The sequence below is a fragment of the Myodes glareolus genome, chromosome 1 (genome assembly GCF_982192425.1).
Source record: "Myodes glareolus chromosome 1, mMyoGla1.1, whole genome shotgun sequence".
Lineage (NCBI taxonomy): Eukaryota > Metazoa > Chordata > Mammalia > Rodentia > Cricetidae > Myodes > Myodes glareolus.
The window spans coordinates 7278961-7334488 of NC_142026.1; the positions used below are offsets into that span (position 1 = coordinate 7278961).

General features: G+C 41.8%; 1 long non-coding RNA gene and 1 pseudogene across 1 annotated transcript; one reads left to right on the forward strand and one right to left on the reverse strand.

Annotated features, from left to right (window-relative positions):
• The first annotated feature begins 11833 nt into the window (after positions 1 to 11833).
• On the forward strand, positions 11834 to 40772 carry LOC125416146 (uncharacterized). Its single transcript, XR_007236796.3, has 4 exons — positions 11834 to 12127; positions 26510 to 26577; positions 29914 to 30020; positions 38430 to 40772. It is a non-coding gene; the product is annotated as an uncharacterized LOC125416146 (long non-coding RNA).
• On the reverse strand, positions 30459 to 31001 carry LOC125416145 (thioredoxin pseudogene; annotated as a pseudogene).
• Positions 40773 to 55528: the final 14756 nt, after the last annotated feature.

Genomic DNA, 55528 nt, shown 5'->3' on the forward strand with positions numbered 1-55528 from the left:
AGTGGACACATGTCCCCATCGCTAACCCAGAAGCTATGTCCGGTTGATAACTACATGCAAATAAAAACTCATTTTTCTCCAAAGGAGTCTCACTGAGGAAAACATTCTACTCTTAAGGGTAGGTTGCATGCTGAGCTGTAGATGACCAACAGAAAAGGAATTTAATGGCATCTTTGGACATTCCTTTTCTTGTAGTGTCATATCAGGACTTTTTAGATCATATATGTGTATATATATACATATATACATATTTAGAGTATATATTTAGATCACATATATACATATATATATTTAGATTACATATACAAATATATATGTATATATATATATTATCTTTTTACCCTGCAGGCCCTTTGTGTATATGTTATGGCTTTCAGTTTAACTTTTTACAGGATTCCTGAGTGTGCAAAAGAGTAGGTCTATGCATCTATGCTTGTTTCTTGTCCCTTTTCTTGGGCTTTTCTCCTTGTTTGTTTTATCCTATTCCAAAGTGTTAGGTATTGTTTTATTTTCCTTATAAATCTGTTTATTTTCTAATGAGAGGCAGAAAGGGGGAGGATCCAGGTGGAAAGGAAGGGGATGGGAGTAGAGGGAAGGAGAAAAAAAACATAATCAGGACCTAATATGTGACTAAAATAACGTCCCAATAAAAGAAAGCAACTGTATGTCCATTGTGTATTACATCACATCAATGGCATCATCGCACATCTGGAAGTCTCTGGAAAACTCCACAGTGAACTCATGAAAGCATGAGCGTGAAAATGGCAGATGCCACCTTAATATGTTATAAGAATAGCTCTAAAATTTCCAGTCCTCTAGAATGGGGTCAGGACTCCCCAGAGCCTGCAGGTCACATCAGAACCACTGCTCTACACTGTTTCCTAGTCATCTTAGCAAAACTATGTCTTCTGTGTAAGCTACCATTCAGGGAACACAGGAATACTTATATACACGCCTGTGTTCAGTAAATATATAGTTTATTCTTCAGTTACATATGCTGTCAGTGCTGAGAATAAGCTCAGAGTATGTTGGTACCCTGCCTTCTAACACAGTTTTTAACTCGACCTTGGGTGAATCTAAGTCTCCACCTTATACCGAAAATTAGTGTATTACCAGTTTCCTCATAGACAAAACTATGAAGATTAAATAAAATATCCTTTGTTTAAAAAGGCAGTTTCTGGGGCTGAAGAGATGGCTTAGTAATTAAGAACACTGACTGCTCTTCCAGAGATTCTTAGTTTAATTCCCAGCAACCACATGGTGGCTCACAACCACCCATAATGAGATCTAGTGCCCTCTTCGGACATGTAGGCCTACATGCACAGAGCACTCATACCTAAAAATTAATACATAAATAAAAAATTTTTAAAGTAAAATTTCCTAGCCCCCCTTAACATCACAGGGGAGCAAATATTGGATTCTGTCCAGTGTGGTTTGTGACTGACAGCCTCGGTTTGAACTCTTTCTCTCTACATATGTACACCCTTGGAGGCAGGCAGAGTCAGGGAGCTGGGTCTTCGAGCTCATGGAATAATCCCACACTGGATTATTCCATGAGCAGGAAATAATAAACGTGGCTTATGTTACTGAGATTTGAAGTTTATTACTGATGCAGGGCAGTCCATGTTCAGTGTGGTGGGTTCAGGCTGCTTCAGTGACAGAGGCTGGGTGCTAAGGGGGTGACATTTAAATAGAATTTTAAAAACGCAAAGGAAAGTGCTAGAGGGAAGACATTACAAGGAAAAGAGATCAGACTATGCAACCTCCACCCCCTGCAGAAGAGAAAAGCTGCCAGTGACCCTGCCCCAAGCAGGGTGGACTTAGGCAAGCTTAGCCTGAAGTGGAAGTTCAGAACTGAGAACCCAAACTCCTCAGCAGCCTTCATCTGCGAGAGAGGAATTTCTACAGCACCACTACCCACCTGCTCTGGATGGAGATGCTAGGTGATCCCATAGCTAAATCTGGATAACCTTGATGGCATCAACCTGTAGTCAGACTTGTCCTAAGGTAGTCAAGAAGTCAGAAGTAATCCATTTCAAGTTGATGCCATATAAGAACCCTATGGGGTCTGTCTAAAACACCAGAGCCAGTACCTTTCCTAAGCTCTTCAGTGATTCCCCAGTGCCTCACCAAAGAGAAGACAAGTGTTCAGTTTCAGAAGGAATGGGTGTCACACGCAGGGACATAAGGGCTCTCCATTTGTCAAATCTGCTCCCAGCTGCTTGATGACTGCCACCATGCCCCATTCCCCTCTTCGGCAGCACAGTGGAAAGCAGTCACTCATGGGGTGTCCTGTGCTTGTGTGCTGGTGTGGTTTACACACACACATCTGTGACTTTTGGACGACCAGTACTAAATAAACATTTGAGTGAATGAACGAATGAATGAATGAATGAAGGCTCTAATATACAATCATTACTTACCTCACTGCAATAATTTTGAAATTCGAATTGTCTCTAAGAAAGTAAAACTGTGAGTAAGGGTCTGGTATCAGTCTGGTGGCCAAGCAGAGTTTAGGCCAAGCTGAATACTTGGCTCAGTCCAACCCTGCAGAATAACATTAGTGCACCAGTACACACGACAGAGTCAAACTTATCACGATTCTCAAAGGCCAGGGGAAGGATCCCAGGGCAGTACATGGAAGTCTTTTCCTGCCTTCTAGCTTGCTGTTCCTGTCAAAAGTAAGTGACTTCCCTGAGACCAGGTATAGCCTGAGGCTGGCCAAGATCAAATCATTAAAAACTTAGTGTGTGTTCCTCCCGAGTGAAGACTATTTCTCCTGCTCTCCGCATTGCCTGTAGTTCTTTGTGGAGGGATAAGGCCCATATCCACATTAGCCTGTCTATTGTTGTCTTCCTATTCCGCTCATCTTTGAGCAGTCATGTAGGTGAGAATTTATCGGTGTAGCTTCTGACATTCTTAGGAGTCACAATCTCACAGCAAACCCCCTCATGCTCTGGCTCTTACAGCCCAGGCCTAAAACATACACACAAGTGACTTTATAAAGACCGAGCAGGTTTTATTCACGTATTTAGAAATATGTATGTATATACACATATGCATATAGCAAAAATTATGAAAAAATAAGGCATGGATTTGAAACAGAGTAAGGAGAGTTATATGGGAGGGTTTGGAGAAAAAAAGAGGAAGAGGGAAATGATGTAATTATATAATAATCTCAAAAAATAAAAGAGAAATTATTAAAAATAAAATAAAAAGAGGAGGGGATTAAGAAACAAAACAAAACACCCAGTGTTTGGCAGCAAGACCCTTGGCTTTGTTTGGGAACTTCAAGATAGCTTTGTCCCCGTGAGACCAAGCACCATGACTTCTCTCTACCAACCAGAACTCATTTGTCTTTTCTTTCTTCCCGTCATGCTGCGGTGCCTTCCGGTGTCTGGCCACTCCACAGCCCACAGCAGAGTGGTGTCCAGTCAGTAGGTAAAAGTAAAAAATAGCTGAGCACCCAGGTAAATGAACTCATTCTCCTCAGAGAGTGTGCTTGACCCTCTCCAGTCATGAGAAGCAAGGGTCCCAAACAGAAGAACCTCTGTGGCAGGAGAACTTTCTATGAGTTGTTCCTTGATACCTGCTTCAGCCATGATGCCCTAGTAACAGGCCTGACACATGGTCTACCTAGGTCATGTTCAGTCAGCAGTTCTCTAGGAGAGCAAACAGCAAGTCCCTTAATAGGAAATGTTTTTAGAAGGAACATATGGAGACTCCAAGTGGGGCTAAATATAGACCTGTATTCACAGGGCTGAATCAGGAGCAAAGACATTTTGAGCAGGAAGAGCTGGATAGGGAAGCGTTCTCTCAAAACAGGCTTTTTCATGGGAGTGCACGTGTTGTGCTGAGCATGTGGATTTATAGAACAGCAGAGACACCTATAATTCAAAGTGAAAACCAAGAAAGTGTCTTCTGAAGCCAAAAACAGACGTCTTGCCAATCATACCACAGAAGCGTAGAGGCTCTGTCCACCTTCAGTGCCAACCACGCCACAGAAGCGTAGAGGCTCTGTCCACCTTCAGTGCCAACCACGCCACAGAAGCGTAGAGGCTCTGTCCACCTTCAGTGCCAACCACGCTACAGAAGAGCCAAGGCTCTGCAATTCATTCAGAAGAAGACTCCTTGTAGCAATATTTCTTTCTTTCTTTTTTTAATAAATAAAGCTTGCCTGAAGATCAGAATGCAAAACAGCCACACTAGTCAGTCATACAGGTCAGGCAATAGTGGCACACACCTTTAATCCCAGCAGCCACACTAGTTAACCACAGAGGCCGGGTTGTGGTGGTGCATGCCTTTAATCCCAGCACTAGAGAGAAATATAAGGCGGGCTGAGACAGGAACTCTCTCTTTCGGCCTGAAGATGATCATAGAGGTCAGAGCTCTCTACTGGTTTGGCTGCTTTGCTTTTCTGATCTTCAGGTTGAACCCCAACATCTGTCTCTGGGTTTTGACTATTTGCACTGCGTCACCTTGCTTGCAGTATGGGCTTGAAACGATCAAAGAAGTTACATTGCTCTGGTATGCCCCAACACTGAGACTGCCTTTGGTATTGGAAAGTAGCGAATGCCTTCACGTGCAGGAGGCAAAGAAAAAGCAGACTGCAAGTTTGAGGCCACCCTGAACCACAAAGTAAGTCTCGAGTAAGGCCCTTTCTCAGAGTGGGAATAAGAGCTCAATCTGTTCAGCTAAAGATGCTAGGAGAAGTCTTGACATATATGTGTGGGTGTGGAGGGCTATTATATTATTCTAAGGAGGTGCTTATTCCCTCTTTAGAGATAAAAATTCCCAAGGCAAAAATCATGTCAGTGCGCCGAGGTGTAGGGTCCAAAGTTGCCTCCAAAGATCCTTGCCTTTCCCATGAAGCAAGCTTCTTTAGGGTGGCATCTGGTATGATGTGGCTCTGATTTCCCCTTCTTCAAATGTTTTTAACTAAAATCTAGTAGAGGATTTTCCTTTGTCCTTTAGGGAAAAGTATTACCAAGAAAACTTTGGCAGCAAGTTTTTCTGTAAATAAATTCCCCAGTAGTTCCTGTTTGTATCTTTTTGTTAGATTAATTTTTTTTTGAGACAGAGTCTCACTGTGCTGGCTTGGAACTCATAGATATCCGCCTGAGTGCTGGGGTTAAAGGTGTGAGCCACCGCACCTAGCTTGTGCCTTATTTTTTATGAATTTTGTTGTTTATATTTATTTTGGTTTTTCAAGGCAAGGTTTCTTTCTTCCGAATTTAAATATTCATTCCTAGCTTGTAAGACCCAGAAAGTAATACCATTTCCAAAGCTCAGAAAAGAATATAGAAATTAGAAGACTCAAAAGGCTTTTCCCTAACACTGTCAAAGCATCAGTAGTTGCTGGGAAGATGGGACTTTGGGATTGGAAGTTCTGCAAGGAGCTCGGACACAGTTTTCCTGACATCATCACTCAAATCCTGGGAGGACTCAAGACATTCATGTCTCATAGGCCATTCTCCTATATGGCTCTGTAAGAAGCCCGAGGAACTCCCTAGTTCCCTGTGCTAGACTGTTTTGGTCTCTCATGAAGGCCCTTACATGAATAGCCATTGTTCACATCTCTACAGGTGAAATCATGTAACAACTTTAGTTTAAGTATTTACATTATTTTGTATACATTTCCCTTGCTCAAAGCCCTTACATGTTTGCATTGTATAATGGCTACTCAACTGGGTCATTGTCAAGCAAAATCAAATGCTGGGGTACAGTTCTACACTGTGAGCCAGGCCACTCTGTTAGACTGCTTCTTCAGAAAGATGGGTGGATTGGGAAAATCACCAGTCTTCCTTCCCACACTGACACGCTCTGTGGTGCAGGGAAGAAACATGGTGAAAGACTCAGAGTGTTTACCATATTTGTTCTACAGGAATGTGCATTTAAGATGCAAAACCACCGTTTTCTTCAGCGACCAATTCCATATACCTAAACAAATCAGCACTTGGTGGAGGCAAAGAGCAGGACTTTCGTGTGTGTGTGTCTGTGTGTCTGTGTGTGTGTGTGTGTCTGTGTGTGTGTGTGTGTGTGTGTATCCAGTGAGGATGTAAACAGCAAAACACTTCATAGACTCATAATTTGAAAACACTTATCAAAATGTATATATATATAAAAAACATCACCATTTATCAGTTTGTCCTTTGGAGATTTTTCACAAATTTATATATAAAGATTTAAATGCTTTTTATTCAAATACATTATTTTGCACATATTTATCATATCTCTTGTAAGGCAGACTGTACTAGATGCTAAAGCAACACAGTATAACAAAAAGGCAAAATCAAACAAAATAAACAAACTTTTGATCTCTCAGACTGTATTAATAATCACTTCAGTGTTGTTCATAATATAGAAAAACAGAAATCAACCAAGTGACCAAAATGAATGTTTCCTGTGCAGTCACTGTGTAGCCATCATAAGTTATATTGCTGAGAGACACTAGAAAATATCCTCCTTAGGGAAATGAATGGGACAATGTATTTAATAAAGCCACCTATAAAAATATAATTGTGCTAACAGTGTTGAGTAACCAGTAACAGCTCAGTCCAGTGTGTGAGACAGAAGGAATAGAATGGACATATTTCTCTTAGGGAGAAACAGCCACCAAACACAATAGGCAAAAGGCTCTGGAAAGTATATGCCACCATTTCTTACTACCACATGAGTAGTCTCTAGAGATGAGTGTAGGAGAAACCAGCAGAGTAGGCAAGGCCATCAAAAGCTGACGAGATGAACACAATGTGGTGATTCCATGCAATGGGTTAACCACTTATCCACAGAACGGAAAGGAGTCCCGAAGTATTACAATACGGATTAACCTTGAAAAAGTATGAGTGAAATCACAAAATACCACAGTGCATCAAATGGTGCTGTTTTTGCGGAAGTGTGCAGAATAGATACCCTCTAGAGACAGAAGAAAGAAGAGTGGTTGAGCAGGCGAGGGGATGGCAGAGAGTGGGAGCTACTGGCCCTGAGCATGAGATTTCTTTTTTCAGAGGACGGTTGTGCAAGTCTGAGGACATACTAAGAACCACTGTGTACTTGCTCTTCGTGAATTTCATAGCATGCTGCTTATATCTCAATAAAGCTGTTTTCAAGAGTGACACTTGGACTTGAATGTAGTTTAATGAAAAGGTGCTTGCCTAGCATGCGTGAGGCACCGGGTTCAAAGCCCAGCACTGAGAAAGGGGGATGGAAGGAGACAGAGAGGAAGAGAAGAAACGGGGGGGGGGAAAGAAAACCAAAAAGTAAGTCTTTAAAGCTAACAATCAGGCAAATATATATAAATCTATCACTATGTTTGTGTTTTAGGAAACAGATTTCAAAGTCTCTGTTATATTTTACAATAAAATTTTACTCTATTCTTTCAAAGAGAAATTATCTCTGTATCTTCATTTTACCTTAAGGAATAATACTAATTACTAAAAACTTGATCTTTTTCTTTACTTTCTAAGAAATCCTAACAATATAGCTAAATTTTAGATTCAATAATAACCAGAAAAATGTTTCCAAATTAATGAGCTTCAAATTTTTTTTATCCACACTAACAATATTTTATTTTTGCCTTGTATATAGCAACTTAAAATATAAAAGCAAGTTAAATATTAGCGGAAGACTCATAAATTGATATTTATCAACTTCTATACTGTTCTGATATCTGAAAGTGTGGTGTGACTCAATACATTAATTCATTTAATATTCATTAATAAGTCTCTCAAAATGGTTTAAGTCTTCATTGGTCTATTTGATTGTCACTATTGTCATCTTGGCAGAATCTAGAGTCACCTGGGAGATGAGGAGGCTCTGAGCATGCGCGTGTGTCATAATCTTGATTACGTCAATTGACGCAGAAAGAGCCATCTTAACTGTGGTCAGGACCATTTCTTAGACCAGAGATCCTAGACTAAGTCGAGAGGGAGGGGCCTGAGCCGCAGCAGCTCACATGCGTTGCTCTCTCCTGACTAAGCTGCAGCCGCATGCATGCATTGTTCTCTCCTGACTGAGCAGCAGCATGCATGCATTGGTCTTCTGACTGAACAGTTCAGCCTCCTGCTGCCTCGACTTGTCCCCCTGAAAATGTGCCCTGAAATCAATCTCTTCTCCCTTAAGTCATTTTTTTTTCATTTAAACACTGCCTGGCCCATTATCTCTAGAGAGTTAGTTACTGGCTAACTCTCACATCTTGGTTAACCCATTTCTAATAATCTGTGTAGCACCACAAGGTGGTGGCTTACCGGAAAAGATTCAGCATGTCTGACCTGGTGGCTGGCTCCATGGCGTCTGCCTCATTGCCCTCTTCCCAGCATTCTGTTCTGTTTACTCCACCTACCTAATTTTCTGTCCTATCAAAGGGCCAAAGCAATCTCTTTATTAACCAATGAAAATAACACATAACAGAAGGCCACATCATTTCCCCTTTTTCTATTTAAACAAAAAAGAAAGGCTTTCAGTTTAACATAGTAAAATTACATATAACAAAAACAGTTACTGAGTAAGAATTACAGTTACAAAATTTATATCTATTTTATATTTATCATACTAATGGAAAACTATAACTAACCATTCTTCAACTCCATCAAAGACTCCAGAAGGATATAATATTACCTAAGTAAGCAAGAAGTGAGCAACTTCCAAAACTCCCTTAAGTCATTTTTGTCAGAGTATTTTAACAGAGCATAAGAAGAAGCCACTAAGGCAGCCTATCAAAATTCTGGGTTCAGGGCTGAGGGGAAGGTTGATTGTGTGCTCCTGTTGCAAGCAAGATGTCCTTCCTGGGTTCCCCTCCCAAAACAAACATTTTTAAAAGGATCCAGCGTGGTGGATCACACTTGCAATCCCAGTGCTGGGGAGGTGGAGGCAGGCCAGCTCTGTCTGCTTGATCCCCAGCTGTCAGGTAGGCCTTGGGTTTAGGACCTATCTGGAGGAAGGTGGCCACAAGGAGTGGTCCTTGAGATTCCTAGTTCGGACTGACTTCTTTTCTGCTCTCTGCTTCCTGATTGTGGACCCAGTGTGATCTGCTGCCTCTTGAGACTGCTGTCATGACTTTCTGGAAAATCATGATGTCAAAGACTTTCAAACTATGAACCAAAATAAGCCCTTCCCTACCTGTTTCTTGTTGGGTATTTGATTCCAGCAACAAGAAAAGTAACCAACATGACATGTTTCGGGGAAACCAATCTGATGCTTTAATATTCCTAGATCAAGTGATCTAGGAATAAAAACAAACCAAAAGAAAATTTCTCTAAAAACTCTACTAAATGGAAGCTTCTTTATTGAGCCAGAGAAGACATAAACTGAGTTGATAAAGTTAAAAATGTAAGAGTTCTGTAAGAAGATTACAAAGTATCTGTAACAAAAGATAGGGAGGAAAGGATAGGAGAAATGAAGTAAGGAGGGAGGGAGAAGAGACGAAGGATAGGAAGAAAGGGAGAAAGGAAGGAAGGAGAAAGAAGGGCTAAATGCAAAACTTTTGCTGTTATCTTTTCTTCATTGTTTTTCATGTTTTAAATTTATTTTAAAAGATGGTGGGTGGTGTTCAAGACAGGGTTTCTCTGTGAAACAGCCCTCGTTGTCCTGGAATTAGCTCTGTAGACCATACTGGTCAAACTCACATAGATCTGCCTCCCAAGTACTGGGATTAAGTTGTGTGCCTCCTCCACCTGGCTAAATTTTTATTTTTAGATTATGTGTAAATGTGTGTGTGTAGATCTTTGTATGAGAGTACATAGCCTGTGGAGGCCTGAAGACAATATCAGATCCCCTGGGGCTGGAAATATAGGCAGCTAAGAGCCTGGATATGGGAGCTGGGGACCGAACTCTGATCTTCTGCAACAGCAGCAAGCCTTCCTAACCATTAGGCTATCTTGCCAGCTCCAGATCCAAATAGTCTAGTATAATGTTCAATCACACTGAATTATCCTAAAGCTGGAATTGAAGGACTAAAAACCCAACCTTGTTTTGACTAAGGATACTTTGAGACTAAGGAATAGCTCTCCTTTTTCAGCCCTAGTTCAACCTCAAATGTAATACCAGCTGTAAAACATTATCAGTTTACAATGAAAAACTAACTGAGGTCACATAGGGGTGTGTTTAGAAGTGCTTCTTGGCCAAGGCACTACTTGTGCATTGTCTGGAAGTCTCTCTCAAGAATCTGACAAAAGGAGTACCCTCATCCTGCCACGATTGTTCAGTTACACCATCTGGCTTATATAGTCAGAAGAAAACTTGGCATTCACATTTGCCAGAATGACCACCAGTGTGCAAAACATCTTATTTTTTTTCTTTGCCAAGAACAAAGTGACAAGTGACTTCAAAGTGTAAACACATAAGTACTACAAAATGAATGACTTTACACTTCATAAAACAAATTACTTCAAAGTGTAAATCTATAAGTACTATAAAGTGAATGACTTTATATTTCATAAAGCAAATTACTTCAAAGTGTAAATACATAAGTACTACAAAGTGAATGACTTTATACTTCATAAAGCAAATTACTTGGAGGAGGAAGGTTTTTTCCTTCAAAAGTACTCTGTTAAAATAAGATGAAAAGAGTACTTAATGTTTTCGGGTATCCCAGACCATGTTCCAGCAGTAAACAGTACTTGTGTTTGTCACTGCATATCCTCTCGATGCCTTGTTCTATGAAATAACTTGAGCACAAAAACAAAGCCAAGTAGTATTAGTCAAGAAGGGGCTGTATCACAGTAAGAAAAAAAGAAAGTTAGGTTGCAGTGGTTTAAGCCAATGGACATATATTTTACTTACTTCATTGGCAGCTACTGGGCTTTCTCAGAAGGAGAGCAAACTTCTCCCATGTAGCGCTTCACATTGCCAAACTCCTATCTTGAGCTCCTGTCCAAGAGGGCACGAGTGAGAAGGAAACATGGAACACACAACAATCCACTTAGGAGTTTATTAGAGGGGTGCGTACAGGCCTGGGGAAGTCAGTGTGCAGAGGGAGAGAGCGCTGAAGATGGTGCCTCCAGCTTGTAGAGGCCACCTAGCGGACACACACAGGGGGATGGCCCGTGCTCATGTCATACAGAGATGACGGAGCTCATGCAGCTGTGTCACACATAGATGATGCAACCATGCTGAACCTGGGTCACGTGGGGTCCTTTATGATTTCCGGGGTCATTAGACACTTCTGCCTAAGGACTTGCCCACACACGTGTGGCCCTGGAACCCGGAAGTGACAGCCATGTTGTGTGGCTAAATTATTACATTCCACCCTTTGGTTTATTATAAAAATTTGGGAGTTGGGGTCTCTAATGGGTGGGAATGGGACAAAAATTTAGGGAGTTTGGAGCTTTTAATGGGCCATCGTAAGGTCTCTCGTGACTGCTTCCTGCTGATTTTGTGGGAGAGCTAAGATGCTTGACCACGTCCTGGGGTAGCTGATTACTTTTGTATTTTATCCAGGCTCTGTGGAACTGGCTGGCTGGCAGTTTGGACCTTGCGAGATGCTGGAAAGGCAGAGAATTATGTCTGGAAAAAATTTTGGATCCTGGTGATTAAGGAAGGAGAGCCCCAAGATGGAAGATAGAGGGTTTTTTGGGGGGGGCATAGGGGGACTGGAGGAGGGAATATTCCAGGGGTTTCTGAGACCAGGAATGATAAGGGAAGAATTAAATGATACTCATTCTGGGCAAGTGTTATGAGTCTGTAAGGACAAACAAGTCCAGGAGTATTAAGAGGAAATATTAAGTGAAATGTTATGAGTTTGTAAGGATAAACAAGTCCCTGTTTGTTAGGATACAATATTAAGTGACACGCAAAATGAAACTAAAAAGTATGAAGCAATGTGTGCAGTGGTGATAAGAGTTTGAGCTGGTGAACAAGTGTGACGTAACTATATGATAAGCAGACATGTGTGCTAATCTAGAAATAAAAAAAGTAATGTAGCCACAGACAGTATAAAAACTTGAGGCTCACGACCAGAAGACATTCTCAAAATGACTTGCTAGACCTGCTGTCAGAGCGGTCATAGAGAATCCAACGAACCAGCAACTTCACAGCTGAGACTGTCCAAGAGCCAGAGAACTAGCTCTTGCCTGCGGATCAAGACTTGCTGATCCAGAGGTCTACGTCGAGAGCCACGGACCATTATCAGGTCGTATACACCAATGCCTCAGTAAGATAGGATAGAAGACCTTGCCTAGGACACATAGGAACCCTTGCTGAATGTGTGATGTGATTGATTGACTAGGATTGTTATAGGTTTAATGTTTACTTATATCTGCCATAAGAATAATTAGAGATTTAAATGATTGTTATAGTTTTGATGTTTGCCCATACCTGCTAACAATTGGAGATTTGACTATTGACATAATAAACTTGTTCCTAGAACAAATACTGTGGTCATCCTGAGTATTTACTTGCAGACCTCTAAGTAAGGGCAGAATGCCCGCTCAGGGATAAGGCTCACGACAGTAAGTCTGGTCTGTTTAGATAGGTCCAATTGGCTCCCTGGAGCTTATGAAAAAATGTTTGAAAAGAAATAAATTTTAGACATATTAAAAGTTTATGATTATGATGATATAGTGCTGGAATAGAAGACAGTGGGGAGGAGGGAGGAAAAGAAGGAGAACTATTAGAAAGGGGAATGATTAGACCCCTCAGTGTTTTACCTGAAGCAAATCTTAAGGCCCTTGTTCTCTTTAGCATCATGGTATTACCTTAACATCTAGGAGACACTGCTGCAGTCAGTGATAAACCTGTTATGTTAAAGTCTGTTTTGTGAGTTTTGGGAGTCTGTGACTGTGAATGTCCCCCAAATCATTATTGTTTCTTACCACATGGGCTTTTGGCAATCCTTGTGTCTCTGGCTCTATGTTTAATGATAGTCCCTGTAATAACAGCTGAGTGGTTAACTGGAAATTTAAACATGACATTGGAGATATATAGAAGGTGGTAAAGCATATAAGAGAAAGAGGAAGAGGGAGAGTGTATGGAGTTTTGGCACAGGAGGGTTGAGTCAGTGATAAGACTTTTATTTTTCTGGAACTGGAGAAACAGTGACTGATCCTGGTGCCCCCTGGAACTTAAGGGAGCAGGGCCCTGTTTGAGTAGCCGCATATGAGGGAGTATCTTGAGTTGGAAGAGTAAAAGGTTTAAGGTGGGACTGGTGGATCCAATGAGAGTCCCTTGAGCTTGGCAGCTGTGGGAGTTATAAGAATTACTTTAAAGTGGCCCTGCCATTTAGGGGAAAGGGGTGAGGGGCGTTGGTCTGGGGGAGAGAACAATACCTGATCTCCTATTTTAATTGGTGGTGGGCATGAATTGGCACATGGTTAAGGTAATGAGTAGTTGGTAAAATCCCATAATAGGGAGTGAGGATGGGATAACAGCGGAGTAAGCAGGTGATCAGGAAGGGGAGAGGTTTTAGGTGAGAGGCCAGAGGTTAAAACCCAGCCGCCCATACATGAGTTCAAAGGGCAAGATGAAAAGGGGTTTTTGGGGAGAGTCCTAAGCCTAAGAAGGGCCAGAGGTGAAGCTCCTGCGACATCTTAACAAGAACATTTTTTAAGGGACAGTTAGTTTGTTCTACCCTCCCTGAAGACTGTGGATGGTATGGGATATGAAAATGCCAGGCAGTGTTAAGAGCCTTAGATAAAGTTTGAGAGATCTGGGAGGTAAACTCTGGGCCATTATCCAACTGAAGAGAGGTTGGGATTCCAAACCGGGGGATACTTTCTCAGAGAAGAACATCAGAAACTGTCTGGGCCCTCTTGTTAGTGGTAGGAAACACATCAACCCACCCAGATACGGTGTCCACCAAAGCCAGGAGATATTTAACTCTTCTGACCATGGGAACATGAGTAAAGTCAAGCTGCCAGTCAGTTCCTGGAAGGGAACCCCTGGCCTGGTGGGTGGGAAAATGGAAGCTACAATATTTGGTTTTGGGATCTGACTTTTGACAGATTTTACAAGAGGCAGTGATAGCTTTTAAGAACTCTAAGTCCTCAGGGGTGGGTTGGAGGTGAGCCTTGACAAAACGAGACAGAGCTTTGCTATTAGGATGAAAGAGCTGATGTAGGTAGGACAGGATTGCTGGGTGTCAGGGAGTGTCTGTGAGAATGCAGGCTGTACTGTATGAACCCCCTGAGGTGACTGAGGTAGGTTTGGGCTCTGAAATGCTGCTGCTCTAGCTGCTTGGTCAGCACAGTGAGGGCAAAGATAATTTGAGATTGGGAGCTGAGAGGAATAGAGAAAAAAGCATCCTTAAGATCTAAAACTGAGAAGCGGGAGGTTCTTGGGGGGATAGTGGAATGAAAAGTGTAAGGGTTTGGCACTACAAGATGAAGAGGGACCACTGCGGAGTTAATGATCCAGAGGTCTTGACCCAAGTGATAGGTTCTGCTAGGTTTTCTAACAGCAAGTATAGGGGTTTTAAAGGGAGAAGAGGTGGGACGAAGTAGCTTTTTTTCTTAAAAGGTCAGAGATAACAGGCTTAAGTCCCCTAAGGCTCCGGAGAGAGAGGGGGTACTGAGCTTGGGTAATGTACTTAGTAGGGTCTTGTAATTAGATAATGATGGCGGAATGGTGTTTAGCAACAGAGGGGTTTTGGGTGTCCCAGACTTGGAGGGTCACCTGAGAGGTGGTAGAGGAAAGACACATTGGAGCTGGGAGGTTGGGAGGCTAGAGGAGGAGGAGGGGAGCTGTTGGAGAGTCTGGGGTAAGGGGAATGGAAGGAGCAAATGAAATGGAAGCGCCGACTTTTGCTAAAAAATATCTTCCCATAAGAGGTACCAGGCAGGTCGGCATGGATAAAAATGAATAAGTGAGATAAATACCCCTAAAAATACAGCTAAGGGGTAGGGTCTGCTGAGGAAGATAAGGCTGTCCCCCTACCCCAACACTAGGGAAACTAGAGAGAGAGGTAGGCCCCCAGAATTCCCTCAGTACCAAGTACTGGTGTCTAAGAGAAAGGAGATGGGTCATCCTGATACTGTGATGTTTACCTGTGGCTCCTTGTTACAGATGACGGTTTTGTCGGGTCAAAGTGTTGGACTCTGAAGTCCAATCACCGAGGAGGAGTCACCCCAAGAGACCACTCCCACACTGCAGTTGATGTAAAAGCACGAGGATTTAGTTAATTCTGTCACGACAGGGTCTTTCAGCATTCGAGAAGCCAAAAAGACCCTGAATAGCTGGTACAGGCTATTTTTTTTTATAGAAATAGAAGGGGAAATAAGGGGGGAAACCCAGGGATTATTTTCAACTATTATGATTGGCTCATTCAAAGGGCTACAGGACTGAGCCAGGGCGGAAGAGAGGTTGCCAGATCAGGTGGGGTAAGGGGGAACATCTGTGGGTTACTTTGACCCCTTCCCAGGGACTGAGTCAAAACAGCAGGAACTGAGTCGACACCGAAGGGTTATCTTGCCCCTATTCCAATAACTGAGTTCTATCTGGAGGACATTCACAAGGACTCAGGGAGATGAAAAATTCCCAACATTTCAGTACATGCATGTATAGTGGTTAGGTCCTTGGTTCCCAGGGGAGGGGGGAGTACTACTGCTGAGAGGCCTCAGAAATGGCCTCAGAGTTGTCAGAAATGGCTTCAGAGTTATCCTGGAGTTTTAGAAAAGGAGCCTGGACAGCCTCACTCGTTGGGAATTTTCTGGGTTTGATGTTTCCATGCCATGATGTGCACAAGAATAATCGACTGCCCAGTGTCCTTCCCTATGGCATCTTGGACAAGGTCTCTTGGGATCAAAATGAGGATTAGGGCATGCTTGGGCCCAGTGACCAGTTCCACCACATTTGAAACACAGGCCTGGCGGTTCTTGAGCCCCAGGGGGCAAGGGAGCAACAGGGACAGCACGGGTCAGGCGGTTGAAGAGCCATGGCTAGCGCTTGACAGTGACGATTGTGGGCTTTGTCATTCCTCACATGGTATACCTTAAAAGCAACTCTAAGACTTCTGCCTGTAGGGTCAAGGGGCCTTCCTCCAAAGTCTAAGTTTAGCCTTAATGTCAGGGTAGCACTGAGAAAAAAAAATGAGTCATGAGTAACTGTCTGCCTTCCATGGTTTCTGGATCTAAGTTAGTATATTGTAACAGAGCTTAAGTGAGGTGGTCCAAAAATGCAGAAGGATTTTCCTTTGTATCTTGAATGACCTCTGAGAGCTTATTTTAGTTTACTGGCTTGAGGGCAGCCTTACAGAGACCTGCCAGAAGGCAAATCAAAAACCGGTCCCTAGCTAAAATTCCACCTGGGGTGTTACAGTCCCAGTGTGTTTCCTGTTCGGGGACCGCCTCTGCCCCCGGGTGGTGTGTTGCATAAGTTTGGTGAACCTCATCTGCGTGTAGTCTGGCCTGCTCCAAACTCACCTACACTCCTCAGGAAGTAGGTTATTAGATAAAATCATATAAATATCTTGAAATGTGAGATTAGAAGACTGGGTAATATATTGGAATTGCTTTATGAAAGTGTTAGAATTAGACATATAGACCCCAGTTTTTGAAGAGAGTTCTGAGATGGAGAAAGGAACGTGTACCCTAACGAATCCATCTATGCTGGCCACCTCTTGCAATGGGAGAATTGCAACCATCTTGGCTTAGTCAGGGTTGGGTTCCATAGCAGCATATGAGCATGTGAAAGGAGGGGTAAAGGTGGGTTCCAGAGCCGGGCTGCTGCGGCCAGGCACTAGAGAGGAAGAATGATCCAGTGGGGCTAATGGAGTAGTTAGTGGGGGGAAGAGAGAGCCGAAGAGCAAGTGGAGGGAGGTAGCAAGGCAGAGGGAAATAAAGGAGCGGAAGTATCTGTCTGCTGAGGTCAGGAAGGTGTGGATTCCTTAGAGAGGTCCAGAGCAGGAGCTGAAGGAATGGGGGTAGGAGCTGAAGGAACCGGGTAGCTGCCCACTGAGGTTGAAAAGGTGGGGGTTCATTAGCTGAGTCCAGAGCAGAAGTGGAGTGTTCTTCTGGCTGAGATGGCATAGTCAGGTGCATGTGAGCAGGCGAACAACTTGTAAGGACAGACAGATTAGGCTTAGAGCTTAGATAGTAAAAGCCTTGGATATAAGGAAACTCCTTTCATTTGCCTGTGTGCTGACAGCAGTTAGAAAGCTCCCGTAGAATATCGGGATCAAAAGTGTCATTAGGCGGCCAGTTTACATTATTATCTAAATGGTAACGAGGCCATTTTTTTGAACAAAGATGGACAAGTGTGGGAATGAATCTGTAAGTAGGGCATTAAAGCCTGGGGTTTCAGGGCCTCTAAAAGGCATCCTAGGGGTCTTGGATGGCTTGCTACCCATAGCTAAAACTGTAAAATCCCATGAAAATGGTGACACCACAAGGCCTATAGGGGGACGTTTCCCCTCTATAGGCGGGGTGTGAAGCAGTGGTGAACACTGCAGGGCCTGTAGGAGAGCATCCTCTGCCTGACAGGCCGTGGTCGGGGTGACTCGGAAGCCAGAGAGGCCACAGCGGGGACCACTGACAAAAAGAAAAGAAAGAAGGGGGAAAGAAAAATCTGAGGGACTCTGGGTCCCCAGTCATGGGAGGACTGACCCTGGGTAGTCCAGACACAATTTTAGCTAAGGGAAGCAATCCAGAGATGAATGTCAGCAAAGGGCTCAATCCCCCATTTATAGAAACACCAGAAGATTGCCGAGAGTTCAGCGGTCACTTCGTCAGGTTCGAAGAAATGGTTAAGCTGACCAGAATGAGCAAAACTCACCGACTGAAGCTGGTGGTGTGCGTAGAAATTGTGTTCAGGCAAATGGAACACGTGGTTGCTGTGGAAGAAAATAGCCAGTTCTGGATCCCAACCCTGGGAGAGGGGCTCAGTGTGGGAGAGTCTCCTGAGTCTCACGGCACCAGTGAAATTACCTGGCACGAGTGAGAAGGAAACATGGAACATGCAACAAACCCGCTTAGGAGTTTATTAGAGGGAGCGTGTACAGGCCTGGGGAAGTCAGTGTGCAGAGAGAGAGAGAGAGAGAGAGAGAGAGAGAGAGAGAGAGAGCGAGCTGAAGATGGTGTGTCCAGCTTTTAAAGGCCACCTAGCACTTGCACACAGGGGAATGACATGGCTGTGTCATACCAGATGTCAGAGGTCACACATGCATGCAAGGGCTCATGCAGCTGCATCACGTGGAGATAATGTAACCATGCTACATATGGGTCACACGGGGTCCTTTATGATTCCCGGGGTCAATAGGCACTTCTACCTGAGTTTGTCCACACATGCGTGGCCCTGGAACCCAGAAGTGTCAGCCAGCCATGTTGCGTGGCTGAATCATTACAATGGCTACTCATGATGACCTAGCGCAGAATGGATACTTGTTACATCCAGTTATGTTCTCCTGGTAACAGCAACTCACACAGTCAAGCCTAGATGAGAGCTATCAGCCAACATGATTTCTCCTAAGACGATCGTTTCTCTACAATGAATATCCAGTAGAGAAGTACAGAAACAAGCCGAGAGACTTCTACATCCATATTGTCTCAGGCAGAGTTTCCACTGTTAAAGAACTTTTATCAAAAGAAATTAATATTATGCACTACCTTTAAAAATTGATTTTTAAGCCAGGCAATGGTGGTGCATGCCTTTAATCACAACACTTGGGAAGCAGAGGCAGATGGGTCTCTGTGAGTTTAAGGCCAGCCTGGTCTACAAGAGCTAGTTCCAGGACAGGCTCCAAAGCCACAGAGAAACCCTGTCTCGAAAAACCAAAAAAAAAAAATTAATTTTAAGGGACTGGAGAGATAGCTCAATGATTAAGAGCACTGGCTGCTCTTCCAGAGGACCTGAGTTCAATTACCAGCAACCACACAGTGGCTCACAACCATCATTCTAATGCCCTCTTTTGGTGTACAGGCATATATGTAGACAGAACATTCATACCTTAAAAGTAAATAAATAGATAATTTTTTAAGAAATTGGATTTTAAAAGGAAATCAAGTAAATGGAGAGGCATTCCGTGTTCATGGATAAGTAGACACAAATTAGTCAGTGTGTCATTTCCTCACAACTTGGTTTCTGGATTCAATGCAACCCTAGTCAAAATCTAGAAGTTTACTTGTGGAATAACAACTGGTCTTAGAGTAATGCACAGAAGCAGGTGAACTTGAAAGGACAGCACCGCATTGAGAGAGAAATACTAGACAAAGGAACAAAGCAAAGGTTAAAACAGGTCACTTTTCACAAGTGGTGCTAGAACTAGATATCCTCATACCCCAAAAGGAAAACAAACCTAGACACAGGTCTTATACCTTTCACAAAAATTCACTCAAAATGGTTCATATATCAAAATTTAAAACACAATACTATAAATTGTTGTGGAACGAGCCTCTTGTATACTGTAAAGATTTGTCACTCAAAGTGGTTTAATAAAGCAATGATTGGCCAAAAGCCAGGCAGGAAGTACAGGTGGAGCCACCAAACTAAGTATGATGGGAAGGAGAAGGGCAAAGTAGAGAGTCACTGGCTAACACAGAGGAACAAGCCATACAGAGCAAAGGTACCAAGACACATGGCTAAACATAGATAAGAATGATGGGTTAATTTAAGTATAAGAATTAGCTAATAACAAGCTTGCGCTATTGGCCAAGCATTTATAATTAATTTAAACCTCTGTGTGTTAATTTGGGAAGCAGCCCAGGTATTTGGAAGCAGTTGGGACAGGAAACAATAAGTCTCCAGAAGTTAAGATAAGATAAGAAATGCTAGATGACCTTGACAGTTTATATAAAAAAGCTGTTTATAAAAACAGCAAAAGCAAATATATGAAGAGCAATGGACATGCTAGTCTTCATCAAAATTAACACTTAAATACAGCGAGAAGAGAGATGACAGAAAGTATTCCTTTCTGCCGTGCTGGAGATTGAACCCAGGGCTCTGAAATGCTCTACCATGGAGCAGGAGTCTCATCTTAGCTCCATCAAAACCTACACATTATTAGTGATTATTATGGAGAATATACAAATAAATCTTTAACTTTGCTGAGGTGGGGGTGCTGGAGATGGCAAGGAACTCAGAAACTCAATAATAAGTGAACAAACCAAATGGGCCGGGTGGTGGTGGCCCACAACCCTTAATGCCCGCACTTGGGAGGCAGAGGCAGGTGGAACTCTGTGAGTCAGAGGCCAGCTTGGTCTACAGAGTGAGTTCCAGGACAACCAAAGCTACACAGAGAAACCCTGTCTCGACAAAACCAAAAATAAAAACAAAAACAAACAAAAACAAAAAAATAAAGAAAAAGAAAACAAACCAAAGACCTTAGCTGATACCTCATCAAAGAGAATACGTATAACTTCTTCCACATTGTAAGACGAAATGTAAATTCGTAACAGTAAGCTGCCATTGCTGATGCACCTGACATTCCAAACAGTGACAATGACAAATGTCAGCAGCGCAGCAGAACAGAGTGGCACTCCAGGCTAGGATGTAAAATGACATGAAAGTCACTTTGGGGGACAATTTGATGACATGTCGAAATCCATATATACTCATCACATGACCCCATGATGATGAGGCCTGGTTTTTTCCCAAAAGATCTAAAAATGCATGTACATACAACCCCCCACAGCTTTGCTCACAATCACCAAAACTTGGAAGCAATCTTCAGGGGATGAATTAATAAACTGCAGTATAACCAGACAATGGAATATTATTCAGCACTAAAATAAAAAAGGTCTTGAACATATGTGAAGGAACACTAACTTTACATTATTACTGAAATCGAGAAGCCAATCTGATAGAGCTGGAGAAATAAATACTTCATTTGGTAAAGTGTTCGGTACCCAAGCATGAGAATCTGAGTTCAGATCCCAACATCAATGTAAAAAACTCTTCCGGCATGGTGGTGTGAGCCTGTAATCTCGGTGTTGAGGATGTGCAGAGGATCCTTGGAGCTCATTAGGTGAATCTCCATAAGTTCCAAACAGTGAGAAACTCTGCATCAAACTCAGGTGAGAACAACACCTAGTTTCAACCTCTGGTCTCTACATGCATCCACACTCACACATGTACATATTCACAAACATGTACACATGAGTAACACACACACACATACACACACACACACACACACACACACAGGGGGTGAGGAGGATGGGGAAGAAAGTCAGTCTAAATTGGACCTATGCTGTATAATTTTCAACTACTTGGCATACCAGAAAAGGAAAATCTATGAATCCAGCAGAAAGATCTCTGGCTGCCAAGGGCAGGTAAGGTGGGATGGACTACTAGCTGACTAGGGAATACAAGGGATTCTCAGCTCGGTGAAAATGCTTTCAAAAGAGCTGTAATGGTAGATACAAGTCATCAGACATTTGCCCCAATCCAGAGACTATACAGCGCCAACAGCAAACTCCAACATAAACTGTGGTTTTGGATGCTCATGATGTGTCAATGTAAGTTCACTGATTGAACCTCTGTCCAAACCTGGCAGGGGATGTACCAACTAACACATCAAAGAAAAGTTTGTAGTAGGGAAGATGTGAGGGAGGAAGTAATACCGTAGACCTTTGATTGACAGAACTTGCAGACAGTGTATTAGGAGAAGCATTCTGGTTGGCCCTCACTGAGGACAGGGAGGGATTCTGTAGGCCTAGTTTCCCAGGAGCAAAGTTTGGAGTAGGGGAGAGATCAAGCTTCAAAGGCCACTGAGTGACCTGCTATCTATGGCCTTGACTGTCAGGGGAGAGTTTGATTTCCACTCCTGTTATCATGGGTTTTGTGCATATTCTAACACAAAGGCTTCAAAACAATGGTGGCATTGATTGCTGACAAGGAACATTCACAGGCAAGCAAATACATTCTGTCTGAAGGAATTTTAGTTTTCCAACGACAACACCACTGGCAGCATTATACTTAACAGATTCCAAAATTTTATACTTGCTGCCATGCGTCTTGATGTTTAGGAAATACAATCCAGAGATTTCTACTCCACTCCTGCTCCACTTCTCCCACGATCATCTCAGTTACCTAGCCATGACAGAGGTAGCCTTTCACACTAACGTCCATACAACCATTCCACCCCTTAACTAAGGAAGAGAAACCTACTGCAGGCAGCAAACTCTAAACACTGCTTCCACTGACATTCCATTAACGATATTTCCCTTTCCCACTCAACAATGCATTAATATTACTGTATATAATTAGCACCGGATATTTAACCCACATTAATATTTTTTAGACGCCAATTAACAAGAGCAACACAAACAGCAGCACTGGGGAGATGCTGTGGTCTGAGTGAGCATGATCCCTGTAATGGTAAAAATAAAACACAGCAGGTCCCTGTGCGGTGGCAGTGGGCAGCGGGTCCTGAGACCATGGCAGGCCACAAAGGCAGCCAGGTCCCAGACGGAGAGCCGCATGATGGGTAAGAGACCTAGACAGGTAGGTACTCAGGCAGAGTGAGGTTGGATTTTTATTTAGTGGGTTAGGGAAGGGAAGGGGAGAAGAAAGCAGAAAGAGAGAGAGAGAGAGGGAGAGAGAGAGAGAGAGAGAGAGAGAGAGAGAGAGAGAGAGAGAGAGAGAAGGAGAACCAGAGGGGGGAAGAAGTGGGAAGAAGGGAGCGAGGCAGATGCTGCCTCTTTGAGAGAAAGAAGGAAAAGAAGGGCTGCAGGCAAGAAGGAAGATCTGCCTGCCTCTGTGGTAGATGGGGGAGGGAGTGGGCAGGTCTTGTCTCTTAAAGAGACAGGACAGACCATTACAGTCCCCATAGGCTCAGACATTTGCTTAGTCACTAGGGAGTGAAACTATTTGTCTTAATTAGGGTTTCTATAGATGTGAAGAAGCACCATGACCATGGCAACTCTTCTAAAGGAAAACATTTAATTGGGGTTTAGTGATTATCACTGTGGTGAGACGTGGCAGTGTGCAGACAGACATAGTGCAGGAGAAGGAGCTGAGTCTAGACTAAAACAAGAGTTCAGCTGGTTAATAGGCAGACCACCGTGTGCTAACCATGCTTCCCGTCTGAGTGACTGGCCCTTACCATCCAAGCCTGTAGGAGGACTCTGTCTCAACAAAACTGCTGATGGGTGCAGTTCTTAGAGCAGATCCCCTCATTTAGAGACGGACGACTGTAATTATTCCAGCAGCTGACCACATCTACTGGTAATCCACAGAGACGCTGGCCTCGAGTGCCGTGATGTAAGCATCAGAGCACCTTGCAGTGATGACACTGGGCAGGGATGCTGAGTGTAGGGGTCAATGGTAGCTTTCTCCTCAATAACCCAAGACTTGATTTGCAGTTGCCAGACTGAGGTGAAGCATCAGTGTGCGTTCCTGGAGTCTTGGGTACCCTGAGGAGGAAGGATATTGAATACGAGGGAAAGACAGGGCTTTCGATGGGGCTCTACTACAGCAGCTGCCTGGGAGGACCTCATCCTGTCTCTCACAGCTCCTATTTGTCTTCTATCACCCAAACTTCCTGACTTCCTTAAGAATTTTTGGTCTTTGTTGCTTCAACATTTTTATTGTTGTTGTTGTTGTTTTTGAGACAGGTTCTCACCCTGTAGCTCAGACTGGCCTAGAACGCATTATATAGCCTATTCTGGCTTCCAACTTTGGATAATCCTCTTGCTTCAGGCTCTCCAGTTCTTGGAATTACGGGAGTGAGTCACCACACAGCGCTCCCTTCAGAAAATATTTAAGTCTGGCAGTACCCAGCTAAACTAAACAGTTTGAAAGTTAATTCTATTGGGTCTGACTTCAGGGAGTTTACAGGCTACCTAAGGAGGTGGGGTGCAGAGGAGGAAGAATCCAAATATGTTTGGGGATAAGGTTTATGGAGCGTGGTGAGAGATCGCTTTCTGGAGGCAAACTCTGTAGGCAGCCTGTCTTTCTGACTGAAACAGGTTTTGCCCGAGTCCACACATGTGGTGGGGAACAGACCACCAGGCACTACCCGTGGGGGTGTGAGCAGCAAGACTTTGTTAGGAAACCCCTGTCCTATCTGCTCCAGAGAAGCATGAGACAGAAGACGAAGAGAGTGAGGCTCAAGACCAGAGCGGGGAGGTGCAGGCACATGCGTAGAAGGGCAGGCATGTTAAACAGCACCTCTGCAGACAGTGCTTCACTGAGCAGAGGAGCTGGAGACCAGCTAGAAGGCCTGGGACGGTCCGAAGAGGGCTGATGGGGTGGGACAGGCTCAGAGAAAAACAGGAAGCAGTGTGACAGCGCTGGGGAATGCGGGAGTGGCTGGGAGCCACTATCATTACCTCTGAGGTGTATAATCATGGACACTGCCTAGCTGGGGGCGGGGGTCTGAGCGTTGTCCAGCCTGGCTGCTTCTGACCCTGCCCTAGACACAATTGAAGACAAAGGACTCACAGTGAGAATTCGTATCAACTAGCTTGCATTTGTTGCTCAGAGTGACTTTGGGAAGGTTCCCCTGCCTCTCCTTGCCTCTATTTTTTTCCTTTCCTCTTCTTTTCTTTTCTTTTCTTTCCTTTTCTTTCCTTTTCTTTTCTTTTCATTTTTTTAACAGTAGCATTGATTTCCTTGAATGCCATCGATATTCAAGATTGAATTTCCCTTAAAACAATTAGATCTCAGCCTTCCTAGTGCTGCGACCCTTTAATACAGTTCCTCATGTGTGATGACTCCCCCAACTATAAAATTATTTTCATTGCTACTTCATAACTGTAATTTTGATAGTTATAATGTAAATATCTACTATGCAGGATATCTGACCTATGATCCCTGAGAAAGGGTCATTCGAACCCCCAAAGGGGTTGCGACCCACATGTTGAGAACCACCGAGGGCTCCTGGTTTTGATACTTTCCAGTACTTACAAATTTTGTATTTATCTTTATCCTCCTTCAGTAGTAGTTGTCAGGGGCAGAAGCGCATCGTGGGCAAGATCCTTCTGAATCTCCATCTTTAAGAGATCTTACCCCCGCAACGGTAGCGAATACTTCACCTGATTGCCTTAACATGTAATTTCTGGAGGTGATTCACAGCAGGTGGGGGACAAGAACTGGAAGTTCAGACGCTGGGCAGAGGCTGCTATGGTTTGCACGTTTGCGGCTTCTCTTAAATTCATGATTTGGAACATAGCTGCCAAAGTAACAGCATTCACGGTGCGTGGTGAAGAGTTGGATACCCTTAATTAAGACTTGAGCGGTTCTTCCTTCCACACTTCCACTCGGTCTGGATGGCCACAGTGCTCATCTTCTTCAGAGGGTGCCATTCATGACTCCATCCTGACAACAGACTGGGTCCTCACCAGCCATCTAAAACCTGTGCCCTGACCTTGGACTTGGCAGCATCCAGAGCTGTGAGAAACAAACATTTCCATCATCATGTCATTTTATCTGTATAGGTCTTTTCTCTGCATGTATGTACATGTATCACACGGATGCACTGCCTACATAAGCCACAAGAGGGTATGGGATCCCCTGGAGCTGTAGTTGCAGATGGCTGTAAGTTGTCCCAGGACTCCAGTCCTAGTCCTCTGGAAGAGCAGCCAGTGCTCTTCATTGCTGAGCTCAGAGAAATAAACGTTTTCCTTGTAAATTACTTAGTGTGAGCCATTTTGTTATAGCAGCACAACTAGCCTAGAGTCCACCAGGAAAGATTCTAAGGACACACTCTGCCTGGCACACCCTGCCCTTGGTGTACCTCACATCTTCTTCACTCCACAAACTGCCATCCTTGTGCTGGCATTAAGTATTATCTGTGAAATGTAGTCATCATTGAACAGCAAACACCAAAGATTATTTTTTTCTAAACTAATCATGGATGATCTCTGGTCAAATAAGGTTGCTGAAACTTTATTTTACAATTTACAAATGCCCAAATCTCTGGATTTTTGTCCTTTGACATTCATTTAGTACTTCCAAGTTTAAGCAAGTGATAATGGCTCTGTGGACCTGGTAATTGCTTCTTTCTGATACTCTGCCAGGAGTTAATTTACATATGTAATTATTAAATCCATTTTAAGGGGGCTTTGGTGTAATGTAAGTTAACTTGTTTTCAATATTGCTAGCATTCAGAAATAAATTCAGAAGGGACCCTACTTGTTTTGTAAATTGCTCAATGTGTCAGACATGTTCAGTAATCTAACGCTAAGAAGAAGAGGTTCCCGTGCCCACTCCACCTCTCCCCTGGAAAATGTCTGAAGTGTGGCAGTGACATTTCTAATTTCTCTTTGAAGGTAGACTTTGGGGAATAGTTTTTGAAAACTAGTCTTCGTGAAACAGATGATGACTCCGTCAGAAACTGTGCTCTACTTTAAAAGCCTGTGGAGCATGCGTAAAGTGTCGATGTCAGCTGCTGGGGACAAATTATATTCAGTGGAAGTTTGAGAAAAACCACAAGGTGCATACGATGGATATAGTCACTGTGATTACTCTCCTTAGGAGCTAGAAAATAACCACTTAGGGAGGCTATGACTGAGAGTAATTGCTGTTTGATGGAGAAAAACTGGGGGAAAATAATTATAAGAGTGAAAAAGATATTTCCGAACCATCTGTCATTTAAAAATAAGAAACAAAAAAGGGAAACATAGTATTCTTTTTTCAGAAAGCCCTGGAAGCCGGCACAAAAGGCAACATTCTGGTGGTGTGCACAGAATAAGGAGGCTGATGTAGGTACGTGATAGCGTTTACAGGACATCTGAGACTGTGGTGTGATGATACCCACACTTGAGGTGGGCATTGCTATTTCTCAGTTGCCTTTATTTGGCATTCCTACATAGCCAAAGGGAAAGAACACATCCAGATGAAATGTCAGTAATTGGAAGCAGGAGACACCAACAGAAAGATACGTCCTCCTATCAGAGTAAAGGTACACAAAAGACGGCACTAAGGGAAGTCAGTCTTTATCACCTGCCATTTCCTACTGTGTTTAATGCGTGTCATCTTGGTGAGGTAGTGAAGGACCAGGCTTCACTCAGATAATATCTGATTGGCAGTCTCTTCTTTGGGGGCAGGCAGGTGGAAGTCGATGGGTAACGACTTCTGAGTTATCCAGGTTTGCCTTACGGAAGATTACATATGGAGGGAAGGAACAGGAGAACTGTCCGGTGTCCTTCAACCATAGAGTCAGTACCAGATAATAAGAGAGGGCTGAGGAGCTGAAAGCAATCCCTGCCTCTGGGTTTCTAGCACTCCATTAATGTTCCTGGTAGCAGTTTCCCTTCCTCTCTGACCTGAGCACTGGGGGCGGGGCGGCTCTGTGAGACTCCTCTTTGATCCAGCCACTGACCCTAGCCTTGGCCTGCCACAGGAACTACTGCTTTTGGGAATCAAAGGAGAGGCCTGGAGAATACATATTCTGTGCGAAGGGTTTGCATGTATGTTGCTTTTACTTTTTTTGAATTTGTATTCCCTTTGTGTTTTTGTTTTTAACCTCCCTGGCATTGCTTGATGTCCTAAGCAGATATTACAGACATCATAGAGCCGTCCCTCTGTCAGGACATCCTCTGAATCTATGTTCCCCTATGTATAGCTTCTAATGAATCCATGGCTTTAGGAATGGGTTAGACAGCTCTTTCAGTCTCCCACCAAAGATGGAAGCTACAAAATCATCCCACACTAGCTCATAGCGGCGTATAATAAATGGTATTGTATTTAGGGGTAGACTCACAGATCACAGGCCTCTGCACTAACAGGAAACAGGACCAAATCTACAAGATGGGAGAGAAAGAGCGAGCGTGCTTTATGTATACATTTATAGTTTAAGAGGCCATACCCAAGTGGGATGGTGTCTTAAATGCTGCTGGCTGAAGGATTTCCTACAGTACTTCCCCTTTTTGTTTAAATAAAAGAGTTCTAAGCCTAATACAAAACTATTTGTAAGAACAAATATCAAGTGTAAAAATTAAAATTACAACCAGCATAAACAATATTAAGCAAGGAACATATGTTTCAATAATCATTCTATCCTAAGTCTTGTATTAGAAATGGCATTGCTAAATCATAAGAGGAAATTAACTACAACTCTCTAATCTTCAACCACATCGAAGGCCTGAGAAGGGAGACAATATTACTTGAGTAAGCAGGAAGGGCAATAAAGCAGCTTTCAAAATGTACGATAAATGCAAAAGTGCCATTTGAAATGTTGAAGCAACCAACTTTGTGTCTAAGGCCTAGAGTAACTGACAGACCATTTTCCGAGGCAGGGGAATTTTCAGAACCATCTTACCCTGTCTTGGCAAGGTTTGGCAGTCTTTTTTCTTGTATCCTGCTTGTCTAGTCTGGACATTGTGCATTTTGTCAGTGGTCAAGGCATGGGCAGTTCATTGCGCAAAGGCCAGTTTTGCCAAGAAGAAAACAAACTCTAAGTGGAATGTCTTCAGACCTCAACATTCTGTCAGGAATAGATCAGTGCTGCCAGGAGCAATCCTGTCTCACATCAACAGAAGCCTAACTTATTTAAATGCCTTATTTTACAGTTCTTTGAAGTGGTTGAAGATTACCTATCTATGCAAAATACAGTCTCTATGTATCTAAAAAACCTGATTAGTTTAACTATGACAAATATGAATGACTGTTGACCTATAATACTCAATACCTAGATAACTTAAAGACTAAGACTTCATATTATAATATTAAACAATCTTTAAACAACTGTACAGAAATTGAGTACAATGACCTCAAAATGTAAACAATGTACAAGTATCTTAATCAGAGGTAGAAATATATAATGCAATATGATAAATTTATCATAAAATTGGATCAATATACAAAATGGCTTAAGCAGAGGTAGAAGCATGCACACAATATGACAAAATAACTTTGCATAGGTTTACAAATAATATAAACAAATATGAGCATATTCAATATAATTTGAATTTGTATCAATATACAAGAATCTATACCAATATAAATTGCCTATAAATAATAGCCCACAAGTATTCACTCTATTACTCACTATTGTTATTAGGATGAGTAAACTCACACTAAACTACCTATTATCTCATCCAATTTTCTTTTTTTTACAAAGAGATCCCTGAGCCTATATAATTTCTACCCCAACCCCCAACCCTGTACCAGTTGTATTCAACTCCTAATTGATGTACCTAACCCTGATGACAAACTTTGTTAGGAAAGAGGACATTGTCTTCTAGAATTACTTTCAGCTGTCATGGGAGTGATGTTCTTTCTAAGGGATCCTGTAAAAGTAAAATGATAGTTAAGTTTCAAGATTACTGTCTGGTATAATTGTAAATAGTCTCTGAACAGATCAATAGGATTTTTCTGAGGTTCCTATTTGAAATTCTGGACAGTACATTATAAGAAGGTGTAGAAAGCAGGTCTGCTTTTCGCCTCACCCAGCTCCTGCACGGCTAGCTTAGTCCCAGAAATAACAACACATAAGTTGTATTCATTTAAATACTGCCTGGCCCATTATCTCTAGAGAATTAGTTACTGACTAACTCTCACATCTTGATTAACCCATTTCTAATAATCTGTATCACACCACGAGGTGTGGCTTACCGGGAAAGATTCAGCATGTCTGACTTGGTGGCTGGCTCCATGGCGTCTGCCTCATTGCCCTCTTCCCAGCATTCTATTCTGTTTACTCCGCCTACCTAATTTTCTGTCCTATCAAAGGGCCAAGGCAGTCTCTTTATTGACCAATGAAAATAACACAATAGACAGATAACCCTCCTCCATCAAGAAGGTGTACCATTTCAGCTAACAAAGTTGAAACCATCTTGAGCAGCTGGTACCCAAAACCAATCTTAAAGTAGTGCTATCAGCATCATGACATCATATCAACCAGGTGGAGTCATTGTTGTGGGGCCCCATCTTCTTCCTGGAAACTTCGAAGATTACTGAAAGAAAATATATTGTTCATTGTGGAAAACTTAAACATTATTTATATAGACATATATTCAAGAAAGATACAATATAGACAAAATAAGTATGGAGAAGAGTAAAATTTTTCCTAAGATCTTTCTTCTTTCTATCCCATATCAGATGGCTCCTGACATAAGACAGAAACTCTGAATTTTTCTTTTAACAACATGCTTGGACTTAGAGAAGGACAATCATTATCCAACTTCAGAGTCAGCTTTGATTTTTAAGTAAGTTTATATTCCTATGGGGCAATAGATATTTATATATATGTACAGAGAATATACATATGAAATTTTACCCTGCAGATAACCTGGTCTCATAAGTCATATTCCTCTTTGTTTGGTGATCCTTTATGGATGGTTATCTTTTCCTCTTTAGGCATCCAAACATCTAGGGTCTCTTAAAAATGGATGCTAAGTAGAAATCTCACACTAGCTCAGAATTGAGTATAATAAAGAGTTATTTATTTAGGGGTAGACTCACAGAGTCATCCACATGAATGGGGAACAGAAACCAAATCCAGCAACCAGAAAAGAGAGGGAATGCAAGCTTTACATCAGCATTTATAGTATAAGAGGACATCCAAAGGGGTGGGTAACTTAAAGGCTACTGGCTGTAGAATTTCCAACAGCAGTCTCTTGACTTTTTTTTTTTAAAAAAAAGGGTAGAATTAATATTTTATCCTCATTTATAATCAGATGGCAGTTGGGGATAGACTCTCCACACTTCATATTTGTTTGAAAATTTAAAAAGTTACAGGTTTTAAACAGCTGCTGGCTGGTTATGTTTCTCAGGGCATAATTACGCAAATTCAGTAATGGAGGCTTCAAGCTTTTCCTTGTTCGCACCAGAGAATTCACCCACCTTTTGACCCTTTTTGTAAAACTGGAAGGTCGACATGCATTTGACTTCACACTTTGCAGCAACGTCCTGGCAGTCATCCACATCTATTTCAAGGAACACCACACTGGAATCCTTTTCAGAGAGGGAGTGGAAGAAAGGCTTGATCATTTTACAAGGTCCACACCACGTGGCCGAGAAGTCCACAAATACGAGCTTGTCTCCCACAGCCTCCAGGGCCTCCTGAAAAGCTTCCTTGCTCTCGATCAGCTTCACCATTTTGGCAGTCGCGGGGGAGGAACCACACGAGTTCCTGTAGAATCCGATGGGAATGGATTCGAGGTGCACGACGGAGCTTGCACAGTCTCTTGACTTTTTAAGGATGAGTATTTTCCTGCAAAGACAAGAACAGAACCCTGACCCAACCCTTATGAGGTTTCTTTACCACCTGTATGATTGTCACCTCTGGGTATGAGGTATCATTTCTCTTTCTCAAAAGGTTTCTCTTTTTCAAACCAAATCTTTATTACTTTTGATGGTATCCATAGCTTTTCTTCTGTTGAAACAAGAGCAAAACCCCTTTCCCAATGTAGCACATCTCCTGGTTTCCATTCTGAGGTCAACACATACTTGAAATACACTGACTGATTTAATTCAGAAGTCTTCTATTATCCAATGTTTCTCTGCAGCCATTGTTCCTTTCTCATTAGCATTAAGAAAATTCAAGGTTAATAAGCATTATGCAATCAATTTCTAGGAATATTTTCCATCCCTTTCTGTTTGTTTAACATGTCCTTTATAGTTAAATTTGATCTTTCTATCAAATTTATCTAGATTCTACTGCCTAATCTGTAGGATTGTTTGGTATACCTATGCTATGCTTTATATTATAATAAGAAAAAACTGTTTCATTTTCTTAGATACATATACTGGACCATTGTCAGTCTTTATTTGTGCAGGTATTCCCATGATGGCCATAACTTCTAATAAATGTGTGTTTACTGAATCTGCCTTTTCTGAACTCAAGGCAGTTGCCCATTGAAAACCTGAATACATGTCAATGCTGCTGTGTACATATTTTAACTCTTCAAATTCTGTAAAGTGGAACACATCCATCTGCCAGACTTCATTCCTTTGAGTACCCTTTGGGTTACTCCCTGAAGGTAACAGTATTTTGATTATAGAAAGAGCAAGTAGAACATCTCTTTATAATCTCCTTAGCTTGTTGCCATGTAATAGAAAACTCTTTCTTTAAACCTTTGCTAGCAACATGATGTTTCTTATGAAATTCTGAGGCCTTCAGCACATTTCCAACCAATAATCAGTCAATTTCTGCATTACCTTGACCTAGAGGACCTGGTAGATCCATATGGGATTGGATGAGTGTTATGTATATGGGACAAAGCCGATTCTTGATTATGTCTTGAGCCTGAATGCATAATGAAGCTAATTCTGTATTATCTGGTATAAATTCAATTGTTTCAACATGCAAGACAACTCTGCATATTGTGAATCAGTAACTATATTGAGAGTTTTTTAAATCCCATAGTACCATGAAAATAGCATGTATTTCTGCCTTTTAGACAGAATTATAAGGGCTTACATCTTATAATTAAGTAATGTTCCACCTTATTTAAATCTTCTGACTTGTAACCTGCATTCCTGACTTATTTGCATCAGTATAAAATGTACATCCTCCAGTTATTGGTGCATCACATACAATTCAGGGAAGAATCCAAGTATTTCTATTTATAAGGTTAATTCTATCACTTTTGGGATAATTACTATTAATCTCTCCTTTAAAAATTGCATAAGTTCTTTGTCATGGTTCATTGGTTTCCCATAATTTTTTATAATTTCGTAAGTAGTGAAAGGCACTACAATTTCTGTTGGGTCTATACCTGCTAGTTGACAAAGTCTCAATTTTCCTTTTATAATTAATTCAGAGATTTTTTCCACATAAATTTTTAATTATTTACTTGGTTTATGTGGTAAAAAAGACTCAGACTAAGATAATCTCTTTTCTCTTCATTAAAATTCCTATAAGGGAAATCCTGGAAGCCAATATGACTAGAATGCAATTAAGATTTGGATCTACTCTATCCACATGTGCCTCCTGTAATTTCTCTTCAACCACAGTTAATTCTTTCTCAACTTCAACTGTTAATTCCCTGGGACTATTTAAGTCTTTGTCACCATCTAAGGTTTTGTTTAAATGAATTATCAGATCAGGTTTTATCCCAACAGCTAGTCATAGACTGGAAATGTCTCCTAACAATCTTTGAAAGTCATTAAGAGTCTGCAAACGGTCTCTCTTAATTTGTGCCTTTGTGTTCTAATTTTCTGTAAACCTATTTTATAACCTAAGTAATTGATAGAATCTCATATCTGTATTTTTTCAGGAGCAATTTGTAATCCCCATTTATGCAAAACTTCTTTACTTCTTCAAACATTCTTTCTAAAGTATCTGCATTTGAATCAGATAACAAAATGAAAATTATAGATTTAGGAAATTGTTTACATATCATTTCCAATGGCTGACTGACAAAGTATTGGCACAGGGTGGGGATATTGAGCATTTCCTGTAGGAGGACAGTCCACTGGTATCTCCTAGTAGGCTGAGAATTATTATAAGTAGGCACTGTGAAGGCAAATTTTTCTGTTTTTTTCTTGTAAAGGTATAGTGAAGAAAAAATATTTTAAATCAATAACTATAAGAGGTCATCCTTTTGGTAATAGAAAAGGCAGAGGAATTCCAGATTGTAAAGGGCCAATAGGTTGGATTACTTTGTTACTCTTAGATCTGTCACCATTCTCCATTTTCCACATTTCTTTTTAACAAATACAGGATAATTCCAAGGGCTGGTCTATTCTCCAATATGGTGAGCATCTAGCTGCTCCTGTACCAGTTGTTCTAAAGCCTGAAGTTTGTCTTCTGTTAAAGGCTATTGTTTATCTCATATTGGTTTATCAGTTAACCATTTTAAAGACAGGGCCATTAATACCTCTGAAGGCTTGCTAGTTGCTTTGTGTTCTTGTATAGTCTGAATGGCTAGTGACCTTTGTTTATTATGCCTTATAATATCCTTCCCAGAAACATGAGTTTTTGGGACTACAGAAATGTTAATCTGGGTATTCCATTGCTGCAACAAGTCATGACCCCACACATTCACTGTAATATTAGCTACATAAAGCTTCAGCCTACCTTTCTGTCTGTCTGGCCCCATGCATTCAACCCATATCATGCTTTGTTTCACTTGAGATAGAGTTTCAATTCCTAGGAATTAAACATCTGCCTCTTGATGAGGCCATTTTGGATGCCAAGATTCTGGAGTAATGATACTTCTATATCTGTGTCTAGTAATCCCTCAATTACAATGTTATTTATATGCACTCTTAGCTTTGGTTCTTGATCATTTATAGAAGTCTGCCAAAATATATCTTTCCTATTTCCTACTGGAGTTTTTGATTCATCCTCCATGTCTATTCCGTCATCCAGAACAGTGTGGGTTTTTTTTCAGTATGCACTGGATTATTTAATTTTCCTGGTGAGACGTGTTCTCCATAGTGACTGGGAATGATTGGACCAAGTTTGACATGGGGGCCTGTGAGAGGCCCCCCCATGGAGTTTCCCAATTGTAATGGGTTGACTTGTCTGACTTTCATTGATCTACATTTATTGGTCCAATGCCACCTTTGCCAGACATCCTACATATTACAGAAGGTTGAGACTGTCTATTCTTGCCATTTCCAGAGGAGACATTATACCTAGGAATTCCTTCTGTACAATCCCTTTTCAGATGTCTTATCCCACCACAATTAAAACATTTGTTTCCTTATAACTTTGGAAATTGCTTCTCCTATCCAAGCCTCAGTATTATTATCACGTGTCTCAATGTTCATTGTATTCAGGATCCATTCATCCACTGGTGCTGATCTAACCTTTAAAGGCCCAAGTATCTTTTCGCATTCTAAGTTGGCATTTTCAAAAGCCACAGTTTCAATAAGTACACATCTAGCTTCTGGGTCTGTTACTCTAACTTGTACAGCCTTAGTTAATCTTTGTAAAAAGTCACTAAAGGGTTCTCTCTGTCCCTGTTTAACCTTGATACACAATCAAATTCTCTTTCCTTGTTCCTGAATCCTGTCCCAAACATTTAAAGCTCCATAGGGACAAAATGTGTTTGTCATAGAGGGTCTGGTCCTGAGGATTGAAGCAATGGCCCTTGCCAAGAATTTGATCTTGGGAAGCCTCAAATCCTTTTGCTTTTCCCTGTTGTTCTAAAATTTTTGCCTTTTCTTGCCAATAGCATTTCCACAGCAGCTGGGGTCCATTTTCTAGGACCACTGAGATTAATTGAAGCCAATCGTGTGGGTAGCCTTATTGCTTGAAGTCCACATTTTCACCATGTTTCTAACAAATAATGAATTCAGGTCAAAAAATACAATTGCTTGCTTAATTTCTTTTAGATCCCTCATATCTATAGATTGCCATGTATATTTGTTGACTACCTTAGGGTATTTGTGCCAGAAGGCTTCTTGGAGGATAATACTGGATAGGCAGTTAAAACTCTGGGTAAGTCCTGGACTCTGGCACATACTGATGAAGCTAAATTCTGTCCTTGTACTTTTCTCCCTGCTTATCAGTTTTGATAATTTCCTCAATCTTTTCAAATCTCTTTACTACTTCCTTTTGTAAAGTCTGAATCTCCTGTACAGTGTTCCATTCTAATGTCCTCATTGATGATTCCAAGGTATGAAATTTGTCCAATAACAATAACATCTCATCCTTGGACATGCTTTTCATAGCATGCATATTGCTTTCCTGAAGAGACACTTACCTGCTAACCTATCATAACTTTTCAACAGATTCCAATTGTTAAATTCAATAGCACAAATTCTTTCAGATAACGTCTAAGTATCCTTTGACATTGGTTGGATTTTATCTGTCAAATCAATGTTAACCTTTTCAATAGTATTAATTTTTTCAACAAGCTGTTCATTATTAGTCTCTAAAGACTGTATCATTTCTAAAAGTGCCTCATTCTTGGATCTGTTGTCAAACCATTTTCCTAATGATATAATAGGGAAAACAACTGGCTTTTTGGGATCCTGGCCTGTTTAGATGCTCACCTTCCTGGACCTGGAGGGAGGGGGAAGGAACTTGAACTTCCCACAGGGCAGGAAACCCTGACTGCTCTTGGGAATGGTGAGGGAGGAGGAGAGGGAGTGGGGGGAGAGTGGGGGGAGCGGGAGGGTATTGGGAGGAGGGGAGGAAGTGGAAAGAGTGTTTTCGACTTGAATAAACAAGTCTAATGGAAAAAAAATTAAACTGTGATTACATCATCCCCCTCCATTCCTCCATTCACACACTCCCACTTCCCCCTCTTGCTCCCTCTCAAACATATGGCCTCTAATTATTGTTTCACATATAATGCATAAATATATAAAGAGAACTTGCTGAGTCCAAAAAAAACAAAAAACAAAAAACAAACAAAACAAAACAAAAAAATAATATGGAAAACAAAACTAATTCCCCAAATCAAATAAATGGATGTATAAGAAAAATCACATAAGCCTTGCAGAATACCGTCCATAGTATAAGCAAAAAGGTTATTAAATTCCTGAATGGTAATATTGTCTTCTATTGTATAACTTTTCTCAGGCTTCTTATTAACTTACATTAACCCATAATTCTTGTCTGCATTAGCCACATGGCTTGGTACCTTTTGCCAGCGAGGCAATCTCATCTGGCTTCCTTTGTGTCTGAGTGGCGACTGCGGGACTAGGTGGGACAGAAACCTCTGCCAACATCCCAACCCCCCTCTCACCTTGACCCTCAAGGCTCTCCATATATGGGAAAGTCTGTTAGCATTTGATAACCTAAGGGAACTGAAGCCATGGATACGGCAATGTGAGACCAGCATGGACATGGACACAAGCCTGCGTCAATTTTGTTTATTTCTATGATGCTGTAGTATTTACATTCATGCTTTTGAACTCAATTATATCACTCTGATTTCTCCTTTTTTCAATTTATTTATTTTTATTTTTGTGTATTGATGTTTTTCCTGCATGTGTATTTGTGTGAGTATGTTAGATCCCCTAGAACTGGAGTTACAGACAGTTCTGAGCTGCCATGTGGTTGCTGGGAATTGATCCCAGGTTCTCTGGAGGAGCAGACTTATTATGGTCTTGTATCTGTAATGAACGTAGGGCCTGAGGATGAGGAGTATGCTGAATGGTCTTATGTCAACTTGACACACAAACTAGAGTTACTTGAAAGGAGGAAATCTTAACTGAGAAAATGCCTCCATACAATCCAGCTGTAAGGTATTTCTTAATTAGTGATTGATGATGGAGGGCCCAGTCTATTGTGGGCGGGGTCATCCCTGGGCTGGTAGTCCTTATTTCCATAAAATGGCAGGTTGAACAAGTCCTGAGGAGCAAGCCAGTAAGCAGCACTCCTCCATGGCCTCTGCATCAGCTCCTTCCTCCAGGTTCCTGCTCTGCTTGAATTCCTGTCCTGACTTCCTTTAATGATGAACAGTGATGAAGAAGCGTAAGACAAATAAACCCTTCCCTCCCAACTTGCTTTTGATCATGGTGTTTCACCACTGCAACAGAAGCCCTAACTAAGACAAGGAGGGAAGAGTTTTTTGAGAGGAAGAAACTATGACGTAAAGGTTTGGGGCTTGAGCCGGCGATGTAGATCAATGATAGAGCTCTTGCCTAGCATGTGTAACACCATGGGTTCAATGTCCCAAATCACAAATAAACATATATACAAACACATATGTGATACATGTATACAAATAGGTACACACACACATATATATGTGTGTATGTATATATACATATGTATATATAAAGTTTGGGACTCAGTTGGCCAAATTTTACATTACTTTTGATTCAGCACACTTGTAACCTTGAAGAATTTTCTAATGTTTGAAAGTCACTTCTTCTGCTTTGAAAATTTCATCATTTCACTGTTTAACTTCCTACTTAGAATATATTTTAAGTTAAGTACTTCATTCTAAACAGTTAAAGTATCTCAGTGGCATTTATTGAAAGAGCTTTCGTGTCTCATCACCATTTGCCGAAGGCCCGTGTGTAGTAGGACTCACTCGTGGGCTCTGTCCTCTGTCCTACACTTCCTCTCCAGGCATCCCATGACAGCAGCTTTAGTTACCACAGCTCTTATAGTTCCTAAAACTAGGGAGAGCTTATTCTGATACATTCTCTTCTCAAAATGTATTTTAAATCTTGTTCAGCTTTCCTAAATGAACCATTTTTTGTTTAAAAGTCATACTGGAATTGCTTAGTATTTGTATTAAATTCATTGATTTAATAAGTCCATTGACGAGAAAAACTGATAGGAATATGGCATATGTTAATTTGAAATTTAAAAATCTCTCTTTAAACATGGTTCCTTTTTTAAGGTCCCCTTTTTATTAAGGTAGTTTAAGGTTTCTATACTTGTCTCATTTCTATTGTTTAAAAATTATTTGTACTCAATATGGCAACTTCATTTGTTCTGTTAGCAATTCTTGCTTTGGTTGAGATTTCTGTGTACTCTTTCTGTCTCTTTCTCGTGTGTGTGTGTGTGTGTGTGTGTGTGTGTGTGTGTGTGTATTATATCTTTTTGGTTCTGAAGAAATTTGTTTCCCTTTTCAAAAAATATGTTCGTATATTATCTAGCAACTATTGAATAATTTTTAGTTTCATTTCTGGTTATAGTAGCAATTGCTGGCATTGCAGGTATGTGCCATCAAACCTTGTTTTCTGCTTTCCAGTTATAGAAAATTATGGAAACTCGAGAAAGGGAAATTCTAACGTGGAGAATTGGAAGTGAAAGCATCCTGTATGATCTTCCTTGAAGATGTCCATGGGAGTTTTAACAGTTGAACAAAATCAAAGTATGAAAATAAAAATATTTTACAAGGTTCACAGTTCGTAGCTGTTGCCAGGGAGGAAGCAAGCAAAGCTGGGAACAAGCTGGTTTGCTGCTCATTCTACAGAGAATGAAAATATGTCTCATATTTGTCCTTATAATCTCCTGAAATACACGGAATTCCTGTAAGGTCTTGTGGCACTTCAGCACAGAGAAGGACAATGTCGCATTTGAAAACCACTCTTTGTTCATTTCCTGTGCAACGAGCCTGAATGGAAATGGGAGGAAAGGCTTTGTATTTAAGTTCCTTCCTGATTTTCCCCAAAGGAACAGGGATAGTTAGGTTTTTCTCCTCCATGAGTAGACACAAGCAGAAAGCCATGTCTACACTGAGATGCAGGACCCACTCACACCAGAAGCACTGTGAACTACAAGCACATAAGGGTTTTCTATTGTGGTAGGGAAAAGTTTGTCATCACAAAAGTTCCTTTTAAAGTTATCTAAAACCCGAGAAAGTTAGCTTGGGGCCTTTGCGAGCAATTTGAAAATACAATTTTCTTTTTAATTTTTAATCTTAGGCTTAAATTTTCTTGGTGTGAGTCCCAATCTATCACCAGAAGTGAGTCAGAAAGGGATGCTTGAAATAGTTCTTGTGACATTATCTCTGCCCATGCCGTGTTGCCCAAGGATGGCCAAACCTATTTCTCATGCATCTAATTATTTCACCAAAACCAGAAAAGTATTCCTATATTAAAATAGTTCATCAGATTACATAAAGAAGCTTAAATATATCTGTCAAAAGTGTGAGACAACAGACATCATTTTATAACATCTACTAATGTAAACTTCAGATCTATGATAAAAATTATAAGGTCCAATGTGACCCAGCAGTTTTCCAAGCCTTTTCCCTGACCAGGAAGATCTACTCAATGACTACTAATCACTAGTAAGAGAAGTGTTGTAGTAATGATGCCTTTAAAAAATAGTAACACAAAAGTAAAATCATTTACAGAATATGGCCAGGGACAGGCCATATATTATGGGAGTCAAAAAACCATCTGTTTGGGGGGACATGTTTATCATTAAGTAGACTGACTTGTACATTAAACAGCAGTGTCCACCTTATGGTGTAGGATGCAGTAACAGAAGCTTTGTGTCTGATGCCCCTTCCTAAAACCCTAAAAAGTAAATAAAAAAAGTCTGTCTACTAAGCAATATTTTAACTAAAGAAGGCCACAGCTTTTAAGAAATGTCGCAATGAAGTCCAGTAAGAAGGTTTGAAGTCTCTTCTCCAGTCTGCCCCACCTTCTTCAGGCCTAAGGGGGCTAGAGGGCTATGGTGGCTGGCGACTTTGTACTGCCAGAGAACTTTGCAATGTTGCTGGTGTCCCTGAAGAGCCTTGGTTGGTCATACACCTGGGTGTCATCAAAAAGAGCATGAGAAGTCGGGAGGTAATGGCACAAGCCTTTAATGCCAGCACTCGGGAGGCAGAGAGGGTGAGCTAGTGTCTACATAGAACCTTCACCCCTACATTCTAGTGGGTTTTGTATAGGAGGGTACTCTTCAGGCTACCAAAAGAGAAAAGCAAACACCAACCCAGCCACAAACCCTTTCATCTACAATCTGTCCTGCTGGCAAAACATGTCAGGGCAATGGTAGCATAAAGGTGTGTGAGTAACCAACCAGTGTCTGATTTGACTCCATGACATGGAACCCATACTCAACACTGTTCGGGCAACCAAAATCCAGAGACTTGATAGCCTAGAGACCTAGGCCAAAAGAAAATGCTGCTGGTCTGAAACAGAAACAACAATAAAAGGACTCCTAGCGATCTGCTGCTGTTCTCAGATCTCACAAATCTGTGCCTTCTTCGGCCATCATCAGAGAAGCTTCCTCCTGCAGCAAACTGGAACAGATACAGAGACCCACAGCCACAAAGCCCAAGGAATTCCACAGAAGAGGAAGCAGAAAGAATGTAAGAGCCAGAGGGGATAGAGGGTCTCACAAGTACTGATCGAAATTCATATGAACTCACAGACTGAAGCAGCAAGCACAGCATCTGCACAGGCCTGCACCAGGTCCTCTGTGACATGTTAGAATTTCTGGTTTAGTGTTTTTAGAGGACTCCTGAATGTGTGAATAAGGGGTGTCTGATTCTTGTGCCCTTCCCTTGAAACTCTTCTCCTTCTGTTGGTTTGCCTTGTCCAACTTCGATGTTTTATCTTAATGTATTTTATTTGTCAAATTTTGTAGTTATCACTTGGAAGTCTGTTATTTTCTAATGAGAGACAAAAAGGAAGTAGATCAGGTAGAAGGGGAGGTGGGGAGGAACTGGGAGGAGGAGAGGGGGTGGAAACTGTAATCAGGATATACTGTATGAGAAAAGAATCTATTTTTACTAAAAGGGGGGAAGAGACTACAAAATCAAAACAAAAAAAAAGAAAGAAAAGAAACACAGGTATGACTCTCAATTTACTTATGACCTGACAATGCATTCATTTAACACAGATGCAGCACCCACAATATAAGGCAGGGTATTTGCCAAACAAATGGTACTGTAGCCACTATACATGATAGGATTTAGGAGACTCTCTCAGATCCATGCCTGGGAAAACATTATCAAAGAATCTAGACTCATGAAAGCAGGAATTTGGACAAAATTAAGGGATGATGGTACTAGAAGGATAAAGGGACTCAGAGAACTCAAACTCAATAGGGACCTACCGGCTAGGTTGATAGGAAATTCATGGAGTGGGGAGAAGCAGGCTGAAAGATGCCTCTGCCCTGTGTTTAACCCTCAGAACTATGACATATTACTCTACATAGCAAATGGACTGATGTGGTTACAGATCTTGAGAGGGAGGAGGTGGTCTTTAATTATTTGGTCCTCAATCTAAGTGTCCTTGTAAGAGATGAACGTGAAAAACGAGGTTGTGCAGAAACAGAGATTAGAGTTCTGTAGCCACAAGCCAAGGAATGTCTGATGTGATCAGAGGCTGAGAGAAACGAGACGAGAGTCTCCCTCCAGCCTAAGATGACAGCTCAGACAACACACATGTGATTCAGCCTTCTGTCCTCAGAGACATGAGAGAATGGATTACTATTCTTGTAAGCTACTGAGCTTGCGGAAACCTGTGACAGCATCCCTAGGAAGCTCACCCATCTGCTACCCATCTCCTGCGCCACCGTTTTCTGTTCTACCTCCTCCCCATAGGTAATGCTCTCCTGTCTCTCAGGCTCCCTCATTAGCCCACCCGCACTCAGCACCCAACATTAGCACATGCTATGTGTGTGTGTGACCTTCTCATAGGGTTGTCACAGGATGCCAATCAAATTTGCATTTCAGATAAGCAACAAGTAGTCCATACTTGAGCTGGCATATATTTATATTAAAAAGTGGTTGAAATTTGGATTTAAATGAGTATCATGTTTTATTGGGTTTTTTTTTTTTACCTCTCCAAATCTAGTGATAATCATAGGTTGTGATGACAGAACCTTACAGAGAGGAAAATAAATCTGTCTTCACAGTCATGAAGGTTGGGTGGGACAACAGTAAGGCACTACCTAATATCCGGTCAGGGCCTTCTTGTTATGTTGTAGCATGAGAGAAGGCATCTAACAGCACGAGGGAGGGAGTGTGTGCTCGTCTCTTCCTCTCCTTGTAAAGACACCATGTTATTCTAGGAGGCTCAGCCTCACGGTCCCATCTAACAAACTGTTCCCCAAAGTCATACCTCCAAATGCCACTAATGTAAGAGTCTATGGCTCACACTCCCCACACACCGCACCATAGTAGCTGATAATTTTATTCCTGGCCTTTCTTAGTCTGACTATTTTCCCTAAAGATGACCTCATCTCTGCCTGCTACTCCCTAGTTCTCATGCCTCTATAGCAATCCTAATCAGAACCTTCTTATCAGCACTGTGACAATGTCTGCCATGATGGCCTTTAATGACTTCATCTGTATAACATTTACAAAGTTGCAGAACAAAAACATAAGTGACATTTTATCTTAAAATAAAAAACGGAATTAGAAATTCTAATTTAGGAAATTATCTCTCTGCTGAGTACTAATTATGTTTTTAATTTACTGTGATCATAAACCAGAGTGCTATGGTTAAAGGGCAGGTTTATAGCAAATAAATCACAAATTCAAATTAGGCAGTGAAAACATAACTTGCTCTTTTCTGTTTTTATAGTCCTAGAAAGCAATGCATGATAAGGGCTGGCATGCAATAGAGCTCTTATCTGAGTGTGGGAAAAATCCCACGTATTAGTAATTACATTATGGCTGCATCTGCCTGATGAGTTCAGATGCCTCTTGCAAAGACTGACCATTTTCCCATCAGAAGTGAGGTACAAAGTAATGTTTACTTTTCCAAAGATTTGTCACAGCCGTTTTTCCCATTCCGTTGTGAATCATGCTGGCTCATCTGCTATGACTTAGAGAATTACAGTTTCCGGTCAACACGAGCCACCGTCATAAATGTGACTGGCTCGTGCAAAAGTCCACGGAGATTTTCTTCAGGACCAAAAAAGGGAAGGGTTCCGGTGGAGAGGCAGTGAGATGGGTGAGAACTTCAGCGGTGGGAAAGCTGAAGCCTGGCGGGAATTCAGAACAAGTAGATTCAGATTTTGGTTGCCAAAGGGGAACAGAGTCAAGAAGGTTTCCAGTCAGTGTCCTTTGAGCTACCTGAGAGTCACTCAGTGGTCAATCTGTAGGTTCTGGAACAAAGGGACGCCTTAAGTACATTAGTAAAATGGCAGGTGAACACAACTTACCAAAATCTTGGTAATGTTCTAAACACAAAAATATAGCATATCGGAGCTAAAGAGATGGTTTAGCAGTGGAGTGTATTGCTCTCACAGAGGACCCGAGTTCGGTTCCCAGCATCCACATCAGCTGGCTCACAACTATTGCAATTCCAGCTCCAGAAAGCAGACACCTGTGATTTTCTAAGAACCCTGAACTCATGTGCACATACTGCCTAGCCCACATAATTAACACGGAAATTATATTTATATAATATGTTAAATATCATTTTTATCATGAGTCTTTTCAAGATATTGTGTAATTGAAGAAAATTCAGGTGGTAGAGATGAAAATCAGAGCCTACCAAACAATGGCCTTGCACTGTATTTGTCTACTCAAATAAATTTCCATTGCCTATAAGGCAAGGTGGACACAAACCAAGAGAACTCAGAAGCAAGAATGGTTGCTTACATGGAGAAAAGGCCTAGGTTTTGGATTCCCCATTAAGGATTTTTCTCTCCTTGTTTTGGTTTCAGTTTCAAGACTGTGGGAATTTAGGAAAGCCAATCATTTAATTGCTCTGCTGACTGGGCAGGTAAGCACATGCTTTATAAATTAGGTTCACTTGACTAAAATCACATGCAAGAACTAACCAAGAAAATACTCTGGAAAGTTTTCTAGAGAACTGTCCAGCAGTGGTCTGGGTTCCAAGTGTCTTCAGAGGCTGCCTGGAAGGACTTGTAGTATGGCCCGAGTATTGTCTCAGAATTACTGCCAACATCTACACATGGGAAAGATTGCATTCTCAGATAATTCCTACCCAGTGAAGAATTTGATGAAGTGAGAATCATGGTATTATACAGAAAGAGCCTTGAGTTTATTTCAAGAGTAGAAAAAAATTGTAATTAGTGATCAGTCTCTGTGGCAGTGCTCAAAATGAACAGGAACATGCCATCTGTGATACTAGAGTCTATGACGTTGCTGAATGATCAGGAACATGCCAGCTGTGACGTTAGAGTCTATGACGTCATTGAATGATCAGGAAAATGCCAGCTGTGACTCTAGAGTCTATGACGTCATTGAATGAACAAGAACATGTCAACTGTGACATTAGAGTCTATGATGTCGTTAAATGATCAGGAACATACCAGCTGTGACTATAGAGTCTATGATGTCATTGAATGATCAGGAAAATGCCAGCTGTGACACTAGAGTCTATGACGTCATTGAATGATTAGGAACATGCCAGCTGTGACACTAGAGTCTATGACGTCATTGAATGATTAGGAACATGCCAGCTGTGACACTAGAGTCTATGACGTTGAATGAACAGAAACATTCTAGCTGTGACTCTAGAGTCTATGATGGTGCTGATTAGAAGACACTGGAAGGTCAGCAAGAAAGCTCAGCTGGTAAAAGCATTGCTGTCCAAGGTTGGTGACCTGAGTCTGACTGCCAGTGAAGGAGAGAACCAACCTCTGGAAGTTATCTCCTGACCTTTATGTGCACACTGTGCAATGTGTAGCTGCACTTGCACACCACACACACACACACACACACACACACACACACACACACACACACACTAAATTAAACTAAATAATTCCTAAAAGACTTGTGATCCAACTGAGATAACTCTTCCCATTCCAAAATTTCAAAGTTCTCCAGGACCCTTCCATAGAAGATAATATTGGTGGATAAAACCCATTAACACTTTTAAAATAGTCAGTCCTCCAAAGGAAATGCCTAGGACCAGAACACAAAGTAAAACTTGAAACAAGAAACATGTATAGTCTTATATCAAAGTATCCTGGCAATAGGGATTAAAGGTCATCAGCCATGAATCCTTCGAAAAAAGGGCATTAAACACATCGACCAAAACCCCAGTAGGGTCTTATACCCTGGGGACTTTTAAGTCTTTAAATTTTCTTTGAGAAATTAAAACCTGTGTTTTAATAGGAGGTTAGAACTTTTGTTCCTCACGTGTTGTGAAACCCCAAGCCTAGAAATGAGTATGAAAATGGATCCTGGACATGGAGACGGCTAACTTTACCCATCGGCTCGATTAATAAAGCACTTGTGGGTGTATATGGGAACATCCCACAGAAGTCATCAGCATGTAAGACAGCAGCTGGGCAAGGAAGACCTGCACCAGTGTTAGCAGCAGCATCTAATGGGCCGAAGGCTCAGACGGAACAAAGAAGGAAAAATAAGCCAACCAACATGTAAATGTTCAATTCCTGTGGGGCCCCACTACCTCAGGACCATGTACCTCAGGCACCATGTCTTCAGCCTTTCCCCTGAGCTCACACCAGTGACTCTCCAGGAAACTTAAAAGCCCTCAGCCTCAGCCTGAAGCCTCATCATCGATCCTTCTTGTTCGAGGTGTCCAGGTTGTTAGGATGAGCAGCTATTGGATTTTTTTGTCTTTCTAGCCTGCAGACAGCCATTTAGACTTCAATTCTATAGTCCAAGCCAATAAATCACCTTTGAAATTACATTCTACTGCTGATATCCCTTTAGAGAAGAACTCTGACTGATAAAGAGTTGGTAGAAGTTATAATAACCGTGAAAGAAATTAACACGAAAATACTTTGGGGGATACCTTTACCACTCAAGGCTCAAGGAACATCTAAAATGCAATGCAACTGCTTAAGATATTACAACAACAACAACAACAAAAACCAGAGAAAATGATCCACTGAAGGAGAGGAAAGAGACAGGAGAATTAGCACCCAAGTGTCTGGAGATAATTGAAAATAAGAAATAGTGTAATAAAATTAAAAGACAGCAAAATAAGTGAACACAAGAGCAAAAGAAGGAATAGATTAGAAGAAAGAAGTGTTTGACTATGACAGTACAGGGCACTACACAACCTCTGCTTCTTAATGGACCCAGACTGAAACTACGGAAGGAAGGTAGGCTTGAGCCCTTTTTGACTGGTTATACTCCAGAGTGAATTACTTGCAAGGTATTCACTTGTGTGAATCTCACTGAATTAGAAAGCCACTCGATCAGAGCTAGGGAGATGGTTCAATAATGAGGAGCCCTTGCTGCTCCTCCAAATGACCTGGATTTGATTCCCTGCATCCACATGCTGGCTTGCAATCAACTGTAACTCCAGTTCCAAAAGATCCAATGCTCTCTTCTGACTCCCACATACTCCACACATGTATTATACAAACATACACGCAGGCAAAACACCCATGCACATAAAACAAAATAATTAGAAAGCTACTTGGTAGCTTTAATTAGATTGCAAATGCATAAACATTTTTGCTGTGACTTGAATGAGATGTGGCATTTGAAAAGCTGGTCCTCAGTTGGGGGCTGTTTGGGAAGGATAGGGAGGCGTGGCCCTGTTGAAGGAGGTGTGTCAACAGGATGGGTTTGAGGCTTGCCACTCCAAGTGCACTCTCTCTGCTCCCTGTGTGGGGAACAGGGTGTGGGCTCTTCGCGGCTGTTTCAGTGCCATGCCTGCCTGCTGACATGTTCTTCACCCTGATGATGATAAACTCTAACCCTCTGAAACTGTAAGTCTTAAATAAACCCTTCTTTCAGTAAGTTTCCTTGGTCATGATCTTTTACCACTGTCCAATGACAGACCCTGTCTCAAGTGAAAATCACCTGACGGGCCAACCCCAAAAGCCAACTCCAGCCTCCACAAGCACATCATGCATCTGCACACCCACACAAACATGTACACTCCCGACATGAATACACAAACATAAAAGCAAGCTGAAAACTAAATATGCCTCAATGGTTGCATAATATTTCCTCATGGGTATGATATTCATTTAATGATTCTCATTATTGTGTATTGGATTGCTTGTACATTTGATGTGAGATGCCTCTCTATATTCTGTAAATATGTTTTATTACCATTGGTAATAAAGAAGCTAATTTGGCCAATAGCCAGGCAGAATAGAGTCAGGTCGGAAATCTGAGAAACAGGATAAAAGTAGGTGGGGGTAGAGGAAAACCCCAGCAGCCACCAGGGAAGCGAGAGATGAGGTAACAAACCACGAGCCTCATGGTAAAATATAAAATAATAGAAATAGTTTAATTTAAGTTGTAAGAGTTAATTAATAATAAGCATGAGCTAATAGGCCAAACAGTTTATAATCAATATTAAGCCTCTAAGTGATTACTTTAAAAGGGCCTGTATCATGACTGGGTGGGATACAGCAGTCTCCAGTTACATATCATTTTCATTACTAATATCTCTGCAACAAGTAATTGTGTTCTTCCTCTATGTCCTTAGGCTGTATTTACAGCATTTTAAAGTCAAGAGACAAGACTTTATAATTATAGTGTTCAACTGTATTTCACTTACATTCAGTTAAGTTTACGGAGCATGCATTGTTTGCAAGATCACTTTCCTCCAGGTGCTTGTAGTTTTGCTTTTTTTTCTCTAATTATCAAAGACATCACATGAACTATAGACAATCTGGTGAATGTGTGGGTGTGGGTGTGGGTGTGTGTACATGTATGCCAAACATGTGTCTTGAGTGTTTGAGTAAAGCAAAAAATTAAAAAGAACAAGCACCAGAGAATTCCACTATATTTACATTGTCCTTAAAGGAACCATGACAACAAAGACAACAATATGAAGGTTTGCTGGGAACTGAAAATTTTCATGAACTATGTTTGCTAGTCAGGTTTGTTTGGTTTGTTGTTTGGTTCGTGCAATCAAAAGAACATGTGTGTGCTAAGCCAGTAAGGAGAATCAAATGACAACTTCCTAGACTTGTTTCCATTTCTAATTCTGGATTTGAGAAAATTTAGTACCTAGTACCTACATTTGAAAGTTGTACTGAATTACCAAAATGCTCATCAAACCAATGAATACACACCCAAGACAGCATCTCCACAAACACCAGCTCTTCATTCCATTTCCAACTAAGAAAACAGTTGTCTGTGATCACATAAACTAAATGTACACTCCAGCAAAATTTCCCTTTGCAAAGGGATTTTTTTAACTTTGAAGAAGCTAAAGTCAAATTATGTTGTGTCTGTGTCAGGGTCAACTGTCTTTTCATTTGTCTTGTGCACAAAGACAAATTATATTACTTGACTGTTCAGGTTCTGCAAAATCAGGTAAAACAATTTTATGTACTAAATTTTAGAAACAAAGAAAGAGATAGAAGTGAAACAGGGGATAAAGAGAGACCAAAAACAGTAGTCCCTCCTATTAAATTCTTGGCTTTAGTTCTCATTCTGGTGCAGAACTCTACCTACAGGGCCCCTGTTCTAATCTGGTCTTTGTTGCTATGGCAAATGCCGTGACCAAAAGCAATGTGAGGAGGAAAGAGTTTATTGGGATTATACTTCCTGGTTTCAACCCATCACTGAGAGAGATAAAGGCAGGAAGTCAAGGAGGAGCAGAGGGAGGACGCATGTAGAAATGTTGCTTACTGTCTTGCTCACTCAGGCTCATCCTCAGCCAGCTTCCTTACACCACCCAGGGCCACCTGCTCAGGGGTCACACCACCCAAAGTGGGTTGGGTCCTCTTGCATCAACCCACAGTCAAGGAAATTCCCCCCCCCCACGAAGCCACAAGCCAATCTGATGGAGGCAATAGCTGCCCTCAGTTGAGACTCTGAGCTGCGTCAAGCTGAGGCACTATCTGTTGTGTATATTTGCACCCTGAATAACCCTAGGGGGTGCGATTCACATAGAGTCCTGATTGTGAACTAAGCATTTCAATTCAACAACGCAACAGACAGCAATGACTTCAGAAAACACAAATGACAATAGCTTATTGTATGAAGGAAGTCCTTTCTAAAGAAACAAAAGTTCAGGAAAATGAAAAACAGCTTTGGAGGGGAAACATTCATATATAGCACCAGACCAGGCTGGTGTCATCTCCAAGGTTGTAAAAGTTTATTGTCAACAGTAAAGCAATGACCATGGATCAAAAAAGTAATCCGAGAAAACCTGATCACTTCAGCTTAAAACTTAAGTAATTCCCTAAACAATCTCAACGGCGAGAAAGAGGAAACTCAAAAAGAAAACAGGAAAAACCACAAGCTGGTTTTCACATCGCAGGCAGCTTTTCTAGAGCTTTCAGTTTGCTTGTCGCTTGAGCTTTCAAACTCTTGGCTAAACACATCAGTAGAGAATACGAGAAACCACAAAGATAGGTCCTGACCTCATGTCTTCCAGCCTGGGCAAGCCTCTGAAAAGTCAGATTTGCTACCACCAAGAATCATGCTTGCCATCAGGACTGGTTTTTAATGATAGCCACTTCGCCTGTCTCCCCTAGCTTCCTTTCTGAGGCCAGTACCATGAAAGCCGTGAGGGTGCTGGGAGAGCACACCCAATGCTAGACCCACTGTGTGGCACATGGTGTCTGTGGCTGCTCCGTATCCACTGGATTTTGCCAGCGTGTGTTCTTGTCCCATGGAGTCTTTGTGCACCCTTAGATGCCACAGAAACTTCCTGAAGAGCAACCCAGATAGAAAGAGTATGGGCTTGGGAATCTATGCACATCTACGTGTTGAATCCCAGCTCTAAGTTCTGAGCAAATAGCACTTTATAAAAATTGCAAAGCAAGTTTACTGGTTAGGCACCAAAGGATGACATGTTGATTTAATTTGCTCTATAGGGCACTTCTCTTCTGAAAAAGGATGTTCACAATGAGTGAAGAGCATCTGACAGAGTGCCCGAAGCACAACAGAACCTCCAATAAAGTCTAGGAAGTGTAGGGCACCTATTTACCAGCTCTGAGCTGGGAGCCAAGGTGGCCAAGGCTACAAATACTGACTCTAGGTTTACAGACGTGTGACCCTGTGCAGCCCATTTCAACCCCGGGTCTTGGTTTCTTTATCTCTAAAATGAGACTAATGAGAACACTGTCTTGTAGAAGAACCATGAGAAGTGAGATATTTATAGGCAGACAAAGAACTTAAAACAAGTTCTCTGCACAAATTTCAGCATTGTGATGGCTAACTGTGACTCTGTTGGGAAGCTTATACATGGCAGTCTCAAAAGTTAGTGCCATTGCTCTCGGGTGCCCAGCGGAACTTGATGGTAAAACCCTGCAGCTGAAGACACTACACACTTTGGTCACGACATGGAGAAATCAAGTTGATACTGACCCAGAAAGCCTTCTTCCTACTGGGTTAGCTTTCATAGTACTGGAAGATGCTGTGTAAGCTCCTGGGGGTGGGGCAGTAATCAATAGTCTTACCCAACTCTGGAGCCTGAAGCCTGTGAGCTATAATAAAGGTCACCATGGCAAGCTACACCCATGTGCACAATAGTGGCATGAATGTTATGGAGTGTTGTGGTTTGAAAGAAAATGGCCCCCAAAGGCAGTGGCACTATTTGGAAGTGTGGCCTTATTGGAGGAAGTCTATGACTGTGGGGACGAGCTTTGAGGTCTCTCTTGTTCAAGCTTCCCTGTGTGGGACAGTCAGGTGACTCCCTACTGCCTTCTGGTCAAGATGTAGCACTCTCAGCTCCAGCACCACATCTGCTTGCACACCTAAATGAGTCCCATCATGATAATAATGGACTAAACCTCTGAAACTGTAATCGAGCCACCCCAATTAAATGTTTTCCGTCTAAGAGTTGTGTGGTCCTGGTGTCTCTTCACAGCAATGAAAACCCTACGACACAGTGGTAATAATCAACAACTTTCTGGCTCAGCTTCAGGCCCACGGGAGGTACTGTAAATCTTGCCAAGGACCCCTGGTTGGGATTCACCAGGAGGTGAACTTACTACTATTATTTTGCTAAATAGACAAACTGGCCTCTATATTCTCTCTCTTCCCACAGATTAGTGCTGCTGTCAGATTTCATCAGATGAGTTTTTCTTGTACAGCGGATGGAGATTAATACAGAAACTACCAGCTGGCCAAAGTACAGATACATGTCAGTAGATGCTCAGCTATAGATGGGACATATCTATCACCATCATCCACCAAGGCTCAGGCACCATTGTAGAGGAGAGGACAGAAACCAGAGGTTTGAAAGGATCAGAGTGAAACAGTATCTTCTGGACACCCAGGCCCAGAGAACTCCCAGGCAAATGTGTGCCTGCACAAGACCTGTGTCAACATTTGAACACACAGCAGGGAGGAGCACAAGAGCCCCCACCTCTAATGGAGGAGCCTCTGACACCCAATAGCTTCTAAGGAAGGGAGAGATGGTTTTAAGGGTGTGGTCTCTAATAGGTGAATCACACTCCAGTGGGAGGCCCCACCACATGATATAGGGGCAGCACAAACTGAACTTGGAGGATTATTTAAAAAGAGAAGGGGGGGGGGACACAAAGTTGGAGGGGTTGAGGAGGAAGGGATGAAGATTGAAGGAGGGGAGAGTAAATCTCGGAGCTGTTAGGGAGAGGAGCTGTAGATGAATATAATGAAAATACATTAAATAATTGTATGAAATTCTCAAAAAAATATATTCTAAAAGTACTTAGGTACTAAGTTAGATAATACAAGTTTAATGATTATTCTTACTATGATTATCAGTGCTTACTACACTGGGTAGGGACTGTGCATGGAGCCCATGGCACAGCATGCGCTGTGCATGCGAGAGGCCGTGGGCTTGACCCACAGCACTACCCCAAAAAAGAAAAAGTGAGTCAGACTGTACCAGATTGCTCCACAGTATATAAGAGTTCTACATTTCTCATAGCAGTGATTTAGTTTTAATAATTAGATTATATCAAAGTTGACTAAAACAGAGATTTTCACATATGGCTGACAAAAACCTGAACTGAAAAGGGTTACAATCACACAATTTTTAAAAAATACAAAATTGATTAGCCTTTTAAGACATGTCTTACTTTATAACTTCCCATCTCTTTGAAATAGAGTATCTGGGTCCTCCCTGTTTGTCATCTGAGACACTTAAAGATGTATTTATTTCCTTCACAGTGGGTTGGGTCAGTTGCCTGCTATACAGCTGAACTGAATGCTGGTATTTTGGAACAGTGTCTGTGGACACAAATATATTTGACATCATCGGGAATGTAAAACAACAGAGGAGAGGGTGTCACAGTCCTCCGGGTGACACCATTACTACAGGCAATGTAGTAATGTCTTCATTTCCATGCAGAGTGTGTGGCATGTTGGTGCTGGGCTAGCAATGCAGGGTTAAACTGTAGGCCTACAGCCATCCTTAACAAGGCGCACAGGGACGGCTGAAGACAAGAAGCGTAAGAATCTGGAAGATACTCAGCAAGCTGTGTGGACCTTTTATGTGTTGTCTAGCTGTCTGAATTTGAGATGACTCTGTGGGGTTAAAAAAAAATCCCTTACTTTCTTTATTGCACCCCTGGGACATGTCTGAATATTATGCACAACCTTCAAGATGGTGGTTTACATTCTCAAACTTGTTTCTGCTTTTGTTCAAATTTTCTAGTCCAGCAAATTCCCTGCTAGCTCATTTGAACTAAAAATGTAGAATTTTGGAAACTGCTTGATCTGGGAAGAACATGCGTGTCTCTGGGTCCTTCAGGACAGCATTTTCTTTTTCTAAGTAACACGATGAGACCCTCAGTGCTAAATGACTAGACTTGGTTGTCTTGCCGTGGTTTCATGTTTTCATTGGGCCTTTCAGAGGTCAGGAGAGGCATTGGCCATTTCCATACCAATAAAAAACCCAGGGCAAGAGAAGAGAAAGCCAAAATAGAGCTATAAAATTTGTGGCCTATTTACAATGTATTTAACAACAATTCCCATTCAGTCCACAGCGTTTCCCGGGTGACCAAGGGGATTTACTGGAGAGTATGGTTAAAAAACAAAACACAGCTGACTTATGGGTCACCGCAGATGAGGTCTAATAATGAAGCAGAGCTCAAACTGGTGGTGCTTCTTTATAAAAAGCTGCTCCTCTCTTAGGATGACCCGGTGTGCGGAGCTCTCTGTGACAGTGAAACCCAGGTCTATGACCCTGGCTGGTTTTATTTACTTGTCTCAGTACTGTGACATACCGGGCAAGCAACTGAAGGTAGGAAGGCTGCATTGTGATTTACAGTTCCAGGGTACATACTTCATCGTGGTGGGAAAGTATGACCGCAGGAGCAGGAGGCTGCTGGTCACATGTCCAAAGTCAGGAAGTGGACAGTGATTAATGCTGCGTTCAGCTTCCTTTTTCTTTTTTATGCATCTTGGAATGGTTCCACCACATTGAAGGTGAGTCCTCCACATCAGCTAACACACTCTAAGCACTCCCTCAAGGCTCTCAGAGGTCTGCCTCTTCAATGACTCTAGGTCCTGTCAAGGTGATAGTGCTTTAGGGCATTTGCTCGAAGAAGTGTCCAGTTTATATACAAAGCTACTGGGGACCACGTCTGTGAATCAGCCCAAGAGCCTGGACTGAACTGGCTTTCTTTTTATTTTTCCAAGCCACAAAACTTGAGTTTGATCAATTGTTTTCAATGAATAAAGTAAAAAATCAGGTGAAAACAAAGGATCTAGAAGAAGGAGATACAAACAGGTACTTAGGCAGCTAAAGGAAGTCACTGGTGAGGGACTCATTCATAAATCGCTCCTTATGGAATGGAGAGATGACTCAGGTTTGTTTGCTGAGCCCAGTAGCCTGAGTTGTTGGATTCCCTTAAACCACATGTGAGAAGGAGAGAACCAGCTCCCACTAGGTCTTTCTGATCTCCACAACTGTACTTCAGCACACATGCCTGCCCACTCCCAATAACCAAATATGAAAAATAGAAAAAAAAAAAACAAAGAGCCCTTCAGTAGCTTAAGAGGGGCTAGAGACTAGCAAAAGAGAGAAACATGTTGGTCAAAGCTGGGTTCAGAGCCACGCCCTCTCATTAATGGCAGTCTCACAAGCCAGGTGGGGCTCTTGTGATTTTGTTCTTCACTGGACTGTTGAGAGACTGTCCACTTCCCTAGTCGGGAGTGCAGATTTCAGGGGCGCCCCATCTCTCTGCATTTCCTAAGGCTGAGGCAGGAGTTTGGTGTGGGGGAGGAGTGAGCAGCAAGAGCAGTGGAAACTCAGCCCTTGGCAGTTGGGGCCAGCAAGCTAGACAGGCCTGAGGACTGGGAGCCGGGAGCAAGCTCGGCCCAGGAAGGAGAATAGAAGGGAAAGGGGATCCATCTAGTTGACCTTAAAATGAGGAAAGAGATGCTCCACGGGGGCTCTGTAGAGCTTACAGAAGGGCCTGAGGCTGGCTTAAAATAATGACTTGTTGATTTCTTGAACTGGGGAGAAAGATGGCGGAGAGAAACAATGGTGGTATCTAGAGCCAGGGTCCTAAATTCCAGAAGCCTCTCCTCCCTCTCGTTAGCACTGGTAGATATTTTAATTGATTAACAAGGTTGTAGCCTTTTGATACATCAGTCTGTGCTCCAACACAAGAACCAGAGCCACGCCTTTGGCTCTCCAGCAACTTCTATTTCCCAAAAATATATTCTGAAGTCCTTTCTGAAAGCTGGGAATCTGAGACTCCTACTAGAACCTGCGGCCTCTTCCAAATCCAACTCTTTCCATCCTCCCAGGCATCTCGGAGGGGGTCCCTCGTCTGCCCTAAGGCAAAGTACCAAGCTCTGCTTTCCTTTCAGCGCATTCCCGAGTCACTCACCAGCCGGCAGCCTCTACTCATGCCTGTCAGTCCGCATGTGCTGCCTTAACCCATGACAACCAACAAACTCAGGGCTTGGCTGGAGACATGGCTCAGTGGTTAAGAGCACTGGCTGCCCTTCCAAAGGTCCTGAGTTCAATTCCCAGCAACCACATAGTGGCTCACAAGCATCTGTAATGAGATCTGGTGCCCTCTTCAGGCCTGCAGGCATACATGCAGGCAGAATACTGTATGTATATATATATATATATAGTATATATATGTATGTATGTATATATATACTGTATATATATAGTATATATACTGTATGTATATATATATATTTAGTAAATAAACAAATCTTAACAAACAAACAAACAAACGGGCTTGAACAGTTCTGGAGGCTGCAGGCCAAGACCAAGGTGTGGGTAGGACTTCTTTCTATTGAGGCTGTGGAGGAAAGGTCTCAGGTCTCTGCCCTTGGCTTCTAGATGGCATCTTTGCATCTTTACAAACTTCCTTTTCTCATAGGGACACCATTCCTTTACTGGATCAGGGCTGGACTCAATGAACTTATTTCAACCATTATATCCATAAACGCTGTTTCCAAGGTGGGCAAATTGCCTTATTCCAGTAACGGCAGTACTGAGGCAGAAGAATGGGTAAGTTTCAGGCTAACCAGGATGACATAGAGAAACCTTG